General features: G+C 38.4%; 4 protein-coding genes across 6 annotated transcripts in view; 3 read left to right on the forward strand and 1 right to left on the reverse strand.

Annotated features, from left to right (window-relative positions):
* Bap60 (Brahma-associated protein 60) overlaps positions 1-8,168 on the forward strand; it is a 16,104-nt gene extending 7,936 nt beyond the window's left edge. For both annotated transcript variants that reach the window (XM_069827248.1, XM_069827247.1), the window contains exons 6-9: positions 445-590; positions 2,492-2,612; positions 5,853-5,990; positions 7,866-8,168. In XM_069827248.1, coding sequence (XP_069683349.1) covers positions 445-590; positions 2,492-2,612; positions 5,853-5,990; positions 7,866-8,021 — 561 coding nt within the window. In that variant the 3' untranslated portion in view covers positions 8,022-8,168. The remainder of the gene's footprint in view (positions 1-444; positions 591-2,491; positions 2,613-5,852; positions 5,991-7,865) is intronic.
* Positions 8,169-15,636: 7,468 nt separating this feature from the next.
* Positions 15,637-38,397, forward strand: l(3)80Fg (dnaJ homolog subfamily C member 16 l(3)80Fg). The gene is made up of 12 exons (XM_069827244.1): positions 15,637-15,964; positions 22,499-22,565; positions 23,180-23,388; positions 24,372-24,652; positions 25,183-25,363; positions 25,551-25,752; positions 26,083-26,293; positions 27,779-28,142; positions 31,105-31,374; positions 33,733-33,943; positions 34,021-34,155; positions 38,106-38,397. Exons 1-12 carry the CDS (start codon positions 15,819-15,821, stop codon positions 38,244-38,246), a joined length of 2,418 nt encoding a protein of 805 aa, XP_069683345.1. The 5' UTR covers positions 15,637-15,818; the 3' UTR covers positions 38,247-38,397.
* A 1,863-nt stretch (positions 38,398-40,260) lies between these two features.
* On the reverse strand, positions 40,261-43,241 carry LOC138700866 (MICOS complex subunit MIC10-like). The gene is made up of 4 exons (XM_069827249.1): positions 42,762-43,241; positions 41,535-41,582; positions 40,527-40,642; positions 40,261-40,451 (listed from the first exon to the last, which is right to left on the reverse strand). The coding sequence occupies exons 1-4, from the start codon at positions 42,841-42,843 to the stop codon at positions 40,440-40,442; spliced, it is 258 nt and encodes an 85-aa protein (XP_069683350.1). The 5' UTR covers positions 42,844-43,241; the 3' UTR covers positions 40,261-40,439.
* Positions 43,242-43,395: 154 nt separating this feature from the next.
* On the forward strand, positions 43,396-52,896 carry Ppat-Dpck (Bifunctional Phosphopantetheine adenylyltransferase - Dephospho-CoA kinase). Of its 2 annotated transcripts, none has more exons than XM_069827246.1 (6): positions 43,396-43,505; positions 46,730-46,878; positions 48,939-49,145; positions 50,300-50,554; positions 52,177-52,359; positions 52,438-52,896. In XM_069827246.1, the coding sequence occupies exons 2-6, from the start codon at positions 46,765-46,767 to the stop codon at positions 52,630-52,632; spliced, it is 954 nt and encodes a 317-aa protein (XP_069683347.1). In that variant the 5' UTR covers positions 43,396-43,505; positions 46,730-46,764; the 3' UTR covers positions 52,633-52,896. The 2 variants fall into 2 exon arrangements, with proteins under 2 accessions (XP_069683347.1, XP_069683346.1); XM_069827245.1 differs by lacking the exon at positions 43,396-43,505 and adding an exon at positions 43,525-44,319.
* The last annotated feature ends 3,272 nt before the right edge of the window (positions 52,897-56,168 follow it).

Here is a 56,168-nt window from a genome sequence, read left to right on the forward strand (position 1 = left end):
ATGCAGCATTAGCTAAGTGCTGACAGTCTTATTCTTTTCATATCCATTGTATTTCGTCTACTTTCTCGAATACCCAGATATACAGGTAGCAGCATTGCCCGGTCTGCCTTCTGCAAGATTCCTAAGTTGTGTGAATAAGAAGACCTGCAATATGTTGAGTTAGTTCTGTATTTTGCGTTCATATGTCCCTTTAGTTGAATTTGTTTTTGCCAGTCTAGTTCTGAACCGTCCTGTACAGCAGCCCTGTCTCGAAGTAGAAGTGGTCAGATCTTTTGACATTTCAGCAGGAAGCATCGGCAACACCAAGAGAGCAGTGTCAGGTGTTCAGTCTGTAATTAAGATCAAATTGCGAGCCCAGTAAAATGTTTGATGATCATCGATCATTTTATTTAATTAAAATTAAAAATAGATTAACCACAGTTGTTAAGCATCATGTTGTTTCAGGATGCCCACGAGCGCGAATTCATCAACTGTGACAAGTACTTGGAGCAGATCTTCACTTGTCAGAGGATGAAGTTTGCAGAGATCCCTCAGCGACTGAACCCTCTGCTGCACCCTCCGGACCCCATTGTCATCAACCATATTATCAGGTACAGATACAGCATCCATATTAGAACAAGACAACACGAAAACTGACTGACATATGTATGTTTATTTTGGTGTCTCGCATTTGAGTCTCGGGTGGGTCAAACACCCACACACTTTACAGTGATGAAGCTCTGTAAGTGATCTTGTTATCAAAAGAAGGATGAAAATCCATTTTATTTTTCAACATCCTCACAATAACTAGGGCAGATATTACAATATGCAGTCATACCTTGCATAGGATATTGCTCAAAACAGAATGGTTGGGTGAGTGAGTAGGTAATTATTTACCTCGTAATCCTTTATGAAGTACAAAAGCTATTCAGTACTGAAATGGATTGACAGAAGAAAAAATTGCATTAAAAGAAAGACCCAAAGGACTGCAAGAAATAGGGGCCTCTGAACTCTGGTGTCAAAATATTGGGTGTGGGTATATTTATGTATGTGTGTCCTCAATACAAATCTAGATGCTTTGACCAATATTTGCAGAGTTTTCACATTTAGCCTTCATAACCAGAAGAAAACAATGAGTAAAAATTAAAAATAAATGCGATCAAATATGCATCTATAATATTAAAATAGTCTCTTGTGTAGTCATTTGTTTATTTCTGTTATATTCAACGTCAGTTTTCAGCTTTCATGGGGCCATGGAAAAAATAATACAAAATGAAATAACATTGTTGATACATAATGAATGGCAAAATCAATCACATTCAGGTAGTAAGTAGCTATTGCACATGGGGCAATGCATCTGCCGGGAATTCTCTTTCAATTGGAAAGAACTCTACCGGTCACCAAAGTAAGTTCTGGCAAGTTGTAGAAGCAGATGTACTTACAACCAAAGTGAAGTATCACTTGAATTTGGTTTGCAATAAAGAAGTTCTTGCAAGTTGTAAAAACAGTAGATTTACTTGCATGTAAAAGAAGTTCTGCGGGACAATTTTGGCAACGCTGATATAATCTCTGCAGTTGCGAGCATCGTTAAATAAACTACATATATATACTATCTATCACTCGAATGAAATTTTTGTGTGCTGTTGGAACAGAGAATTTCACACTTTCCTATTTAGACTCATCCAACAACCCTTCGAAACGGGCGAGTTGAAGTTGTAAATTTAAAGGTATCGTCTCTGCACATTGTTTGCCAGGCCCAAGTGACAGCTTACCAATGCTACCCGATCTACTCCAGGGACATAACAGGTTTTTTGTCTTATGTTTTCACACGTGAACGATGTAAAGGGTAAACACAGTATGTGGCATGTGCGATCCATGAAAACCACTCACATCTTCGTCCGACTCTTCCCTTTCGCATGAATGACTATTTTTTTTTTTTTTTTTGGCCAAGCCAAAAGTGCCGTTGTTTTGGTATTGCCAGTTATTTGGGTGCTGGATACGAGAGATTTTACTGTATATTAACATATCTTAGTCAGTGAATAGCATAAAAACGTGCTGAAACCCAGCCTACATTGAACTCTGTTTGTTTCTTTAATATGGTCCTTTCACACAAATACGATATGTAGCATTTCAAGATACCATTTAAAACATAGATGCTTTTACATTTCTGAACTGGATGAGCACTATTGTCCAAGTGGTTTATTGTTTTATTGCCCTTATTATGGGTGGGAGGGATCACCAATAGTGGGAAAAGCCTATAAAACAGAATCCAGTTATCAAACTGGGACACAGGGAAGAGGAGCTGTTATGCTATAAGAAGAAGATCTAGAAACAAAATCATAATGTTTTACGAACGTGTCTAGCATGTACGAATTAGGTAAGATCGGTCTATTTCATCCGTGTTATGGGAAGAAGCTTGAGTGTAGCAATTTATCATTTCGTGCTCATGCTGTAGAGCAATATGCAACTGAGTTTAGAACTCGCTAATGTGAAGATGTGTTGGTGGTTGCAGTGTGGAAGGAGCAGAGCAGAAGCAGACGGCTTGCTACGACATCGATGTGGAGGTGGACGACACACTGAAGACCCAGATGAACAATTTCCTCTTGTCGACTGCAAGTCAGCAGGAAATACAGGTTAGGGTTAAAGCAGGATTGCTTTTATTAGAATTTGTCCTGTTGGATCAATAATCATTTCTCGGAGTTCTAGTATTTTCTTTATTACATGAGAAAGTATAAGAACTCATCAACAACTTTTATTCCCAATACAAACTCAGTTGAATGATAACAGCAAGAAATGCGAACCAATTAGGCAGTTAAATCACAAATATTATTTTTACAAAGCAACAAGTGGTATCTAGGCTTTATATTTTGAAATTCACTCTGAACTGTCAATTTTGGCGTTGTGTTCAGCAGTTCCAACGATTTCTGCTTTAGCAAGTGTTTATTTTATTTCGCTTCATTTATTGTGTCCCCTAGACCGTACATCAGCATTCTAGCTTTAAAATGTGGAACATGTAAAAAGTTGCACAAATAATTTAATTACAAACTGCCTCCCATTAAGGGTACCAAGCAGATTAATTCACGTTACAAGGATAAACAATTCATCAGTTCAGTAGAATGTATGAGTAGTCCACACCTGTGGAGTAACTGTTAGCAGATCTGGCCACGAAACCAGGTGGCCCAGGTTCGAATCCCGGTCGGGGCAAGTTACCTGGTTGAGGTTATTTCCAGGGCTTTCCCTCAACCCAATTTGAGCAAATGCTGGGTAACTTATGGTACTGGACCCTGGATTCATTTCACCGGAATTATCACCTTCATCTCATTCAGACGTTAAATAACCTAAGATGTTGATACAGCGTCGTAAAATAACCTACTTGAATAAAAAAATGTATGAGTATGGAGAAATTCGGTAATTCTGTTCTGAACCTTTTCCCTTAGCCGTTTAAAGCTTTAAGATAATTAGTTGTGTACATGAATAGTGACCTGGCAGAGGGTAGGTAAGCTGTGATGTTTTGCACTCACTTTGCAGTGAGTTGCAAGGGAAGCAGGAAGAGGGATGTGTTAGCATGGTCACTCACTATCCTGAATATGTTTGTTAGTGTGTTGAATTGGTTCAAAAATTTCTTTAATAGAGAAACGAAATTAAATGCAGAATAAATATGGGAAATGCCGATTATTATTCGGTTGAGAAGCTTTTGTCATCTAGTCTGTTGTCAAAAAATATGAAAGTTAGAATTTATAAAACAGTTATATTACCGGTTGTTCTGTATGGGTGTGAAACTTAGACTCTCACTTTGAGAGAGGAACAGAGATTGAGGGTTTTTGAGAATAAGGTTCTTAGGAAAATATTTGGGGCTAAGAGGGATGAAGTTACAGGAGAATGGAGAAAGTTACACAACGCAGAACTGCACGCATTGTATACTTCACCTGACATAATTAGGAACATTAAATCCAGACGTTTGAGATGGGCAGGGCATGTAGCACGTATGGGCGAATCCAGAAATGCATGTAGAGTGTTAGTTGGGAGGCCAGAGGGGAAAAGACCTTTGGGGAGGCCGAGACGTAGATGGGAAGATAATATTAAAATGGATTTGAGGGAGTGGGATGTGATGGTAGAGACTGGATTAATCTTGCTCAGGATAGGGACCAATGGTGGGCTTATGTGAGGGCGGCAATGAACCTCCGTGTTCCTTAAAAGCCAGTAAGTAAGTAAGAGAAATGAATTATAATTGCTCTGTAATACTACAAAAAATCTTACATTAATAATCTGCACAAATCAGCTTTCATTTCGTTTTTTTTATTGTATCAATGCTTATGAATAGAAAGTTTACTGCATGTAATTTGGTTGGAACAGTCAGAGATCCTTCCTCATGCTAAATGACTGCCTTGAATTATACATCGGTATATAAACAAAATAATCAGATTTTTGTAGAATTCGCTAGAGAAGCAAAACTACAGTGCCAATCCCGTTCCATGGAAGAGAACCCCAAGCCATCAGAGACACACGTGGCTTCCTTGTTGACAAGAAAGTGTGTGATGCGACCTCTCCAGTCACCTTGTGACAGTAGCACAGTAAATGCAATTTTGAAACCAAAATAGAAGAAGCTGCTGCATAAATCACGTCTTTTCGGTGTATTCATCATCATTCAAGCAAGTATAAGGCCCCAGGCCCGTCAGTGAGTCATTCTCGGTCCATCTTTTTTTTGGATGGCCTCAAGATCTCTTCCCTTGGGGACGGTATTGAAGGATGGCTTTCAGATTCATTTGTTGGACATGGTTTTCCACTGCAGCTGGTACTTGTTTATAAACTGGCAGTCAGACTGGTTGTAATTGAAGTTCTTGCATGATATCCTCATTTCTTTTGTGATCCAAGCGACTATATCCTAGTGTTGCTCTCATAAATTTTATTTCACAGGCCGTTATTCTGCTGATATCCGTTCTTCTCATTGTCCATGCTTCACTTCCGTAACATAGTACAGGTCTGGCTAAGGTTTTATACAAACATATTCTTGTGTGTCACTGTACTAGGAAAGGGTTCATAATTTTGGTGCATTATATTTTTTAATTATTATTATATTTTATTGTTATTATTATTATTATTATTATTATTATTATTATTATTATTATTTATTAGTATTATATTTTATATTTTTATAATTTTCGGTGTATTATATTTTAATTGATTCAAAACAAGAATTCAGCATGAAATTCACAATTCAGATAACTAGTAGAAATTATAAGCATGATAAATATTCTGAAGGGAAATTTAGAAAATGTATGTTTGTGTTCCCGCTCGTGCATATGAGAGGCTGCCATTTTCATGTACCGTACATCTTAGTCATTTCACAGGGTGAAAAAGTTTCATTTCCAAGTCTTTGTTGATATTGTTGATTGCAGCATGTTTTCTTGTTGATTTCATTGGTGATAGCAACACAGTGCAGGTCTCCCGCTTGGTTTTTCGTTTTTAACACATCCCGTGCTGAAAGCTTTTCTCTCCGACTTCAATAAGTTTTCTCTGCTCATTGGCACCTTACTAAACCAGCTGCAAATCCTGCATGATGTAACTCTTGGTTTTTTCGGTACGTGGGCCCACACAGAAGCCACAAGTCTCTCAACACTGAAAACTGTCGTATTCACCTCGCCATCTTGACTCTTGGAATGGCTGGGCATTCCCCTGATATCCACCAGATTTCTCCTGCCATGATCACACCTTGAAGTATGTCCGCCAACATCATATGAGTATCACAGACACGTTTTTCATGTACAGATTTGTTTTGCAGGTAGGACTTTTCGCCCACTTTATACATCCATTTTCAAAATATGTAAAACTGATTAATATTACCATATAATTATAGTTTGGAGTTACGTTTGCAGAGTCTGGACAACAAGATCCATGAAACAGTTGAGACCATTAACCAGCTGAAGACGAATCGAGAGTTCTTCCTGAGCTTCGCCAAGGACCCACAGCAGTTCATCAACAAGTGGATCATTTCACAGACGCGCGACCTCAAGGTGAGCATAGCTGCTGTGCTGATTATCAACATTGATATTACAATTTTGCGTCGTGTTAAGGTTTTGAAAGGTGACGGATGTATCCATCCCGTTTAGTGAGCACGGTTGCATGAGCTCAAAGATAAGAATCCAGACAAAATTCACTCTGTTTCCAGCCATTATCATTACTTATTATTGCGTTATTGAAGATAACTTGCTTAGCTTTGTAACTGTTCTCACCTCAGGAATTAAATGTTTCACATTGCTGGGCGAGCATGGAACAAGAATAGAGATGATATTAGTTGTAGGCTGTGCCAGTCAGCAGAAACTGTCCATACTGAACATTAGGCTGAAACTCCTTGTCTGAGGTGTTCATAAAGAAAGCAAGATTTAATTTCGCAATAAAAATCATTAATTTATTGAAAAATTACAGATATTTTTATTTCAGTATGAAGTGCAATCTGCCACTCTGTTGGCACATTATCCCTCTTTCGACAAAATTTTCAGTGCCTCCACAAAGTTGCGGTTCGGTTTCGCCAATGATACATCAGATCTCAGGAATTGTTCGTGGATTGTTGCCATAAACACGAGATTTCACAAACTTCCAAAGAAAGTAGTCACAAGGTGTCAAATCACAAGACCTCGGTGGCCAATTCTGGTTGCCGTTTATGTGAGATGAGACCTTGCAACAAATCGGTTGTTTGACTTGTTGCATCTTCAGCTGGAACCACATCGTGTCCCCCACAGGCCACATTCGATCCTTTCTCCTAGAGTTTCTTAATCATTCTCGTGACTCTTGACTGATTAGGCACATTTTGTTGATTGAAGCCTTCCAACATTGTCTGTACCTCTAATGTGTTTTCCCAGTAACTGCATGTAAAGTGTCTTCCTGCCTTTAACATATAACAGCTGTCGTGTTTATGAAGCTATAGCAGTCATATTTTTCCCATGGTTACAGTTGCTGTTAACAAATAATCATGGAATGTTACACAATTTGCGTAGAAATCATTAAAATTTATTATTAAGAAAAAGTCGTTCATTCGCCAAGCATTCCATGCATTATGTGAAGTGTGTAAGATACTGGGCTATGGTGAGAGATTATTTTTGGCCTCAATTGGAAGGTATGAATCTCAGAAACGTCTCGTTTCAGCAAGATTGTGCCACATGTCATACTGCTCACGAAACAGAGAAGTTCAGGCTTCATCATTTCGCGTGGTGGTGATGTTAACTGGCACCCGAAATCATGTGATTTAACGCCACTGGATTACTTCTTATGGAATTATGTTAAATAACGGGTTTATGCCAACAAGCCAGAAACAGTTAATGACCTAAGGAACAATATCACGTGCGTTATTTGTGAAATTGAACCAGGTTTATGTCTGTTATTGACCTTCTATATATGCACAACCCAACGAAGGTGCGGCGGCCATTTAACTGACGTTCTCCTCCGTACGTAATGGCATTAAGTGTGTTTCAAAATAATAGTAATTAAATAAGTAAACCTCTTTCGTTTATACAATTTATTTCATTTTAAAACTGTGACATACTTATTGGAAGAGCCTTTAGCACTCCATAACTTTTCCGAAAAAACTTCATTATGCTTACTTCATGTTATGTTTTAACAATATTTCACGGGAACTAATCGCGGCAAAAAACAGATGACAAATGCTCCACTAGTAACTGCACTTTGTACTAGAATATAAAAATATTTGTAATTTTTCAATAATGTTATTAATGTTTTATTGCGTTTTTATGCATTGATGAAAGGGTGAAAATTCTTCAGCACATTGACTGCACTTCCCTTGAAAAGTGCCCAACTGTAATAATAAAAAATCACTTTGATGCTTTACTAATTGAATTGCAAGAGAGTGAGGGATGGTGTGTGGTTATTTGCAGACGATGACCGATGTGGTTGGCAACCCAGAAGAAGAGCGCAGGTCTGACTTCTTCTATCAGCCCTGGGCCCAGGAAGCTGTCTGTCGTTACTTCTACACGAAGGTGCAGCAGAAGAGAGCAGAGTTGGAGCAAGCCCTGGGCATCCGCAACACATAACTCATATGAACCAGTAAATGTCGATCAAATTGTCCAGTAGTTTATGACAGGCAGCAGTAATGCCTGTTTAACATCGTGCGCGTGTTAAGTTGCCAGCAGTTGCAGTATTGCCAATATTTTTGCATATTTGTACCAAACCAGAATGCTAAGGTCATACTGGATTTGGCACAAACGAAGTGTGGTTGGAAGATGGGTGAAGTGTTTCCTAGCCTGTAAAATGAAGCAGAGATGTTGGCAACACTTGATCACAGTAGCTGAACGTGTGTGCATGTGTGTATGTGTGATGCTGCAGAAAATACCAGTCAAGAAAGATATGTAAGTTTCATTGGTGTAAAAATTACAGTGAAGTTATGGTTTTTTTATTTTGAATAAATATAAAAATAAATGTAATTTTATCATGACATGAAAACTGTGTCTAATTTCATAATACTGTTACCACTGCCTGTGAGAGAAGTCTGAGGTTCGTGAGTTCAAACTAGACTTGCTTTTGTGTCATACAAGTTAACCATCACTCGACCAGTTTGGGTTTAAATTTGATAGCAGAGGACGACGAGAATTCTGCTTAACAACACACAGCAAAGGGAACCAGTTCTGTGTACGCTGTACATTACAACTGGCTAAACCTCTCACAGCCATATCTTTTAGTTGGCGAATGTTTTTGGCATTTTTTTCTTTCTGAAATAATTATTGTGCACTTGCAATTTGTTGTGCACTGATGGAGTCAAGTTATAGCACAGGGACTAGATTACAGTTCACAGGAAAGGGAACCTGCTGGACACCTTCTTCAGGTAATGAAAGGAAATAACACAATGCGTGCAATGAGAAATCACAAAGTAATGGCAGAGAAGAGTAGCTACCTAATTAGTCATGTTTGAATAAGTTTGTTTTCTAAATGCATCATCTGTTCCCGAAAATAAATCAATATTATTGACATAATTGTGTTGAAAACAGACAGCATTCTATTTAGAGACGATTCCTGTGACTGACTGTCCTTTTTCGTGGAATTTGGAAGAGTGCATTTTGCGTGACCTGATGAATGGTACATAGAAAGAAAGCAATTTCAAAATTTCTGGTAAATCTTTTTCATTTGTGACGATTTTCCTCAAGAAGAGAACTTTTTGTGCTGGCGTATAATGAAGGGATTGCATATTGAATGTTATCTTAGCAATGTTCTGGATGTCTGAATGAGGCATGAAATCTTGCACAATTTTAAACACAAACATCCTAAGATTGTATCTTGAATAATTTCAACTGTTTGTTTTTCATCATTTTGAACTGAGTTCCAAATTCTTTGTGTGTATTCTAATTCTCTCCTGACCAAACTGTTGTACAATAGAATGCTGACTGATTGGTTCATAGCACAAATCCAAGTGATTCAGAAGCCGAATTACTGACATTAGCACATTTACCTCCAGACTAGCCGGGCCAGGTTCAATTCCCGACTGGGTCAAAAATTTTCATGTAAACTTTCTACCTTGAGACTAGGAGAGGTGCCGGTGCACAACTTCTAATCACTAAATTGTGCACCATTATGTCTGCTGGGTTAAATCCCTAATCTCTCCGCAGTGGGTATGAAGGGAAGGCATATGTCTTGGTGTTATTTGACAGGAGTAGGTTACATGCCTGCAACGAGTTTCCCCTTCTCCCTTCCTCATCCTCGCCCATTCCCTACACTATACTTACACTCACCACGTTACAGATACTACACATGCATGGTGTGGCCTGCAACTAGAAAATGGGCCACAGTCCTGCCATCTATCCGCAATATGCGGAACCTAAATCACGCAAGTGGATAGGCACTGGATACACACACACACACACACACACACTCTCTCACTCCCTCTCCTCCATCCCCTCCCTCCCTCTCTCTCTCTCTCTCCCCCCCCCATATTTTCACAAATGGATCCCTACCGTCCAATGAAGTTGAAGCCATCTATTTGACATTTCAAAATCTGTTGTACTGGATCTCTTATTTTCAACAAGCTGTTACATTCAGTGATTCTAAAGCAGCCATTACTGTTGTAACAACCAATCTGTCACCTAAACGTAAAAAATATAATTGACTGTTGGAAAATCATACACCATCTGATGACGATTAACAAAAGGGTAGTTTTTGGGTGTGTACCAGCACACTGTGGATTATCTGGTAATGAAGCTGCTGGCTGCCTTGCTAAGAAGGGAAGAGAGTGTCCAATATGCTGGAAGCCTTACAAACTAGGTCCTGCAGGAACTAAAACTCGGTGACCCTTTAGTTAGGCATAAGCTACATTTTGTGAGTGGATTTTAAATGGAGTGCATGAGGACGAAATTTATCTTAATCTCCTCTTGTTTTTGGACAAGGCTTGGGTTTATCACTGGGTAGGCCTATGTACGAGTAAATACCAAAACAACAGGTTTGTGACATTTGAAAACCCCCATGAAGAATGAAGTGCTGTGAAAATAACACTATGGTGCACTGACCGCCGAAGATAATATGCTCCATTTTGTAACATCTGTTGCTGCCAAGAGGTATGTGGAAATTATTTTGCGGCCCATTTTTGGGAGGGCGCATTCTGTTGCCTCCTTCCAACAGGATTCTGCAATAGCTCATATTTCATACAGTCCTCGAAGATAGGGATGTACGGACTCAACCCATTGTGTCTTTTATTTGTAAGGTATTTCAAAATATAACATTATAAAAATAATTCACGTATCGTGGAAGAACGGAAAATAGCAGTGAGGAAAATAACGCCTCTATTTCTCAAAGGAAACTTCTAATGCCATTTCTTAAGGAGGTGCTAATGCACACAGTTTCAGCATATTCTTCCTTAATTTTGGTGAGTAAATGACGTTTTAATTGTTTTTGGTGCTAATTTCGTAGGAAAGACCCGGGTTTAATACAGCCCACTTCATCTACTGACCTAGTATTAACATTATAGTCATTATTCATCGAATACTGGGGTTGAAATTACTGGATGAATGACATGAACATATACTGAAATAATCACATTTATCAATAAATGTCATCTAGACATGAATTTTGCTTCCGTGTTTATTAATATCTTTCCCGTCACTCCATTTCTACCTACCTTACTCGCCCAAAATATATATATATATATATATATATATGATATGGCGTTGTTAGCAGAAGAGGAGATGATACTAAGGGATATGCTAGCAGAGCTAAATGACAGCTGTGAGCAGTATGGGATGATGATAAATGCAAACAAGACAAAGACCATGGTTGTCGGAAGAAAAATAAAGAAGGTGAACGTGCTAATTCTAAATGAGGCAGTAGAGCAAGTGGACAGCTTCAAATACTTGGGTGGGGTGCACTATAAGCAGTAACATGAGCTGCCGCCAGGAAGGCAAAGGAAGTAGAGCCCCTTGCTTTCATAGCCTTGGCACTAGAATAAGGTGGTGTGTTTGGCACCACACTCTTTAAACCCTGGTAAAGACCTGGTACAGGTACTCAACTTGATAGGAGGCTGAGTGAACCTAGTGACCCTTCCTATGGCTAAGCTATAGTAGTTCTAGAAGTAGTGAATAAAATAACAGTGTTTTCGTAAAAATATGAGTATTTTCCCTGGACCGAAATTATAATATCAATGGAGCAAAAATTAGTATTTTACTGTATACCAAATTTGTGGTGAAATGGCTGAAGTTCATATTAGCATAGATAACTATAGTTATTCCTCATTCTGGAAGTTTTGGCAACAAGAAAGATCCAGCCACCATCAGGGATTGAACTGGGGATCTTTCTAGTCCACAGCCAGATGACCTTCACCAATGGAGCTAAGTGACCGCCTTATTATACCTATTTGGAATGTTATCACAGTCTAGTATATACAGTCACGAAGCTCAATACCCTAGATCATATATACATATATGATCTAGGTCAGGGCTGGGCATCGGGAGCTGAACTAGACTCTAAACGGGGATGCTTAATATTCATCCATTACTGAATCAACGCTGCGCGGTGTTCGGTGGGAAGAAAGGGGATGAAGAGAAATCATGTAGCTCCCGGTAAAAGAGTAGAATCCGCTCTTGCTGCCCAGCCCTGATCTAGGTCAATATGTAGGAAATATGCATCCATAGATAGTTGCTAACCACTAGGTTCGCTACTATCGCCTCATCACAGACAATGCGAAATCATACCGGCACAGTTCCTATAAAAAAAATAATACCCTCAAAACTCAAGCTTCGTGACTGTATAGGCTATACTAGAGTGTGATGTTATGATAAATAAAACATCCATAATAATAATAATAATAATAATAATCATGTTACTAAAATGGCTTTTAGAGAACCCGGAGGTTCATTGCCACCCTCACATAAGCCCCCCCCCCCATCATGGATAAATATATATTTATCCAAGCCCCCATCGATCCCTATCCTGAGAAGATAAATCCAGTCCCTACCATCATATCTCACCTCCCTCAAATCCATTTTAATATTATCCTCCCATCTACGTCTCTGTCTCCCCAAAGGACTTTTTCCCTTCGGCCTCAAATTAAATGTATTTGGTGCCACCGTTGCTTACGTGATTACACAAGCTGGCGCATAGCACGATCGAGAGTAGGTCTCTGTGAGTCATGACAATTTCTGCCGCTAGGTTCGCCTCTCTGCCCTATGAAATGATGAATAGTACCATTACAAAGCATTGTGCATCGTGAAAATAGTTCGATTAATTGTGCATTACTCATTGAGTACGAATATTACAAATATGCCAAGCATATTACAGTGTTATTTGAAGTTTGTTCAGCTAAGTTATATTCGAAAATTGTCTGTGTTTTGCTATGTGAAGAACTCTGTACCAACAGGTCGTATCTTTATAGGTTAAGGTAAATGTCAAAGTTCTCTCATATAACAAGCAATGCTATGTTAAAAGTGGCGAATTGCATTTTCCGACTCTCGAATGATGTGACCCGAAATGTAAAATAATTTCTACATTGTTTCACTTACCAAGCATTACTGATATAGGCCTAATGAAAATGTGAACGACGTGATGTAAACATTGAAGATAATGTTGTTACTGTTTTCCCTTTCTCTTTTAGAAAATACCGACAAAAGTAATGAATTATCTTCATGCTGTACTTATTAGGTAATTAATGTGTATTTGTCTGTATTTTAGACCTGTGTATTGTTACGTAATTATCAGTGAATTAGGTTAGAGAACTTAACAAGGTTAGTATGAGATTAGGTAATGCACCTCAAACTGGTAACTATAATGGCTGCTGCGAAATAGGCTGAGGTGGTTATCGTGTGAATCAAATTATATCTAGAATATGTAGTTTTATTATACACGGATACGTAAAGTTTTTTTTTAGCATGTGTTTGTAATTTTGTGAGGTTATGTCCAGCCTAATTTCTTTTTATTCTTGTATCATTACCAATACATTAATTTATTTTATATTCATCTATGGTGGCAACTCTACTTATGTTAGGATATGAAGTAACAGTATATATCCAACTTCATCATTTGCTAAAAACTAAAGGAAACTGTATGTCTTCGACTCATTCCATCGTCATTTCTTCTTATGTATGTGAACCACGTTCATTCTAAAAGTGCTACATTAAATGAACACTATAGACAACGTGATGGAACAATTTACAAGTTACTGTTAAAGTGCTCAACATTTTCAAGTGGTGCTATACCCATTGTTTCAAAATGTACATACATATTTTTACATTTCTATAAGAGGTGTCATAAATTATTTCAGCATATTTGTAAATTCTTCAAAATTAATTCTTCTAATTAAGACCATAAAGTAATGAAATAATATAGCCTAGGCCTATATGTGATTTTATACTACCGGATTGATGTTGATCTTGGTAAATTAATCCAATTTCACAGTGTTGTCTTTTGTATCGTGGTTCATAATTTATTATAACAGTATGTACGTGGAAATGTTTTTAAAATAATAAATTCTAGCTCATGATTTTAAGTGGTCGTTTCAATGGGAGGTTATATTGGAAAGATGATCACAAATGGATAATTTACTGCAAGATACAAGAACTGAATATAAGTGAGTGTTCCGTTGAAAGTGAAAGTGGAAATTTCGTTTTACAAGAGCTAAGTAGGCGTAATATTTATTTTAGAAATTATTTGAAAGCTACAGAATATGAAGAATAGACCTGTAACCATAGAAATCAACTGCGAATGGTGAGTGGCCAGGTTTCATTAATAATTGAAAGGAAGTAAAAATTATTTTCTTCTTATCATCCTGTTTTCAATATTTAAATTTAAGCACCTTTCTCTTCCTTGTTATTTCGTGAGAGATTACTTCATACTATCACGTAAGCTAATTTTTTTTGTACAGATAATAAAAATTACATACATAAGTAGGCTATTTGAATACTGACGATACAAACTTCATATACATACCTCATCAGGTATATTCAAGAAGACATCTAATGTACTGTAACCAGCACATGATTAAAATACTGATCAGATGTCCAACAGTTTCTTACTGCACTCTTCACTTCAAAAGTTTGGCACATAGTTAATGAAAATCTTGATCAGGAAATCATTCATAAAAAAGTTAAATGTACACGTTTAAAACTTTCCTATAACATAGGGCATCCTCATTGTTACTTTTAAGTTTTAGAAATGTACGCTTATAACTGTATCACAATCTGAAATAATCATAATATTTATAACACGAGGGTCCTTGTAGATAGTCAGTTCCAGTGTTCTATATGTAATTAAGAAATAGCCCAGTTTATTGCACTTTCAGCACTTTTCTATTTAGGGGCTTCTGATTAAGTTTCCTAATCACTTCGTATTTACTGGAAATATCTTTGGCAATATTGTCCAGTAGTGGCTTCACAAGTTTTCCCAAAAGAAAGAGGAACATTTCCTCATCTTTACATGTGTCGCACTTCAGTTCTTGCGAAAATCTTGGCTTCAGAAAAGAATACTACAGCGTTTACTATTACTATGCTCAATAGATTAATCAGTAGGCCTATAGAAATGTTTTCACCACTGCAAGAAAAAATCGTGTAATAATTATACTTCTCAATTATTGTGACGTTCGTATTTTTTTAAAAGAGAGGGAAAAGTTACGCCTTCTTGCAAATGCTTAATTATGAATTCAAGGAAATTAAAGATAATGCAGTACCTTAATTAGTTGCAATGTCTTATTTAATAACAATATTAATAATATTAGGTGAAAAGGGTAGGCTATAGTGCGTATATGTAAGATGTCAAGTTAATTTATTTCCGGAAATGTTTGGTGTATGAACTGAAGTACAGAGCAGACAGTCCCTCAGTTTATATGTAATATGTTTTAATATCAAGAATGACAGCCTTTTATTGTAATATAATTGAGGCGTAGAAGTTTGCAAATTACGTCTATTGTCCATAAAATATTGTACGAAGCATTTAATAAGCAATGATGAGTCCTTTAAATGTCCCAAATGTCAATGTCTTTTAAGTGTTCTGCTATGAATATATAGGGCAGAACAGCGCTCCGAGCGGCGGAATTGGCATTACGAGGGAACCACTTCAGACTCGTTTTACAAGCTCTATGCGCCAGCTTGTGTAATCTCGTAAGCAACGGGTGCCACTTTGCCTGTCGTTACCCTCTGCTGTCACCGTATCTTTTTCTCGTCATTACACGTCATGGCCTCGTTTTATTCTTGTTTACCATCAACTTGCACTTGCTCTGCATTAGAGGAATCATAGTGGCCATGACCAAATTTAACATGGCGGAATAGATCAATATTAAAGTCTGGTATACTACATTTTCAAGGATTTTTGTTGTATTTATAGTCAATTTTGGTGTTCTGTATATATCGAAGGACTGATAAGAAATGAGATGGCACAAATACCTTCTTTGCCTTTTTCTGGTATTTTTCGGTGCCCAAGGATTAGGTGATCCTTATAAAATATTAGGTGTGCTAAGATCGGCTACTCTGCAGGAGATACGAAAAGCATACAAACAACTAGCAAAGGAATGGTGAGTATTATCTCAATTTAATATTTTTTAAAACGTTAAATATGCTCACATTTATAGAAGCAAAGTTTCTGGAGTTGTACCTTCCACATATCATGCAGAACACATGCAATGATATGGACTATGTATTGTTCATAAGGAAAAGACGTACAGCCAAAATTAGCTTTGCCTTTGCAATGAGATGCTGTAAAATCCAGTTTGTACCTTGTATTTCCTATAGTGACTAGGGACTGTAAAGTATAAGCGTCTGGTACGTAAATATTTTTCGGCTACAGTCGACATGTTACGTCCAATGCGACGTAAAGCTTGCACAAGAGTCAACTCGTACTTCCTAACAGGTTAATATTCCAGATCACCATGTTAATGAAGTTACACATGTTTGATTATGTGTATATTAAGAAAACGGACGCGAAACGTGTAGTGTAGTAGTTCATCTGCTTGATAAATAGAGCTAAAAGTAACTTCATCTCTCTTTTTGCACAATTCACGTTTAGTACAGTATTGTTTGTGTCAAATTTATGTCTGATGTACCGTATATTTTATTTATTTTCGCTAAAATTTCATGCGGACGTAGTGAGATGTTCGAGTAAATTATGAAGAAACTATTTGCAATAGTCGCATGCTGCGTGTTATGCATCACAAGGGTTCCATTCATTTCTGTTCTTTGAAAGAAATACGTTCACGCCAAATGTTGAATTATCGTCCTATGAGCAAGAGATCCTTGAGCAGACCATTAAAACGTTTGCAACAGACCATAATGAACCACTAGGCCCAATACATGGAAGGATGATGATGATGATGAAGAAGAAGATGAAGATTATGAAGTACTGGCAAGAAATTTGAGTTTTGCTGGTGTCACAGTATAACAAACTGTATTTCACTCAAATCAAATATTGGTTGGTTGTTGTAATTATTAAGCGGATACGAATTAAGACTTTTAAATCTCAAGAAGATTTCGTTAAGGAAGACTTAAATGAGTGCGCAGAGAAAAGGGGCGGTATAACAAGTACAAGATGAAGTAAATAAGTCGGATCTATCTGCTAGTCGAGAGGATTCATTTCGTTGAAAACTCCAGTCAATGGCTGCTCTCCCTGTGAACATCTAGACTTGCAAATGTTATTGTCTTTTACTTATATAAAGGTTACTACTGAAGAAATGAACTTGGCAATATCAGAATTACACATTTCTGCTACAGGAAAAGATGAAATCCATAACAGTATATTATTAAATTTCTCTGATAAAATTAGGCAAGAAATTCTCCATCTCTTCAATAATAATTGGAAAACAGGCTTTTATCCTAAAACTTGGAAAAATTCAATTGTAATTCTTATTCTCAAACCAGGTAAAGACAAATTGGACCTTAAATCACATAGACCGATATCTTTAACACCCTGCATTTCTAAATTACTGGAATGGATTGTTCACAGAAGATTAACTTGGAGACTTGAAACTTTCAATCTTTTAAGCCCATATCAGTTTGGCATTAGACCATCATGTGGCACAACTGAAGCTCTTATTATATTTTGCTGAAGAAATTTTATAAAGGTTTCACAGAAAAGAAGAGCACATTAGCTGTAATGTAGACTTTGAAGCTGCTTTTGATAATACTCCTCACAGATCCATTTTATTACAATCTATAAAACTTGGAATCAAAGGCATAATGCTAAGATTTCTACATTCTTTTCTTAATGAAAGAATAGGACTAATTCAAACCTCAGTAAATAGTCATTTATTTTAATCCAAAAAAATTACAGGTGTTACACCTCAAGGTTCTATTTCAAGCCCAAATTTATTTAATATAATGTTACATGACTTACCTGATGTTGTTCCACCTGAGGTAAAAATAAGTATCATCTAGGCCCATGCAGATGATGTTACAATATGGGCTATGGACAACAATCCAAATGAATCATTAAGAGTTATACAAACAGCTGTAAATAATATCAGTAATTGGGCATGCAAATGGAATCTATCTATCTCACAATCAAAAACTGAATATACTGTCTTCACAATAAGATACAGCTTAAAAACTATAAACCTCACATTTATACGAATAATCAAGAAATTCAGTACAATCCAACCCCTAAGATCCTAGAATTAATTTTTATGAAAAACTTTTATTGAAAACACATTTAACCAATGTTGCTTCGGAGTGTCTACCACAGTTAAATCTCTTGAAGATCATAACTAGTAAGGAATGGGGATCAGATATCACGACAATGCGTCTGTTTTATAATACTTATATACGATCAAAAGTGACCTATGGATGTGAAATATAGCTAGGGAGGAGCATCAGGAACTCATCTACAAAAAATTTCTGTTCTTCAAAATTCAGCCTTAAAGTTATGCCTAGGAGCACCAAAGCCCACATAAACTGTTGCCCTAGAAATTGAATGTAATATTCAACCAATCAGACACTGTATTACAAAAGGATCTAAAAATACATTTAAAATTGCAAACCTTATCCAGATCTCAGATGTTCTTCAAACTGTCAGATAATATCCTGTGTAATTTCTACAAAATAAACAAAGAAGAAATACCAATCTATATCACAGACACACTCATTGGTAAAACTCCAGTTGTGAAGAAATTCCTCCATGGAAATGGGTAATTCCAGAACATAGCATACAAATTTCTGGAAATCATTCCAAAAATGAGCCTCCATACATTCTTAAGTTAGATACCATGGAACTACCCTGCAGCACATACAAGGATGGATCTCTAAACCATAATAATGGGACATCAGGAGCTGAGTGTTATATTCCAAAATATCAAGAAAGTTACTTCATACCATGTTCATCCTCCTCCAGTCTTGACACTGAATTGCTAGCTATTGATGCTGCTCTTCAGAGTGTTACTCAAATTTCTGAAAAATCTATTTGCATACTTACCGACTCCAATGGGGCTATATTTAATATAATTAAATATGTACCAAACCTATACGCACATAGAATTATTCCAATTCAGAAACACCTAAGCAAACTAAAAAAAAACTCCAAAATAAAATAACATTTCAATGGATACCTAGTCATTGTGGTATACCTGGAAACGAGAAAGTTGATAACATTGCAAAAGAGGCAACATATTTGCAACCAAGACCTCTTCAAGTGATATCTCTATCCAGTGCTTTTGCTTCAGTAAAGTCTCATTTCATAAACTTATGGATCAACAATTGGCTCTCTTCTGACAAAGGAAAAATTTTACAGTCTGTACAAAAGAAACCAAATGACCTGGAAATGTACAAAAACTTGCCCAGACATGTTCAAACATTTTTAACAAGAGCCAGAACAGGTCACATTGTCACTCAATTGTACCTACACTGATTTCACCTTTCTGATAATCCTACTTGTCTGTGGTGTAATAATCATGATGAAGATCTGGAACACATTCTTCTATACTGTCCACAGAAGAAGTAAATTATAATCATCAGTACCAGTTGCAGAAGACACAGCCCTGCAGTATACATTGACTACACCCCATCTCTGGATACTAGCAACAGGCATCTATAATGAACACCGATCAAAATATCCCTCTTTTCTTATAAGAAACAAGAACTGAATAGAGTACAGTGGACTTTATGTTGTCAGCAAACAGCTGGATACATTAAGAAGATTAGAAGAGACTGTGTTCCTTCCACCAGCTTACCCAGTGAGGGGCTGTCTGTACAGACGAAGATAAGGAGCAGACTGCAGAGAGTGCCGCAATCACGTAACAGACTTTAATTGAAGAGGTGGAATCCAAGCTGGTCTGAGTCAAGAGAAACTGATAAAACAAATTCGACGCTCCTTGTGCCTGCATGTTCTTTCAAATGGATCTAAGTCAAGACTTAGGAGGATCTGTTAAGTAAACTTATACAGTTATATATGGACTTGCAAAGGAAAATTAAAACGTGAATAAAACACGTTAAAAAAACTGTTGGAGTCCACCTCTTCAATTGTTTCTGTATGAGCGTCCATTAATACTATTATCAGTACTTGAACTGCACTTATGTTCATGTAGACAAAAAACTGCTATTAAAGCAACATGAGAATTGTTACAGTAAGGAACACTCTGAATTCTCACAGCATTATTATTTTGTATTAACAATCCTGTTTCCTTGGCTTCAGAGCCATTCTTCTCGTTATCGTCCACATGCTAGTGGTTCCTGCATTGGCAGGTGGATAAGTATGGCTGGCGAAAACTAAGTTATGTAACTTCGATGTTTAATATGTGGTGTTGCCTGCTACTCAATCAGTGTTCGTTTGAGAATTACTGAGCTTGATGGTTAGTCCATAAGTGCTGGGTCATAGTGTCCCCCTCCCAAAATGGAATTTAAATTAAAAAAAAAAAAAGCTGCCGTCCTTGCCTTACTTTGACTTGTCTTCGTGACACATCGATGGTAACGTGCTGATGAAAACTTACAGAATGTGTGGGTTCTGACTTGCCTGAAAGTAATGCACTTACCGGAACACAAACAAGATTTCTCGAGTTTCTTAGAAAAAGAAAGAAAATCGGAAATCCATTGTTTTATGTAGCCCTATATGAAGGTCATAGTAACAACTTCTTTCCTTCTGATAATGCAGCAGCACAAATTAAATATGTACATGTTATTACTTCTTAATGTTACCACCAGATTGTATATGTGTACCGGTACTGTTGATGGAGTTGAGGTGGGCGGGAGTGAAAAAAACCACGCATTATAAGTATCTGACTTTATTTCTGATGTAACCACAGAGTACAGTTGTGTAAATCTGGAACTACACAATATAGCTAACAAGGCACCAGTATATGCTTTTAACTCCTAAAAGGTGGTCAGGTTGTTCATTGTTTTATTGCCATCGAGTCAACCTGGGTGACACAGTCGGTAAAGTGCTGACCTGTGCCTGAGGTTGCGGGTTCGATTCCAGCTCAGGTCGATGACATTTAAGTGTGCTTAAATGCTACAGGCTCATATCAGTAGATTTACTGGCATGTAAAAGAACTCGTACGGGACAAAATTCCAGCACACCAGCGATGCTGATATAGCTTCGGCAGTTGCGAGCATCGTTAAATAAAACATAATTTTAATTCATTGTCATCAAAGTGAAGGTGGCACATACCATGAGCTGCATCACCTTTTTCTGATCTCACTGTTAGCAAAGTATTTAACAGTAGAATTAATATCATTTGTACATGGATTGAAGTTGGAAAAATAGGAAGGATGTTGTAAGACTTCACAGAAAGTTCTGAACAGTGTCTGCTGTGTGAGCTGTAGCATTGTGGCATTATCAAATGGTTTGTGTTGAGATGAATGTGAACACCTTAACTTCATAGTGAGTGCTGATTGTGGATGCTGCAATTTGGAAAAGTGTCGTTTTAATTTCTGTTCATATGCCCTTTGAATGATGTGGCAGCAGCTCTTGCGCATTTTTAAGTGCTGACGTAAAATGAGGCAGTGTGGAGACCCAGGAATCCCTGTACACTCAGTCTGCATTCCTGCTGCGATGTATGTCAGCAACTGACACCTGTTCACTATACCGACCATTCCATGGTGAGGCTTCTTGTGGCTTTGTGTACATATTAGAAGCAAAGAACAGTGATTTTCACACAGCTTTACCGACCTCTATTTTTGAACTGACATTAACATTAACAAACTGTCTACTGGTAACGAAAGTAACCAAAAAGTAATTAATTTAAGCAATTGGTAACGAAATTAACAGAATGTAACGAATTTAAAACACTCGAATGATCTTGGGTAACGAAATTACACGTGTTGTTCTGTTTCACTTAATCTTGGTGCCACTGTCAGCCATTACATATTACAGTCTAGAAGACTGGGAAAGTAGTTGGCTGCGGGTCCATTGAACTGATAACTTAAGAAACAAATCTGATGACAGATCATAAGATGACTGAAATGCAATCAGTGTTTTTTTCATCGTGTCTATAAGTAGTTATTAGGTTGTGGTAACTAAAAACTTGCTAATTTTTGTTTCACATTTTCGGTAGACATCCGCATTAAGAAATACATTCTACACACTTTAAACTATATAATGGATTTTCATTCTTCTTGCCTCTTTGGGGTGGAAGGTTAGTTGTCACGACACACGTGTATGTATTTATTTATGACTTGTACAAAGACTCGTCCACACCTGTAGAGTAACGGTCAGCGCGTCTGGCTGCGAAACCAGGTGGCCCGGGTTCGAATCCCGGTCGGGGCAAGTTACCTGGTTGAGGTTTTTCCCGGGGTTTTCCCTCAACCCAATACGAGCAAATGCTGGGTAACTTTGGTGCTGGACCCCGGACTCATTTCACCGGCATTATCACCTTCATCTCATTCAGACGCTAAATAACCTAGATGTTGATACAGCGTCGTAAAATAACCCAATAATAATAATAATAATAATAATAATAATAATAATACAAAGACTCATGACTCTGATGCTGATGTGATCTAATACAGAATTTGCTTGTCAAGTCAGAAGTGCTGAAGTCCATGTCGCCTGTTCTTGTTTGCGAGAGTAACAAGAGCCATGGCATTAGTATTAGTAATGAACCGAAGTGTCGTCTTATCGTTTGCAGGCATCCTGACAAGAACAGAGACCCGGCAGCTGAGAATCGGTTTGTGGAGATCAATCAGGCTTATGAGGTGAGTTGTGAGCGAGACATCCTAGCAACCAACAACCGCTTGTAAGGCACAGAAAATAAGTGGCAGGTTTTCCATCACTGCTTTTTTCTGTTATGTTATCTCACCAATTATTCATAGTCTATTTAAGCTGCAACCCTCGAAAATTGTAGGCATTTCCTACCTGCCAGACATGGTTGTTGTAAGGGGCAGAGAGAAAATTTTATTATTTAACATTTAGTTTAAACCATGTTACTTATTAGGTCAGTTTACATTCTAATTTTTCCACTTTCTTTATTTTGCTTCCTCTTTCCCCTCCCCCCTTCGGTCAAATCCAGAATGGCAAGGACCATTTTCAAAGGTTGAAAACTGTATCCATGATTCATAAAACCCTTAGGATTCGCATCATACTTTGTACAAGAACCCAAGGCATCTTATGGCAGTTCAGTTCTTTTCTTCTGATATTCATTCCAAGAGTGGGGTTAATTTCATTTCAAAAAGGAGTTCTTCATGTAGTAGTTTACAGTAATATTTTCTTTTGCTCTATGTGTATATTTAAGTACCGTGGAATTATTGCCCCTATGCCAGGGATATTTACCAGCAGTCTGTGCCTAGTGCAGTGAATGTGTTTGTTGCAGCTGCTGACAGACCCAGAGCGTCGAAAACACTTCGACACGTTTGGGGTGGCGATGGAGGAGGGCTCGCAGTTTCGCAAGAAGGAAGATTACAGCCAGTACCGGCGATTTGACCCACTGGACGAGCTGTTCGGCACGCAGGCGGGGGGCTACAAGTTTCGCTTCCAGGACCGCGATATAACCCTCTTCCACAAGCTGCGTGTGAGCACGAGGTGAGACCTCATAAAGATATCCTCATTGTTGTGCCTGAAAGTCTGTGGATTCGATTAGGAGCTAACTCTCATAGAGGCATCCGCATATAAAATATATAATTGAAAATAAATTTTGAGAGCCACAGCAAGGCAGATGTCAGTTCCAGCTGCGAAATCTTACTTATCCTGCGTTGATTAAGTAGGCAAGTGTAAATATTCCCTTCAAGCTCTCAGAACCCAACTATACTGTTTTCACTGTAAGAAAAATCCTAATGTAAACACAAGCACGTGGCTGTCATACCCGTGATTGGCTCCCAGTCAAAACACTCACATGACGCAGGAGAATATAGTTCGTATTTGGAAACCATAATCTTGTATTATTTGAAAATAAAAAATCGAATTCTAGTTGTTAAATACGATGAAACATATAACTTCACTCATATGTAAAACTCTATGTAAAAGAAAAGCTACTTTTATATTTTGTTATGTACTATGAACGCAGATGAATACCAACAGTAATACCGAGGTAGTCTTTTCTTGTAACAAGCTGGCGATACTTGAGCTCGTCATTGTTCACATAACCACGTGGTACTGAAGTATGGTTTCTGCATCCTCGGTGTGTGTGGTTATTAAACATAAGAGTGGAAACCCTCTCAAAAACGGAGAAAAAGAAATAGTTTTAAATGTATATAATAAGTTAAGTGAGTTTTAATTACAATAATTATAAAGTAAATGTTTCCTAAGCAAACGAATGCATAGTAGTGAGGTTAGGCCTACTTGACGAGTAACGGGAAATGTTTAACATGAAACAGAATGTACATCAGTAGGCGGGAACACGTACTGAGAATCTATGGCGCCAAACAGTGGCCAATGAAGCCTCACTTCAGTCACGTGCTATTGTTTACATTAGGATTTTTCTTACAGCGAAAAGATTATAGTAGGTTGATCCTGTGCTTCACGTATAGCTCGAAGCAAGGTGGTAATGAAAGAACTGTGTGTTTCAGGGCATATGAGAACAAGTTGGTGCCAAAGAGCTACGAGGTGCCGTATTTGATAATGTTCTACTCAGATTGGTGCTTTGCGTGTCTGCAAGTCGAGCCGATTTGGCGCAGGGTCATTGAGGAGCTGGAGCCCATCGGGTTCGGCATTGCAACAGTCCATGCAGAGAACGAGCCCTTGCTGGCCCGGAAGATCGGCATTCATTCTCTGCCGTGTCTGGTTGTCCTCATGGATGGCAAAGCCAGTGTGTATAAGGAGACATTGTACAGCGTCCAGAAAGTTGTGGGTAAGTGCGCTGTTCACTTCGAGTAATGGCCTGTTGCCCCTTATTTCCCCCACTTTATAATATTCATTATATCATGGTAGTAGAGGGACAGTTTCCTCTGTACTGTAAGCTCTCACGTGACATACAAGAATTAGAACTGTGATTATTATGCCAGAAATTGATTCATTACAAAAACACGTCTTAACATCAAACTTCGAAAGTGACTGAAGGCTACCACAACTCTCCCAGTATTGCGTAAATTTCGCCATATCTTTATTTCCACCTAGGCAATGATACATATTTAAAAAAAAAAAACCATCGTCAAATTCTTTAAGTTTCAAGACCTTAATTAACACTCCCTAGGTTAAAAGTAGTTTACATCCAAAATAATGGGTTATCTAATCCTAGTTAACTTAAAGATTTTATTAAATCTTAACAAACATGAGAATACATTCCATTGAGATTTAAGAAATTACAAAAAGGTGGAAGGTGGAGATCTCTTGTACAAATTAAAGAAGTTTTGAAAATGAGCTGTACTCTGTGGTCCACAGAATTTGTGCGGGGCAGGTTCCCCTACAGACTGGTTCAGCCCGTCACAGATGACGGCGTGGATGCATTCTTGAATGGCTGGATAGACAACAGAGTCCGGGCACTGATTTTTGAAAGGCAGGAATCCATCAGACTGCGCTACCTGCTCATGGCTTTCTACTACCGAGATCGGGTCGCCTTTGGGTGAGTGATGATGGTACAATGTTGATACCTTTGGTAATGCTTTCACAGTTTAAAGCACATTTTTCTTGTAAATGTCCGCATTTATGTTGGTTCTTTTTTTGCATGGTACTTAGTATAGTCCTGAAACATGAAGTAAAATTTGTCATAAGCACTCAGCCCTGAAAGAAGTCTTCATTTTCATTTTCAGGTTTGTGCAGCTCAATTCTCCACACACTGAGAACATCCAAAAGAAATTTAAGGTTCCACTGGATATTGAAACACTTCTGCTTTTCAACGAGAATATAAACCGGTCCGTTGCCAGCCTGAGTATGGCTGACATGCCCATCAAGACGATGCAGGACATCATCAACAGTAACAAGTATCTCGTGCTGCCCAGGCTCTCTTCTCAGGTGTGTAGGCTCATTGATAGTGGGTTGAGAGGATATTGCTGAAGATGATTCTGATTATTTCTTGCTTAAGACTGCACAATGGACAAAGTATATATATTACACGGTGAATCTTTCAAGTGACTGCGCCCATGATTCGACATAACTTTGGGAAAATATGTGATATCTTTCTCTGTTCTCTCAATAAGACCATTGCTTTTATCTAGAAATAAAACAAGACTAGTGTTTACTGTTGTCTAAATGAATATATTGGATAAACAACATGGATGCATATGCGACTACTTGTCAACTCTCCACTAACTGTTGATCCTACATTGTTATTGGATTGTGCAGGGAATGTTTGATGCATTGTGTCCGCCGGAGCGGGCGCCCCCTCGCAAGCGTTTGTGCGTGGTGTTGGTGTCCGAAAACACGCCGTACCACGATGAGCCACGACAGGCCCTGCGGGAGTTCGCTCAGGAGGCACCCTACAGTGCCGAGAGGGTGCGCTTCACATACATCTTCCAGGAAAGGCAGACGGAGTTTGTCAGTGCTCTGGCCAACGGCAAGTAGAAAAAGTTTTCATTTGAGCATAAAATTGCCGACTTTAATCTGTGAATCATCTAAGGAAATAGAATTCAGAGGACGCCACAGTGTTCATCAGCCTTCTGCTCGTCTACCTGGCTTTATTGTTAGAGTCGAGCATTGGATTACTTTGTGCCTGTGTCGTGAAACAGGGAGGCAGCAACCAACTCACTAGTTGCCAGATCGTTGTATTATATTTGCAGGAATAGAGAAACTGTTCACGTGACAAGCAAGTCCAGTAATGGAGGACGAGCACAAGTAAAGCTGAGGGTCCTGGATTATTGATTTATAGCCTTTCAGCTGAGAGAAACAGACAAAATTATAGTCGCGTCGCTGTTATTTCCAGCGTGACTCCTCCTCTTTGCTTACACCCTAGAAAGTTAAGGCTTTATAAAGTCTAGGTAGGTATTATCGTTCGCCATTTTTGTTCTTTAGTTGCCGAGCTAGCAGACGAGAAATCTATTTCCCATACCGTTAAACATTATGTCGTAGCTCCTATGATAATAAATCGACTCTCATAGGAACTGCGACATAATAATGTTTAACAGTGCAACAAATAGTGTCTTCCTGTGCTTTCTTTTAACGCAAAAGAAAGAACCAAAATGGCGGGCGATTATATTCATTATATTTTATCGAGCTTTAGGTAGTGCATAACGTCATCACCAGTGATTGACAAGACTCACATGTTTGAATGTAGCTGACCTGCAACGTGATTGGCTGCTGGAAATAAGAGCAATGCGACTTTACTTGGCCATTCCTCGCATATACATACTAGGTGTCCGAGAAGGCCATGTATTAAATTCAATGGGTGGTAGAAGAGGCCAAAAACATTTTTTTTGTCAGACAACTTACTGTCGGCATTGTGCTTTTGGCCTGCTAGATGGCATTAGAATCGGGAGTGCTGTTTGTTCAGCTGGTTGGTCCTGTCTTACTTCCAGCCTGTCTCAATAGCAAAACCTACGTGTACCTCCCCTGTACTGGAAGAGGTTCCCTTGATGGTAAGGGAGTGTATGTGGCTGCAGCATGATAGCAACCCACCACATTTCACACATAATGTTCGTGCGTTCCTGGTCAATGTCTCTCCAGACAGTTGGATTGGGTGTAGCAGACCCATTGCTTGGCCATCAAGATCTCCTGACCTCACCAGCCTAGAGTAGTTCTTATGGGTCAGTGTATGTCACTCCTGTGAATGAGGAGGACTTTGGCTGCAGCTGACTCAGTATGTGCTATCCTTGCTCTGTTCAGAGTTCAGTGATTCACTTTGAGCACCCTCTCTAACTGTGCACAGGGTGGGCAGGTAACAGCTGCATCCACCACGATGACATGCTTTATGTGATGCAACTCTAATGCCGTCTAAGGGGTAAAGACACGATGCTGACCCTAAGTTGCCTGACAAAAATATTTGTTTTGGCCCCTTCTACTATCCGTAAAATTTAATGCATGTTGTGGTGGATTTGAACTGCAGGGGAGGGGAGCCCGGCGGAGCCACTGCTGCATGTGGTGATCATCTGGAGACGGGACAACAACCACATCAAGTACGAGTGGCTTCCACACATGTGGCACGGGGCGAAGAGCCATGAGTGGAATGAGACGCGGGACCGTTTGGAATCAACCATCCAGCGACTACTGCACGCAACAGAAGCGCTTTCATGCGAAGCAGTGATCAAGGAGCTGATCGACGAGCACGCGCAAGGCATCATGTCGAAGATCCTGGCCAAGCTGCTGCAGGCTGCCGACAACATCACCAAGGACCAGCTGCTGCCTGTGCTGTCCATCATGGCGACCATTCTCTTCATTGTGGCGGGCGGCTACGTCCTCTCTTACATAGTGTGAGTTGCCATACATTAATGGATGTGAGGGCAAGTTGTGCTGCAGCACTGATTTAAAGTGCATAAACAGCCAGATTCTGTATGCTGGACTAGCCACAAATATCTGCTGTCCCCATGGTGAAGTATAGTGAAGCCAGTTTTTGTATCACTTTGTGTAGATCTTTTCATGCCCCGCAACTTTTGTCTCAAATATTTAAAGCAATGTAACTTTCAACGTTTGTTTTTTGAACATTTGTTAGAAACATTCACCGCAAATCATTTCATTTAATTATAATTAGAGGTCCGTGAAATTCACGAGATGCGATTGTGATTGATTTTGCAGATTTTTATCACCATTTATTTATATTTCTTCTAACCCCAAAAAACGCACTTTTGAATTGCGAGTAATGCGACTTTGCATACAAGGACTATTCAGAAATGAACTTTCGATTGGCTACAAAAAAAACACAAACAATATTACAAACTATTTATTGCCTGGAAAATGCTCCTGGATAGTGACACTATTTTTCAACATAGTCGTCATATAAATTCAAGCACTTGTCATAGCGTGGGATTAGCTTGTGTATTCCTTCTTCATAAAAGGACGCCATCTGTGTACTCAGCCAGGTTTTCACTCCGTCATGAGCTCCTCGTTGTCATTGAAGCGCCGAGTGGCTAACCAGTTCTTCATCTTGAGAAAGAGGTGGTAATTGCTCGGCGCCAAGTCTGGACTGTAGGGAGATGATCGAAAGTTTCCCATGTGTACTTGTCCAATAAAGCCTTTGTGCGAGCAGCATTCTGGGGCCTCGCATTGTCATGGAGAAGAATGGCACCCTTGGAGAGCAATCCGCGGTGTTTGTTTTGGATTGCTCTCCGAAGCTTCTTTAGCATTTCACAATAAATATCTGCTGTTATTGTGGTCCCAGGCACCATAAACTCTATCAACAATACTCCTTTTTGATCCCAAAAAACTGTAGCCATCATCTTTCGGTTCGAGAATGTTTGTTTGAATATTTTAGGCTTATTCGGGGATTGGGTGTGCATCCACTGCGTTGACTGTTCTTTGGTCTCAGCATTCACGAACTGTACCCATTTCTCATCTCCAGTCACGAATCTGTCCAGAAATTGATCACCATCATTGTGGTAACACTGAAGGAACATTAAGGCCGAGGTCATTCTCTGAGCTTTATGCTGGTCAGTGAGATTTTTCGGCACCCATTGTGCACAAAATTTGTGGAAACCTAACCTTGCCATAACAGTTTCATAGAGACTTGCCCATGAAATTTGTGGGAAATTTTCAGAGTTAAGAAATTGTGAAACGACATCTTTCATGCACAGTTTGTTCAATTTGTTGAACGAGTTCATCAGTCTCAATTGAATGTCATCCTTGACTGCCCTCATTGTACACATCTTCGTGCCCATTCTTAAATTTTCTGCATCAGTCCTGTACAGCACTATGACTTGTAATGTTGCCATAAACATGGCACAATCGACTGTGAATCTCAGCAGCATTAACTCCTGCGTGAAGAAATCGAATAACTGAACGGACCTCACAACTCGTGAGACGAGTAATAATCACGTCCATTATCAACAGCTGTTTCTCACAGACTACTGAACGGGAAATGAGTGCATGATGCGTGGGAGCATTATTACGTCTTTACTTGTGGCTGACATGCAAGCACCATCTTCCTGCAACGATCTAACAATCCATAGGCTGCAAAACGGTATTTGTCGAATACAGGGGGGAGAGCCATTAATCCTTCCCATTGAAGGCTTTAAGGAGCCAACCTGGACAAATACCCGATGTCCCATCCCTACCTTCCCGTGGTGCAGCTGTTAGTAAGCATAATTTTACGAGCTGAACTAAAGGGAGGGGCTACTCATCAATTAGCACTGGTCAGCTTGATGAGTTAATGACTGAATTTGGTATAATTTTCCTCTGTTCAATACCTAATTCTCTCTTTACCCTTTCCTATCCAGTCCTCTGACTGAACTCTTACTTTCTTCGACCCCGACAGTATTAGAGCATTCGAGGCCTAGGGGTTCATTTCACTTTCCTTCCTCCTCTTTCTACTTTTCTGTTCCTAGTGCTGACCTGCTATGGCACTAAAATCGTCCTCCAGTGGCTTAAGGAGGGAAAGCTGGTGATCAACAAGATCTCCCAGCTAGGTCCAATGGACCCATCGACCAACAGCAGGTGTGGTCCTCCAGACATTCTGGGGGTTGTGTGTGAATGAAGTAGCCACCAAAACGTTAAGATATGGTGTTCACTTAAATCGGCTACAACTTGCCATTTTCATATATTGGAGTGCAAGAAGTCAAATGACTTTATTGTCAAATGCCTGGCATTAGAAAACAACAACAACATAGTCGACAGTCGGAAGTTGATTTCTGAATAGCCCTCGTAATAACACGAAAGAAACGTAATTCAAGTTTTTAAAGAAATTCCAGCAATACTTGTTTTATTTACGAAATTGTAAGAGTAGAGTAATTTAAATGATACTGTCATACTTCAATTTTTTTTTCCTTTCTAAGTGGTATATTTTGTTCCGCCATTTTGTCAACAAATGAATGCAGCTGTGTATTAAAACTCTGTATAAATAATATTGTAAACACTGATGCTGAAAATACTGCATATACCACTCTTATCATGTTTAATATCTTAAGACAGGATTATAAAACTTCCTTATACATAATTTTAAAATAACACCACCAAATTGATATCAACACCGAAATCTTAGAATTTTAAAATGAATTTTCCTTTAAAATAAAACCACTTTCACGTGATTCTAACTGCAGTTTCTTATTTAAGTAAAACGTCAAGACGAAAATTAGTAGTTCTGGTTTTTTGCCATCTCGTATTGTCCATAAATATTGAATAAGCTGAAGTGTGTGCAGAGAAACGAGGAAACTCCCTACACAGATGACTTATAAGAGATGCTAGACGTGTATTCTCATAGCTATATTTTGTGTTGGCTTTCAGACGCATGGAAGAAGAGAGCATCAAGAAGCAGCAGTTCACCAATGCCCAGAACGTGGCGGAGGAGAGCGTGCCATCCAATGATAACAACAACAGGAAGGCCAAAGCGGCCGTGCCTCAGCTGAGGCTGCTGCATGAGCTGCGCGCTGAGACATACAACGGAATGGTGCGCATGCTGAAGCCAGGCTGCCGCACCATCGTGGTGCTGGTGGACAACCAGTCCAAGACCAAGCTGCTGCCAGACTTCCACAGGATTGTGTGGCCCTATCGCAAGTATGGACGATCAAAATTATATGTGACTACTGCAGTGGGGGGGGGGGGGGATTGTTGTTAACCAATGCTGAGTTCTTGGCAATAAAGCCATTAACTCCCTTGCTCTCATGCAGTGGCTTAGAGAGGGCTGGATCACATATATAACAGATTGGCATGTGGAAGAGAACTGCCAGGATCGCCACCGTTGATTGGGAATGACTGCTAGATGGAAGCACAGTTGTTCCATGCAATTCAAATGAGAGTTGTAATCTGACTTCTTATGCACCAGCTAGATGGCAGCATAGTGAAATTGATTAAAGTTGTTACCGTCAAAGCCTATAAGTTTAGCAGTCTATTACAGTATGTATGTGATCTGGGATATCACTGAAGTTGATTCTGATCCATTTGTTCCTGAAGATTGCACAATGGACAAAGTGGTGAAGAAATAATTCCAATTTTGTTCAAGTGTTTTGACAAACAGTCATGCCCTGAATATAATAATCGAAAGGATGCAGATGCACTTTTCCTTGAATTATATTTTCTTGCACATTGAGACACACCCATCTTTTATTATCTGAAATTTCGTGGAAATGGTATTATATTATATCTTGATATTTTGAGTTAAATAATCTTTTAACTGTTAGGAATGTTAAAGTTGTAAATATTACTTCTCTTGTTATTGCTAGCAAGGCAGCCAGCAGCTTCATTACCAGGTAATCCACAGTGTGCTGGTACATATTGAAAAGCTATCCTTTTGTTAAGCTTCATCAGATGACACGTAATTTTCCAACACATTGTTTGTCATAGCAGTAATAGCTGCTTTAGAATCACTGAATGTAACAGCTGTTGAAAATAAGAGATTCAGTACAAGAGATTCCATATTCCATATTTTATGACCGTCACACATAGCAATCAGTACTCTTCAGACATCCTTACATGCATTGTCTGTTTTCTGACTGACGCTTACCAAGACTGAATTTTTTCTTTAAGGCCTATTCATAATCCGCCTCCTTTGGTTCTTCTAAATCACTGGTCGACAGCATTTGCTGAAATGGGTAGAGTGCATGGAGGGTAAGGAACTCTGCTCCGTTGTGCACAAGGGATAGAGAGACAGGATAACCGCCAGCAGCCAGGGCTGTGTCTTGTCTGCGGGTAAGAGACGCTAGCCCGAGAGTGCAGTGTTCTGATGACCACTGTTCTAAATGAACAAGTTACATGACTATCCGGTCAAGAAGCTGTAAAATATCTGGGCATGTTATTAGATTTCCATATAACTTGCATTGTTATGCTAGTGTCTTCCAGAACGGAAATTATACCCTTTGGTTAATAGACGTCCACAAATTGGATTGAATTGTTCAATGTTACTTGCTTGTACGACCTCTTTTAACTTACGCAGTGCCAGTGTGGGGACAGCAAATAAAACTCACATGCATCGCCTACAAGTTTCTGTGATCAACAACAAACGCCACGTGGTTTGTGAAAAATCAGCAGCTGCATCAAGAAATGGGAATTATTCCACTAGAACAGTACATCCATTCAGTGTCAAAATCTTTCTTCAACAAACTTCCTGGCGTTCCTGGAGCTGTGACATATAACATTGGAGCAAGATCTTGTCAGTCATCTAGATTTAAAAGGAAACTATCTCAACATCTTTCTCAGTAACATGATTCTTCATAAATTTTAATCACAACACAAAAACTTCAGTATCGTATTTCTATCATTTATATATTCCTCAGATTTTACAGAAATTATTAATTAATTTAAAAATAAATTTAATTAGAGGGGCCTTTACAACCAACCTCATTATGCTCCTGTATATGAGATATTACATAATTTAACAATGGCCAGTGTAGCAAGTTTGCTGGTAGACTAATAAATTAATTTAAAAAAAAGTTTGGAAACCAGTGCACTACAATATAAGAGATATACTGTACAGGTAAAAATATCGGAGCACCATAGTATTTGTGTACACAGTAGTTGTCTAAAATTGTAAGTTTCGAAAATACTACTTGTGAAAAAATATACCTCCAAAATGGGAATTTTCTGTTGTTGCAGTGATTTATTCACAGTATTTCATCACTGATGAAGTTTGTGAACTATGACGAGTTCTTTAAGAAACTACAAGAGCTATGTACATTGTCTGACAGTGATTTTTGTAACTCTGACATATGTGGAGTTGAACTAAGAATGAATATCGGATTTATATTAGGTAATTTTGTTAGGTGTATGTAGCATTAAAATTTTTTTGACACTAGTTTGATAAATATTTAGTCGGTGGGCCTGTGTTGACCATGACTTGGCTTCAGAATTAGATTGTTCATGTCTTATAAATTAATTTAAGATAAAATTATTCACTTTTGTAATAATCATTCCATGCAGGAATAAGACTCTGATGTTTGGCCACATGTCGCTGGAGCGGGGGTTAGACTGGTACAAATGCCTGCTCACTCTAAGCCTGCCTGAGCCACGGGACCTCAACATCAACCCCCGCAACTGCATCGGCACGGTGTTGTCACTCAATGGGCATCGCCGTTACTTCTGCATGTACCATGCCAAGCACCCTGAGTGTATCAAGGGCAAGGGGTCGAAGGTAAGCTCTACCATCCCACCTGTACTCTCAGATCAACCTGACAAATGGTGGAATACTGCACCTCTGTTTGCTTGCAGCGGATGGTCAAGATGACGAAGCATTTCAGCAACGCAGTGGACGGCACAAATGGGGCATTCATGGGGTTTGACACCAGCGAGTCTGATGACACCGAGACGTCGGATCTCGAGCAAGGAAGTCGTCTGCTGGATGATGTAAGTAGCACATGAATGCCATTCAGTTGTTATGGAATAGTGATGGGCGAAGTTGTTCTTTTCCCGGAACAGTTCCGACGGTTCCGGTTCCGAAAAAATACTATGTTCCAAATAACAGTTCCGAAATAACAGTCACCAGTGGTGATGAGTCGGAGTCGTTGAGTCGTTCAAACGAACGGTACAGTACCCTCTTCACCATAGACAAATAACACCATGCAGCTCACACTGGAGCACTCATAGGCATGACATAGTACACATTCTTATCTATAGATGGCACTGCAATGCACATTCGAATCGATTTTGGAAAATTGCTGTGCATGCGGACAGAACTCAAAAGCTTAATGTAAGTAATTACACAGCTGTTGACTACAAGGACAGAATACAACACTTTGTTTTCGTACATAAAGTTATAAAGACATGGTAGCCAACTAAAAAAAAATAACATAACATTTAAAACATATGGTATGTAATTTCTGTTCTCTCTATTACATAATAAAAAAAACAAATCACTAATTTTTATTTTTACTTTTCTTAATGCACAGTTATAATAATAATAATAATAATAATAATAATAATAAATATTACAATTTCATAAATAAAAAAGATATATATTGGCAGTACTGAAACCTGGAAACCCCGCAGTGGGTTAGTAAAATGTTGGAATCGCATCTTTACCAAAGTGTAATTTAAACTTCGCATTAAACCTCGCTCTCCAAATCAGTACTTATATGGGTAGCTTCCAACAAATAATGCTACAACATTTTTGTCGTTCTTTGATAACAGAGAAGATAGCACAAAAACTTGTGCTTGTCAGACTTAACCTCAACAAACGACATACAGACATTGTAACTAAACCACTCATTACCATTTACGACTTTAACCTTTGTATAGAATCAGCTGATCAATGAATTAATAATAGTATGCGTACTTTATGACTTTGTAGAATGTTTATAAAACAGAATTAGTCAACTAATGGTGAAATAAACCATAAAGCGGGAATCAATATTACAGATTATTGAATAGTTACTATAACATTACAGATGATTGGCCAGTCTTACAAATGTTGATATTAAAGTTCGCGCCACCGCAAGGATTTCAATGTCCATGCGCCCCCCTCCAACCACGTGAGAGTTTCAAGTACAGTGTAACTGCAGCTGTCGTTGGTTCATCGGAACAAGCTCCGACGTTCCGACTGTTATCTCGGAGTCGGAACATACCTTGTGCAACGCGGTACTGCGAGCCCGCAACAGCTGTGCAAGTGAGCAGCTCGGAGTCGGAACACTGTTATTTCGGAACAGGAGGTTCCGACCTACTGTTCATTTTTGCAACAGTTCCGAGGGAGTCGGAACATACCTTGTGCCACGCGGTACTGCGAGCCCGCAACAGTTGGCAAGTGAGCAGCTCGGAGTCGGAACACTGTTATTTCGGAACAGGAGGTTCCGACCTACTGTTCATTTTTGCAACAGTTCCGAGGGAGTCGGAACATACCTTGTGCCACGCGGTACTGCGAGCCCGCAACAGTTGGCAAGTGAGCAGCTCGGAGTCGGAACACTGTTATTTCGGAACAGGAGGTTCCGACCTACTGTTCATTTTTGCAACAGTTCCGAGACCGGAACAGTTCCAAAATAACTGTTGTGTTATTTTTTACCCATCTCTATTATGGAATATGAGTGACAGGGTTTATGAACTGTGCTGCTGAAATCATTTCTGCCTCTTGTAGCAGTATAGAAAATTAAGAAATAATAAAAGTACATCAAGATCAGCAGCAGAAGCAGTAATAATGACGTTACTAGCAGCAATTGACTAGAGCAAATGCATGTTTTATATAAGCTTGTTACACTTCTCAAACTTCGCAAATATTCGTTTTATGACATCAATTCTAATAACCATACTTTTTCCATGCATGTTTCCATGTTTTCGCCTTTTTTTTTGGGACTAAATTCATGCATAATGCATATTTTGAAGATTTTAGATTTAATAGCACAAATTTTGACTTTTATATTGCATGTTATGTCCTTTTTTCTGCAAGATTTAAAGCATATATTATGTTAACTTGCATAATAGTGCCTTTTGTGAATGTTGCTTCGTATAATCTGTTATTTCCACATTATTTGTCTATTGACAAAAAAAAAAAAATAAAAGAAAGCTACCGGCAATATGGTTTCATGGCAACAGGAGAACATAAGCTTGAAACGGTGGAATCGAAAAGGTGTACTGGTATGGCCGTCAAATTACTTCATCTCTTTTTCCGGTGTGTTTATCAGCTGTTTGTTCGTATTATTACGAATTGTTGTGAATATTTCAAAAGTGTGGTCAAGTTCAGCAGGTGTTATTTTTTTATAAATAAGCTAATATTCTGTTCGGCTGAACTGTAGGATATGTCCGTTGATATGTCCCCTATGCTTTAACATATGAAGGTGTGCCAACATCCTTCTTTATAAACGAAAGAATGTGGAAATGAAGTGTTCAGGCCATGTCACTCCCATAACACTTCCAATAAATATACAGTGAAATGTACATGGATATAATAATCTGTTAGTACTACTGTTACCTTCACATCCATTCTAAACTGTTTACATATGGCCGAAACTGATGATAGCAATTGAATATTTGGCGGTATTTCGCAGAGGATATGGGTCGTAGAAGGTGTAGTTTGACATATCCGTCGCACCGATTTCAAGCGTATTGCTTGGATCACTCCCTCCTTTCTTTTTATCCTCTCACATCCTACCTGACCATCTTTGGACTTTCCAACTCCCAACTCTCGCTCATTACAAGCCGGAGTCACAATATTGAAAGAAAGAAAGGCGGAAGGAGCTTGTAAACTGCAATCTAGTATACTTTTGTGTCGAATTGTCAAGTGTTGCTATAACTCATGTTGGAAGTGTAAGGAGAGATCTTGTGTCAAAATGGATTGAGGAAAAGGAATTCCTAAATATGCAGTTTATTGTGATTGTTGTAATAAAGACGTAAACACTTTATGATTCAATGAAAAACATTGTTGCATGTAGTGAAAATACAACTAAGTTAATGTAAGCATTTGTTTATTTTGGGGCGCACGATAGCATGGCTGTTAAGGTGTAATGCTGCAAAGTCGGAAGGATGCAGATTCAATTCCCGATGGGGTCATGGTCATATAGAAATGCAAGACTTACAACTTGGCCTCGCTTTTTCCCAAATTTCTTCACTTAAGTGGACACACATCACTTCTTGTGACGTAGAAAAATCATTTTCTGTGTTCAAGAATGTTCTTCAGACAAACACATGAGCATAAGTGAAGAAAATTGTGAGAAATTAGATGTAGCGCATTGTTTAAAAAGAAATAAAAATGTAACAATGTAGAAATCAATTTTGTTAGTGCATATTTTTACTATTTTTAGTGAATTGAATCTGCATCGCTTCATTAAGCATGTTTTGTCATGTCAGTGCTTGCAGCATGCATGTTTCAAGATTTGATAGTGCATGGAAATACAGGCTCTAATTATGAACCCTTCAGTTGAATAAGCGGATATAACTTTGCTTCAACAGAGACCTTAAATCAATATAACTAGTTCTCAAAGAACAGGAAACATAGTAATCTTATCCGACTCCAGTACAACAGCTACGAATCACAGTCCCAACACAAGAGGTAAGAACCCGAATAAAAATCTTGAACATTACTACAATGGATCCCTTCCCACATAGGATTGATGGGAAATGAGGTAGCAGACTTAATGGGGAAAAAGGAAGCAAGCATGATTGAACACGTCTTCAGGTTCAACAGAATGCAGCGTGTGCCTTGCCATCACCAAACAAGCAAGATTATAAGAGGGATGATGGAAATCACCATTAGACAATATAGCATGGTGACAACTGTTCTGAGGGATAATGGCATAAATGATTGTCTAGTTAGAGATAAGCATTACATACAGCCGTTGGTAGTTTGTAATACAGTAGTTGCTCTTTGACAGGCCTCCCTGACTGCCAAGTACAGCAACGTGGTGTTCCAAGGAAACCTGCTGGACGGGCTGCCCAACTGGCTCGACCGCTTGTTCGAGGGCACGACACATCGGTACTACATCAACTACTGGCCAGACTTTGCTTCGAAGTAATTTTATCTTATCATGATACCCCATTTTATTTATTTTGTTTGTAACCATTGCAGAAGTGTCACTGCACTGATGTGCTTGTGTCATACAAACTACATAATATACCAAAGAATGTGAAGAGAACAAGAACTGCATTGTAAATAACATGTCTGCATGTTCGACTCTTATTTTATATGATCCCATGTCATTGGTTGTGAAAGTGAGCCGTTGTGATTTTCAGAGTGCTTTCTTTTCTTTTTTTACCACTTGTTCATTTTTTATTGAAATGTTAAGTTAATTTTTTCTTTATTTTTAAGTGTCTTTTGTAAAATTTCAACCTCGATCTAGTCATATTTTAAAGAACGAATTCTGACTAAAGACAATCCAGTACAGAGTAGTTTGAGTAGAGTAGGTGTAGTGATACCGGGGTGAGGCTTCACTCCGGTCCTTCTGTTACTGTTATACTGCACGGTGTACTCTTCCTCAGCTATTGAATTATGCCTTGGAACAGGGCTTCTAGGAATGATAGTGCAGTGCACTGACAAAGTATATATTGATAAAATTTCTAATCTGCAGGTCAAGCAGAGTATTATGTAGGTTTTAGATTTTAAAGAATAGAATGTTACTCAGCCTTGGAATTTCTAAAAAGCCTGAAATTTTTTTAAGTGCCATAAGAGAACTGTACAGCTTTCAGCAAAATCAGCCAGCACACATTTTGTGCTGCAGAGCACAGGTGATTGCGACATTCAGATGTGTGCTGACTGGTTCGTGTAGAGTGTGTTGTAGTGGAGTCTGAACTTCTTATAGTTGGGATCAACTCGCAGGGCGCATTGTGTTACACTGTATTCATATTCTCTTAGTATTAACTTCTTCCAAAACGTCACAACATAAGGTTGTACGACATGTTAAAACTTAATGTCAGAATATTTGTCATTAATGCTAAGTTCACAATTTATAGATCGAGAATTAAAATTGCTTTGGGATTTATGTCCCGAGTTTTTTTTCTATGATGGGAAGGATAGCTGTCTGCTTCCCCTTCACTAATAATTCCGAAGCAGTTTTAATTTTTTTACGGAGTGTGAACCCTGAACATAGATTTGTTATGAAGTGGATTGGGTGAAAAAAAAGTCTGAAATCTGTCATATTTGAATGGAACACAGTATTGTTTCAGTTATTTTAACATGGCAGAAAATATTATTTTTCAAGTCCATTTTTATTACTTTTTTGTGGATAGCTTTCCTAAAAAAAGTTGTGATGAATGGTAAATACTGAAGCTTAAATAGAAAATGTTGAAGTACTGACATATACTTTTGGATGTTACATGTGAGTAAACTCCACTTGCGAAAGTGTAATGGGGGGGAAAGGGCAAATTTTGCACGATATCCTTATTCATTTTCGGCAAAGAAAATTACCTTCACTGTTATGTTTGAATTCCACATTTTCTAAATACACATTAATTTTAGCAATAGTAAAACTACAGTATCTGCCAAGTAAACCAGTTCTTTAGAGGATGACATTTTTTTTTTTTACAAGTTCACACAAAAATTTAGCTTCACAGTAATTGGAATGGAGATGCTCATAAAACAAATTGCAGTGTAGCAAGTAAGGAGTCCACAATCTGGTGCATGACTAAACCTGAGTTCTCTATTTTCTAGTCTTTGTTGGAGATCTGCTAATTTAACTTGATGTACACATGTGCTAGGTATTTTTGTTACTTTTAAAGATGACAGTAAGGGTGCAAGGAACCCCTCTGCACCACAACGTGAAGGTTTCTCAGTGGTTTAGGACAGTGCTAAAATAGTATACCATTTGCATGTTCACGAATAAAAATGAATTTTAATAAATTGTATAACAATCAGAGGCATTAATTTAATCAAGAAGAATGCACAAGATCGTCGTCAGACTCATCCTATCACTAATTCCACTACTCCTACACTTCAGTTTGTGTGACGTGTCAAGAATCTGAGAAGACTTCTTAATACTACCCAAACAAGATGCACTGATCAAAAGGCTGGGGTTCAGTCCAACATGCACTGCATTATATAAAGAAAACTTTTATTTCATATTTACAGAGAATACAGCACAAATTCTTTTTACAGTGGGTTAACGAAAAGAATTTAATGTGGCAAAAAGAACCTAAATTTCATTTCTACACTGTAACAAAAGCACTACCAGGGCCGAAGTTCACAGAATACGGTAATGGGCTCGACTCCATGATCATTTCTTGCCCTGCAAACACAACAGCAAATGTTAAGGCTTTCAGAACTCACTCTTACTTCCAGTATGCTAAATTTGTGTAATGACCTTGGTCTGCTTGGCTGTGGAGTCGCAGGTTATCGTGCTGTTCAAGTCCCTCTCACAATTTGCATATGCCATCCCTATTCCAAACCCAGTACCGAGGATGATGGGCCAACTTCTTCCTGCAACATAATATGGAGACTGTATTCCAAATTATGGGGTTTGTCATCTAGAAGCAGTTAATATTGCTTTATGTATAGAATTATTACTTACAGGAGTGGCAATTAACGACGTACATATTTATTTGAAAGTCCACATTGATACATATTGGTAACAATTTTCATTCACATATAACTTAGGCTACAGGATTTCTCGGAAGCCTGTTAAACCAAATAGTTTTAATAGGCACCCCTTTTCTCACTTGATGACTTGAAGGTAGATCCAACCTTCCAAATAGTCTAGTTACTAAAGTCTCCCCCCCCCCTACTTTCGAACGAGTATGGACATTCTGTCTAGAAATGTCACAAGAATATAATCAGAGGAGATTGAACACCATCAAACAGTGAATAACATAATGATTTAACATCTGTTGCTAATTACTCAAAAGGAAACAAGAATCCCATTAGTCTACTAGTCCCTGCACGAAGATCTTCACACAGTACAACATCAAAATAAGACAGCTGTTCACTGTGTACACCGAAAGTTAAGTGAAACTGAGCCATGTCAATTCGAATTCTATATTAGACTTCACACTTTATTCGTGATAATTTAGGCCTATCGTTTTATTGGTTGCTTAAAAGGAAGTCACCAAGTCCATAGGTCAGCTCGAAAAATGTATACAGAAAAATCTCGAGCTTTTAATTACAGTTATGAAAAATCGCTCGGAAAAGATCATTTATGGTCTGTTTGAATAGCTTGTGAATGAAATCTTCAACCATGGTAAATGGCACAGGCACAACCACCAATTAACACAATCTAATAAACGTTTCACTTGACTTGGTCCTCAATTTATTACACTGAGAAAAGTTGCGAGTTAATCTTTAAGTCACAATTCATTAAATACTACATACTTACGTTTAAAGAATAACAATGATACTACTGACCCTACAAGTAGTCCTCCTCCTAAAACAAAACAGAAAATGTCTTGTATCAGCCATTACTTACTAATATACAGTAGTGTATTCTACAAGTAGGTATGTGAAGCCATGCCATTTAAGAAATACAAGTGGTGTGGTAGCACAGACCTACATCAAGTTCATATCAGTGTAGTCTGTATTAAATACTTATTTGGTAATTCTCCAGAAAAGCTACAGTGAAGGGAAGTCAATTTTCTGTTGTTTCACTGATTTCTCTGAGATGTAGGCCTATAAATAAAGGAATTTCTTTACAATTGCGTTGCCACGTTAAGATACAAATGTATTTACATACGTTGTTTCTAGTCGCATCCTATGTACCGTAAACAAAAGTAAAGTTGAATGTTGACACCAATTTCGCATCGAAATAAGGGTGGAAAGTTGCTGTAAAGGTGGGGGGGATGCGAGGTGGAATTTCTCCGTTGAGGTAAGAGGGGTAGGCAGTTTATATATCTAATTTCCTTACTGATCGGTCGAATCAATGACAGGTTAGGTTAGATAAGTTTAGTTTTTGGTATACCTTGCATATAGGCCTACTTACAATTGTCTGAGAATGTCATTACCCCACCCAAACCCCTCTCCCACGCTATCCCATAGTGTCTTGGTGGAGTGGGGCGTATTCTTGCTGTCCACCTTCCTTCGGTAACGCCATTGTACAGATTTACCGCCCTTTCCTCCTACTTGTTACTAATTACCAACAAAATATGCGAGAGATCCAGGATAAATTACTAGGACAATGGTCCGTTCTCATAGTATTGCGTTTTGGACCTCTCGAGTGTTATATTGGGGGAATTTTGAAGTAAGAGGGAAAGGGTGCAATCCATGTTCTGGAGTTTATCCTCTCCTAATTTAATCAAACCTTTAACTCGCAATATTTACAGCATTACAAACCAACGAAGGTAAAAGACTGTCCAATAAGGACCTCACGATCAGATCCTAGAACTAGTATGTGCCAAATATAGTAAACCCACGGTGCCGTTAAAGTAAATAATTACGTATAATTTGCCACATGCATGCAACAATTTTTAATATAATTACTTCTATAGAGTAGTATCTGTCAATTAGTTCAAAGTAAAATTTTAATTGCAACAAAAAACACTTCTGTAATACTGTCCATACTATCTCCAGCAATAAAACTCACTCAATGTAATACAATCATGAAACTTACCCATTTTTAAAACCGCATCTGTTAAACATTTATCCCATTTTCTTCCCAATTCATCTTCTGCAAACGTCGCTGATGCTGCCATTTTGGAAATCCGAAGAAATCTTCATGAATGTATTTTATAGAAAATGCCACAAACTTATGTTACAGACCCAAATCCGTCCAGCCATCGTGAACACACCTGTCCTCCAAACATAGTAACATCCGCTGTCCAAAGATGTCGCAGACATCACTCCACAGAATTGATGAAAATGTAGGAAATATACTCGAAGTCTAATTTTCGTTCACTAGGCCAGCAGAATTTTGGATACAATTTCGCGATCGTAATCGTATATGTAATGTGTATTATTTTCATAGCGCAAGACTGCCGCGGAGACATCCATCACAAGACAAAAATCCAGCTCCATTGAATGGAGATAAATCTTCGCCTACACTGGGAATCGAACCAGGGACCACTGACTTGAGAAATGCGCTTGCTATTTTCAGAACTACAGCGGCGGACGCATTCTCTACCAGTCACTACCGTAGAATATGATAACCCTATCCATATCAAAGACGTTTTGTAATTTTAACCGCAGTTTTAACGACTGTGGTTTAACCATCCATATTCCTTGATGGTAATCAAAGAGCATCAGGAATGGATTTGCCGGATTTGCAATAGACGACCATGTATTACGACGGCCTTACGTCTCTGCCAATGATGTTGCGAAAATTCTAGTATGGCGACGTATTAATGTGTGAAGAAGGGTAGTATTGTTGTGGATTTAAATTTTTTGAAATTAATTTACAATGTTGAAGCATATTTCTTATGCAGTAACTTTATATGACTTGTGAGCATTGTGTCTGATTACAATAAGATTCTACCTTAGTTTCAGTAATGATATTTAAATAATTCTACGTAAATTGAGGTTAGACATGGCTAAAATTGGACTTTTAGTACTCACAAATCCAACGAAGCTTAGGCGTATTTTGCCTGTTGTGAAGCAACATGTGATTAAAACATTGTATGTTCAATTTTGTCCTGGAAGACAACGTTTGATAAATCCATCACCTACTAGTGAGACGGGAACAAATGGACCTCATCATGGTCCGGCAGTAATAGGAATATATTCACAAGCGACAGCAATTTGTCAGAATCTGGATGTTCGAGTTTTATTATCTGGTATCAAAAACCCATACATTTCTACAATCAATACAAGAAAGAAAATCGAAGTGGTTATATTTGATAGAGTTTTTAATAGCGATGATGTTGACCACTTTTTACATTCCTGCCTTGTAAACGCAACACGTAAGTGTGAAATCGTTACATTGAATGGCAACGAAGAATCAGCTGCCGATGATATTGGTATTCCTAATCAATCTCATGTTGCTTCCAAATTGTCTGGATCATTTGGTGTTGATGGAGTCCTGCCAAATAAACAGTTCAAAGTTTATGAGAACGTGGTTCTGGGAGGAACATTTGATCGCCTTCATGCTGGTCATAAAATTCTGCTGAGTGAAGCAGTACTACGTTGTACAAGAAAACTTACAGTTGGCATCACAGATACTGCAATGTTAAAATGTAAGAGAACAAGAATTTCAGGATTTGTAAATATTTCTCGGGTAAAGCAGCCTTTTGAGATTTCCTTGTCTCACGACTAAAAACTCACAGTGTTTAGTATCACAAAATAGAAAACTCTTTCGTGAATACCTGTTATTATGCAGATTAGTATTTGAACCCCTAAAATAGATACATTGTTACGAAGAAAGAGATCTTCAGGCATAACCCATGATTTGTACATGATGTAATCTTCAGACATGTTGATTTATTACGTTATATTTATGTTATGCTGTGTTTAAACTGTGTGCAGTACGAGACTTGTGTATGTTTACTGTTTGACTAGACACCAGGCTGTAGGTGATAGTAGACTGTGTGTGAGTCATTCAGTTGCTCCATTATATAATAAGTGTGAAATTTTGTTTGTCAGTCTGGCTTGTAGGCAGTACCACTGCTAGCTGTTTGATGTCAGATTATAATGGCTTGTAGACAGTACCACTGCTAGCTGTTTGATGTCAGATTATCATGGCTTGTAGGCAGTACCACTGCTAGCTGTTTGATGTCAGATTATCATGGCTTGTAGACAGTACCACTGCTAGCTGTTTGATGTCAGATTATCATGGCTTGTAGGCAGTACCACTGCTAGCTGTTTGATGTCAGATTATCATGGCTTGTAGACAGTACCACTGCTAGTTGTTTGATGTCAGATTATCATGGCTTGTAGACAGTACCACTGCTAGCTGTTTGATGTCAGATTATCATGGCTTGTAGGCAGTACCACTGCTAGCTGTTTGATGTCAGATTATCATGGCTTGTAGACAGTACCACTGCTAGTTGTTTGATGTCAGATTATCATGGCTTGTAGACAGTACCACTGCTAGCTGTTTGATGTCAGATTATCATGGCTTGTAGGCAGTACCACTGCTAGCTGTTTGATGTCAGATTATCGTAGCTTGTAGGCAGTACCACTGCTAGCTGTTTGATGTCAGATTATCGTAGCTTGTAGGCAGTACCACTGCTAGCTGTTTGATGTCAGATTATCATGGCTTGTAGACAGTACCACTGCTAGCTGTTTGATGTCAGATTATCATGGCTTGTAGGCAGTACCACTGCTAGCTGTTTGATGTCAGATTATCATGGCTTGTAGACAGTACCACTGCTAGCTGTTTGATGTCAGATTATCATGGCTTGTAGACAGTACCACTGCTAGCTGTTTGATGTCAGATTATCATGGCTTGTAGGCAGTACCACTGCTAGCTGTTTGATGTCAGATTATCGTAGCTTGTAGGCAGTACCACTGCTAGCTGTTTGATGTCAGATTATCGTAGCTTGTAGGCAGTACCACTGCTAGCTGTTTGATGTCAGATTATCATGGCTTGTAGACAGTACCACTGCTAGCTGTTTGATATCAGATTATCATGGCTTGTAGGCAGTACCACTGCTAGCTGTTTGATGTCAGATTATCATGGCTTGTAGACAGTACCACTGCTAGCTGTTTGATGTCAGATTATCATGGCTTGTAGACAGTACCACTGCTAGCTGTTTGATGTCAGATTATCGTAGCTTGTAGGCAGTACCACTGCTAGCTGTTTGATGTCAGATTATCGTAGCTTGTAGACAGTACCACTGCTAGCTGTTTGATGTCAGATTATCATGGCTTGTAGACAGTACCACTGCTAGCTGTTTGATGTCAGATTATCATGGCTTGTAGGCAGTACCACTGCTAGCTGTTTGATGTCAGATTATCATGGCTTGTAGACAGTACCACTGCTAGCTGTTTGATGTCAGATTATCATGGCTTGTAGGCAGTACCACTGCTAGCTGTTTGATGTCAGATTATCATGGCTTGTAGACAGTACCACTGCTAGCTGTTTGATGTCAGATTATCATGGCTTGTAGACAGTACCACTGCTAGCTGTTTGATGTCAGATTATCATGGCTTGTAGGCAGTACCACTGCTAGCTGTTTGATGTCAGATTATCATGGCTTGTAGACAGTACCACTGCTAGCTGTTTGATGTCAGATTATCGTAGCTTGTAGGCAGTACCACTGCTAGCTGTTTGATGTCAGATTATCATGGCTTGTAGACAGTACCACTGCTAGCTGTTTGATGTCAGATTATCATGGCTTGTAGGCAGTACCACTGCTAGCTGTTTGATGTCAGATTATCATGGCTTGTAGACAGTACCACTGCTAGCTGTTTGATGTCAGATTATCATGGCTTGTAGACAGTACCACTGCTAGCTGTTTGATGTCAGATTATCATGGCTTGTAGGCAGTACCACTGCTAGCTGTTTGATGTCAGATTATCATGGCTTGTAGACAGTACCACTGCTAGCTGTTTGATGTCAGATTATCGTAGCTTGTAGGCAGTACCACTGCTAGCTGTTTGGACTCACATTATTATCATTATGAACACGTGATGTGTTTGCAGCCAAGTTGTTGTGGGAGTTGATTGAGCCAATCTCAATGCGGATGTGGTCAGTGGAAGAATTCCTCCAAGACGTAGATCCAGATTTGCAGTACGACATTGTTCCCATATATGATGCTTACGGACCCACGAAAGAGGACCCTGACTTACAGGTAACTGCACTGTAACAGAATTGAAGATTCTGTTGCTTTAATAACTATGATAAGAAAACAAAGAAGCCAGCAAAGCGAGCAACTATTGAAAATACAGTCAGGAGCTATAGGGCACAGCAAACATTCCTAGCAAAAATCATTCATCAACAGGAATGGAAACTATGCCTGCTGTGAGCACACACTAGACAGGCATTTCCAACTGCTGACTGTGTGACGTCACACGTCTCTGCTGTCAAGCTCTTTGGGTAGAGAAGAGATGGAGATGTTTAAATAGCAGAGACGCATTACTGGCTCTGCTCCGAGAGAGCACAGGTTGCCAGTTGGAAATGATGCACTAAACGAAGTGCTTGGCATCTAGGTATTGGGATTACGAGCTCAGAGTTAATAATATATAGGTTATCTGTTACTGAACTTGCTGTGCCTTTAAGCCATGCAGTCAGCACAGGTGAAGAAATCAGTAAATTCGCATAGAAATTAAACAGAATTCTTGCATATTTCTGTTAATTTTAATGTAACATTTTCCTGCTTTGTTTCCTGGTTGTTTATCAGGGGGTTCGTGCAATAGAGGTAATGGGCATCCTTGTCTAATCCTGCGGTTGATGGATTGGAATTCTGAGAATTCAAAATCGGTTTTTATTTTTTATACTTGTCTGTATTTTTGTAGATATTATAAATGACTGCAATGTTTTGATTTGGAACTCCATTTTCTTTCAATATATTAAATAAAATGTCTCAATTTAATTTGTCAAAAGCTTAAAATATGATATCTGACTATATTATTTCATGCCGATGGCTGTACTGTGACAGACAGCAATCATGAGACGTCACAAAATGTACATTCGTTGACGATGATCATAACAATAATAATAATAATAATAATAATAATAATAATAATAATAATAATAATAATAATAATAATTTTTAGGGAAATCCCGATTTTAAAGAATAATCTCTTAAGTCCCAGCGAAATTACCGTAAGAATAATGTAATTAATCCCTGCTTTTAAGGAATACTTTAATAAGTAATCAATAGTATGCCTACCAGCATATTCAGTAGCTCATCTCAATTGATAGTTATGTGGCAGCATTATTCTTTATGGTCTTGTTTTGTTCTCGCTAGTTGTGTGAATCCTCTTTCCAAGTTTTGCTCGTTTATGCTGTTTATGCATCATTATATGGTGACTAAATTGAAGAAATTTACTATTGGGCAGAAAGTGAAAATAAGGGTGTCGAGGCTAATCCTAAAATAATGCTATTGCATAAGGTAAAAAAGCATGCTTGCCAACTGCTTCATTATGGGGAATAATGAATCAATCTTCTTAATGTATCCAGCTGTTTGCTGACAACATAAAGTCCACTATAGTCCACTGTAGTCTATTCAGTTGTTGTTTTTCACGAGAAGGGAATAATGAAGAAAAAAGAAGAAAATTTTAATGCCAAGTTTCAGTGTGGTTCGAGTTCAACTAAATGGAAAAACTTTGTGCCTCACCATTTGAAGAGTTAGAAAATATTATAATGAAATGTATTATAAATAATAATTATAAGCCTAATTAAATGGTTATAATGTTTGGTATATAACACACATGTTAGTACTAGTTATTTTAGCCTTTCCTTCCCATTTTATGTAAACTCCCTTTTAAAGAAAACTCCTATTTAAGGATAAGAAAAGTAATCTCTCAGAGATTCGTTAAAAAGAAATTCTACTGTAACAATAATAATAATAATAATAATAATAATAATAATAATAATAATACGGGGGTGAAGACACTGGAAGACGCAAGAACCACGCAGTTCTGAAGATGGCTCCCAAGCCAAAACTAGTCCATTAAGGTATTTTTAAACTTAGTTCAAGTTAACACGTGAAAGTCATATGTATATTTTTATTCCTAAGCCAAATAGTGTCAAAAGTTGTGTAATCAAGATGTATATGGATAATAGTAACAATCATTATCGTCATCATCATCTTGTTGAATTACGTGTAAAATGGTTTTTCTTCACAGTATTAATAATAAGAATGGTCTTTGTTGGCCATTACAGCCACGTTGCTTTAATTTGCACTAGCTTATTGTAGTCAGTGCGGAGACACTGCGGGGTGGCCTGAAGGTGAACGAGGTGCGTCAGCACAACCAGCTGTCAACACTGGACATCCATTCGGTGGACCTGCTGGAAGCTCTGCCAGAGCAGAAACAAGATGAAGAGGAGGAAGACAAAATCAGCTCAAGCAACCGAAGGATGCGGCTTCTGGGGACACGGCTCCGTGTGCCTGAGGTACGTGCGTGTTGTAAATCAAGAAGTAAAGAGTGTTTGGCTGTGAAAGTAATAACGTATCGAGTTTTATGAGAAGACGATCTTATTTTTGAACCGAGTCACTGCTGAGCATGACACGTAGTCTGCTGCCTCATTACTCTGAACTTACTGCCGCCAAAAACAAATCTTTCATTGTAGGGACAGGTGAAAGTCACTGGGGAGCAGCTGTATGCTGAGTTGTTGCAGCAGGGGGCATGTTTGTTTTGTCTGTTGTCTTCTTAAGTTGATGGGTAGTATGCCTTTCTAGTCCCAGAATATGCCACCACTTTCTGTGTGTTCAGAATCCCCTTAAACTTTCTTGGTTTCGAAGGAGGTCTGAGATGTTGCCAATCCATAATTGGCACTGTGTTTCAGGGGTTCCACGAGGAACTCTTGTGTCATCACAGATTCGTCCCCCTCTTGCTCGTAGGGATAAAGAAATGTTAAGCCTCCTGCCATTCGGGTGTTTTGTGTCCTGAGGGAACCACCTGTGAAAGAGAGATCTTGAGATTTTAGGAAAAATTTTTTAGTTCATCAAGAGGAAAGTGTCTGGTTTACAAATTTTGTAAATTGACTTTTGTTTCAGTCCATCTCTCAAAAGAGAGGGACATCTGAAATGGTGACTGTCGTAAACATTCAGTCTTCCTTGATAAACTTTAAATATGAGTTTTTTTTTTAATGTTTCCCATAGTTTCTTGTTCTGAAACAATGAACTCGATGTCATATTGTTTATATTGCATATTGCTGAAAGTTCTATCTTGAAAATTTTCTATAGCTGTGCTATTCATTACAATACTTAATTTTTTTCTGCGTGGAGAAACTTGAGATTTTAACATCGTAAAATTTCATATTTGTAGTATTTTTATAGTCCGAGTAAAGAGTGTGGTTTATTACTTACTGCATAATCCTTGGACCCGAGTCTGGTCAAGAGTTGAGCAGATAGCGGTAGTGAACTGCTCTGCAGAGAAATGCAAGCGATTAGCACTTTTAGTCAGTTTTGTAATAAGTTGAATTGCTGTCTAAATTACATGCCACTTAAACTTAGACATTTCTGCAGTTTAATAGATACAGAGTTAAACAGTTTTTCATTTTGAGTTATGATGGTTGCAAGGAGATTCTGTTGTTTTTGATTGCAGGCGAGGCCCTCGCTGCCAAAGCAGCCGTACCTAATTGGGCTCACAGGCAGCATTGCGAGTGGCAAGTCATCAGTCAGGGGGCATTTGGAAAACCTTGGGGCTGGAGTCCTGAACTGCGATGCATTGGCGCATACAGTGTACAAAAAGGGCCTTCCCTGCTACTACGCCATTGTGCAGCATTTTGGGGAGGAGGTGCTTGGCAAGGACGGGGAGATCAACCGCAGCGCACTGGGAGCAGTTGTGTTCAGCAGTAAGGTGGGCAGCACGTGCAACCCTTCAGTACAGTAAAGCCTGCCTCTAATGCAATCAGGGAAATGTCTGCTGAAGCCGGCTTCCATTCAGTGGAGGTGTGCTATAAAAACTAAACCAGCACATGAAGTAGAATATCTTCCTCAGTTTGTTACTCACACTGTAATTGAGCACGTGACTCACTCTTTGCAATAGTCAAGCAGAGTTTTCTGCACACAGTTCACATTTTTGGCTGTCTGACTTTCCACAAACATTTTAGCCTGAGGATTACACTAACCATATCTTTCTAACATATTCCCGACACTGCCAAACCACTCCATACTATTTTATCAATGTCTTTGTTTGCAGTTTCTTTAAGTTCTCTTTCTATTTTTCCATTAACATAGTTTTTCCCACAGCTTCAAAATGCCTACTTTCTTCTTTAGAATCTAGTACACTTGAGTTTTATCGATGTTGAAGGTCTTCATGATCTTAACAGACAATTTATCTCGTTTATTTACTTGAAACACTTTTACTCTCAAGCAAAACTGAAAGCAGTATGAAGCAGTACAGTGTAATGTACAAAATTCAGACTAATGAAATCTAGTCACTGGCTGCTCAAATCTACAATGAATATCGTGATATTAGTAAATAAAGCTGGATCCATGTATTAAGAAGTTTTGAGTGAGTAAGCTAAGATTAAGCACAAGTCTTGTTTTTGAAGACTAAAGTAAAGAAATGTAGGCCTACGGGCCTTATTTATTAAAATTTCTGGAAAGAGCAAACAATTACATTTCGAAACACGTAGTCATGGATGAATACTGTCAGGTCAGGTAGTGCTGTACCTTTAAAAATGAATTCCAGAGGTGACTGGCCATTCATTAGCACGGGAATTAAAAAGGACAGAGATATGTAACAATCAAGAAGCAGTTACAGTACAACAAAAGAATTACAAATATATCTGGCTTGACATTTCAACTAATGAAAAAGTTACAACAGTCAACTAACAGCGTGAACTTGTAGGCGCTGATCAGCTGCAAAATGTCCCAAGTGAGATGAACTATGCCCGAATACAATGGTTTATGGATATCCAACACTGACAAATAAAATTCTGTGCACTATATAGGGTGTCTGAAACCCTAAACAATACACTTTGGAACATTGCAAATTTTCTACCTTGATTCCTGTTTAATCCAGGGAATTTAACATGTTTTCCAACTCCCTAAAGTTGCGAGGGCAGAAAATATTTCTATTTAAGACAAATTTCCGTCTAGTGAAGGGTCCGTTTAAGGCAGGTTTTACTGTATTATTTTGTTGCCACACACAGTCAGCTGCTTCTCCTCCATGGTGGCTTCTCATATCAGGCATAAGTTTCGCATTCGCATCATACTAAACTTTGATTGAATTACAGTAAAAACCTGATATAGCGCGGTTGTTGGGGGACATACTTTACCCCCGCGATATATCGGAAGTGATTATCGTCAGGAAATGACAAGTCACATGGAGATGGGTAAAGCCAGTAATTTAATGCACTGCAACACTATACACGAATTTAAATAATGTAATATAAACTAGACACTCGCCAGTTACACAGTTTATTCCATGAAACTTGTTATTGTATTGATTACAAATGTTAATGTCGTTGGCAGGAGCAACTGGAGAAACTGAATGCTCTGGTGTGGCCGGCGCTGTTGGATCTCTTGAAGCTCGAAGTGCAGCAGCTGCATGAGGCAGGCCACCAGGTCGTGGTGCTGGAGGCAGCCGTCTTGCTGCAGGCTGGTTGGGACCAACACGTGCACGAGGTGTGGGCTTGCCTCATCCCCCCAGAGGAGGTAGGCTACGTCATTTTGCCGACTGTTTCTGTCACTTGCTGCATCTGCTGTTGTTTGAGCACCTGGATGCTTTTCTAGGCTGTGAAGAGGATTCGGGAGCGTAACAACTTGAGTGAGAGCGAGGCACTGGCGCGGGTTGCTGCCTCGCCAAGCAACCTGGAGCTCGCTGCCAAGGCCGACGTGGTGCTGTCGACAAGCTGGAGTACTGCCTACACGCAGAAGCAGGTTGGCAGGGCCTGGGCCGGGCTGCAACTTTACCTCTCGAAGTTATGAATCCCACATTTCGGAATAAATGCCGTGTGTACTCGTACATAAATATAAAACTGTTTGTTTCATTCCTGGGTAGCAGCTAACGTTTTTTAAAATGCGACTTAATATTGTACCTTTTCAGCCTCAATTTCGGAATAGTGCTGTATATACATATAACACTAGAATGAGATGGTGTGGTCGGCACCGCGCTCTGACTGCCATTTACTCCAGGAAAGACCCTGCACTCAATTTGATAGGAGAATGGGTAGGCCTAACCTTGGGGCTATTCTGGAAGTTTGGTCACAAGAAAATCCCATCACCACCCGGGATCGAACTTTGGATCTTCCAGTCCATAGACAGCAGCTCTACCAACTTAGCTGTCCAGTTGCCATAAATATCTCTGTCTGTGTTAAAACTGATACTTCATATTCTCTCAAATATATTATTGCAGCTACACTGCCATTCAATGAACAACATTTATTAACAATATTTACAAGAATTGTTGCAATTGTTATAATTTATATTAATTTAGTGATTTAATTTAATTACAAAACTTACTGCCTGAGTGGCCTGCCTAAACTGACCAAGTATACCGAACAAATGTAATAATTTTAGATAACAAAACATGAATTTAGAGTAGCCCTAATTATAACAAAGGTATAAATGACTGAAATTGTGTGCTGTTGTTATATAAATGATACTTCAAAATCTGAATAGATGACTTAAGAACCATAAGGGGCAATTTCTTTACAGATTGTTCTTGGTAAATTAAATTGTCTACAAAAAAAAAGAAAAAAAAAAGATTTTGTTATAATTCCCTGGCTTCCAATGAATAGGCCCATAATTTCAATTGTCTCCAGATGATAACAATTTTTAAAGAAATCAGATGTTGGTTCATAATTTAGTACTCTATTATTTAAAATAAAAATAAAGTGAAAGTAATTTCAGTAATATTACAGCTTTCCGGAATTAGACTTTCTGAAATTAACTTTACATCTTCCGAACTTTATATTACTATTTCCGAAACTGAAATTATTTTATTCGAAATTGTATACCTACACTTTTTCCGAATGTAATTGAACGTTTTCCGAAATTGGGATTGAAAAGGTATAGTCCTGTGAAAATGCGTCTCTTTTGTAAAGACCGTCCTGGTTTTATGTTAAGCTTCCTGGTTTTGGGTTTCTGTCACGACTTTAAGATGGCGCATGCTGTGAAGATAACACAATACTGTTTAGAGGAAACCAGTTTCAGTCCGTTATAGTTTGGTCATTGAGGCCTTTGTTAATTTCTGAATGCATCAGACTCGGATGAACATGCCACATTGTTATTAAATAAAATATGGTTGTGGTTAGTGATCTGATCACATGCACAAGATGGTTCTTTGCAAGCACATCCCTCAGCGTTGCAATGATTTAATCTACATTTGTTTCTGTCAGTAAGGAAATGCTCTTAAGCCATGTGATAGGAAACTGAAAATTGTTACAATGTCCGAAAGCAACTGCCCTGCCTGTCCATTCCGGTACCGGTAATGACCAACACCCCTATTTTATACAGTTACGTAATTATTCTATTCTCTCATTTTTAATTATGGTCTTTGCGAATTCTGATGTATTAAAATTTAACATTACATATTTTTGTGTATTGGACATAAACTAGATAATTATTAATATCAGTGTTGATTTTTGAAGATATGTTGTAGACCTAGTTGATGCTTCAATAGAATTAGACATTCCTGCTGAACACGGCCAACAATTGCAACTGCATTGTCGATAACTCTTTTTATTGTTTTTTTTTAACTCACTGCATTTCTCTAATGTTATTTTGCTATACCGTGTGTTTTTCTTGATGCAGAACATAGAGATTTAAGATTACCATAAGAAAATCTATGTATAAAAACAATGAAGAAATAACTTAATCAAAAATTAGCAGGCTTTGACAATTTGTAACATAGGGGAACGTCATTTATGATTGCTAAGTCAAAGCACAGTCTAGTATATCCAGTCGCGAAGCTTGAGTTGTGAGATTGCTAGGAACAATAGACTGTGCCAGTACTATTGCGCATTGTCTGTAATGAGGCGACATTAGCGATCCTAGTGGTTAGCAACTATCTATGGATGCATATTTACTACGTATTGAGCTTCGTGACTGTATATACTGTGGTCAAAGCCTGATGTTCTCTTGTTTTGCAAGTTGTCAAACAAAGCCTGCTAATTTCTAAACATAGTCCCCTGATTAAGTTTTTTCTTCGTTGTTTTTATACATAGGTTTCTTATCGCAATATTAAATTCCTATGTCCTTTACCCAGAAAAAACACGGCATTTGTGATTCAAAGCGAATAAATTAATCTGCGTGATCATAAAGTTCAAATGTTCCTTCTATTCGTTTTTTATATCTAATGAAAATGTCGACAGTTTAATACTACATGTTTAATTGTTTATTTTAGAGATTTTATACACAGTTACCTAAAATATTGCGCACATTCTTTACAGCATACAGTATTCTGTTTGAAAGTGAGGCCACTTTGTCCGATAACATTTCTTATTTCAGTGGTTTCCACACTGCACACTTGGTGCCTAGTAACTTAGTAGCATAGTTTATGATTACTTGACAATGAAGTAGTAGCATTCTTTTTTTTTTAATTGAAATGTTTTATTTTTTCTTACAGCTATTATTAGATACTAAATCTAACTACAAAATATGTAAACTGAATCCTTAAATATTTCTTTTGGCCTCAGGTACTGAGGCTCTCGGGGTGTCATGGGTCAAGGAAACTTGTAAAATTCTGCCTTAAGGGGACGAAAGATTATACCTCCTGTCAGTTCATATTATTTTTGTATGGTGAAAAATTCACGAAGATGAAAAAAGGAGGATATATTAAGTACACAGCGAAATTTATGGTTGAAACCCACTTAGAACATTACAGTATAAAAGTAGACATGGCAACACTGAAAATACTTTCACTGGATTCGAAAGAATGAGGAAAGCAAAGCTGGAATAGCACCAGTTACTTTGTTTGGATCCTCGAATTCATTGACACTGCAAGTTCAATGACTAAAAGGGGAATTTGGAGATTCACTTGTCCTTGGGAATTCTGGAATGGGTGGCTTGGGTTTGAAGTTATTGTGTGCTTATAAAATACAGGAGGCTTGGTTCAGTGGTACTTATAGAAATTAATAGAGAGCGGAAAATCACACAAAGTACTAAAAATATGGAGATTTTTATGAAATATAATTTTACCAAAATATTATGAAATATCGAAATTGTTTGGCGTTAATTGCATTCTACACATTGTAACTCTTGAAAATCCTGGTTTCGATACCGTTAAAGGAATGATTTAGAATATGAAATTTCATATTTTGTCTGTGTCTAGGCATTAGGCTGTGATAGGAAACGTGAACGAATGTCCATGAGGATTTTTTAAATGCAATTCTCAGCCCAATCATAAAAATAATATTTAATTTAAGCTTCTTATTTCTCTAAGTGAATGTTGTACACTCTACCTCAGTAACTGTATATTCGGAACATGCTAGTACTAAAAATAAGGGCTGTTGTTATGAGAC

Source organism: Periplaneta americana, chromosome 6 (genome assembly GCF_040183065.1).
Source record: "Periplaneta americana isolate PAMFEO1 chromosome 6, P.americana_PAMFEO1_priV1, whole genome shotgun sequence".
Lineage (NCBI taxonomy): Eukaryota > Metazoa > Arthropoda > Insecta > Blattodea > Blattidae > Periplaneta > Periplaneta americana.

Bases quoted from the DNA above. Each gene is read 5' to 3' on its own strand.
- LOC138700866 (XM_069827249.1), bottom strand. From the start codon at position 42,843: ATGGCAGCATCAGCGACGTTTGCAGAAGATGAATTGGGAAGAAAATGG. The intron at 41,583-42,761 runs GTAAGTTTCATG...GTTTTGTTTTAG, and splicing joins AGATGCGGTTTTAAAAATGG to GAGGAGGACTACTTGTAGGG. The intron at 40,643-41,534 runs GTAAGTATGTAG...ATTATGTTGCAG, and splicing joins ATCATTGTTATTCTTTAAAC to GAAGAAGTTGGCCCATCATC.
- Ppat-Dpck (XM_069827245.1), top strand. From the start codon at position 43,674: ATGGCTAAAATTGGACTTTTAGTACTCACAAATCCAACGAAGCTTAGG. The intron at 46,879-48,938 runs GTAACTGCACTG...AATTTGCACTAG, and splicing joins AAGAGGACCCTGACTTACAG to CTTATTGTAGTCAGTGCGGA. The intron at 49,146-50,299 runs GTACGTGCGTGT...TTTTGATTGCAG, and splicing joins CACGGCTCCGTGTGCCTGAG to GCGAGGCCCTCGCTGCCAAA.